This window comes from Camelus dromedarius, chromosome 4, assembly GCF_036321535.1.
Source record: "Camelus dromedarius isolate mCamDro1 chromosome 4, mCamDro1.pat, whole genome shotgun sequence".
Lineage (NCBI taxonomy): Eukaryota > Metazoa > Chordata > Mammalia > Artiodactyla > Camelidae > Camelus > Camelus dromedarius.
The window spans coordinates 28113620-28185708 of record NC_087439.1 but is presented as its reverse complement, the minus strand read 5'-3'; the positions used below and the strand labels follow the sequence as shown (position 1 = coordinate 28185708).

Sequence of the window (72089 nt, the reverse complement as noted above, 5' to 3'; positions counted from 1 at the left end):
TATGAGTTGTACATGTACACAGCTTTATTTTTGTGACCCTTCTGCTATTTCTTGGATAATATACTTTCCATTTGCTGTATTTTCTTTCTTCCACATCCAAGTTGGTCTTCAATTTCACTTTGATTCTTCTTTAAAATATCTTTCAAATGTCTTCCTTTCACCAATCGTTCTGTATTGGGAAGCCTAGTGGTTAAGGGGGCAGACTCTAGAATAGACCAGATTTGGGTTCAAATTCTTCCTTTACCATTAGTAGCTGTGTGATCTTATGATCTTGTGATCTTTGCTGTTTAAACTGTCTGAGATTCAGCTTCCATACCTGTAAAAGGGGATGGTAACACCAGTCTCTAAAGCTTGTTGTGAATGTTAAGTGAAAAAGTGCATATAAAGTGCTTAGCAAAGTGACTGGTACAAAAAGAATTCTATGTTGGCTAATCCTTATACTGCTACATTATTATTATTATTAGCTGTTGTATTAATTTCCTACCATCACTACTGCTATTTTCACCCAATCATCTTCCATTAGATGGGTTTGCTATTGTAGCCCTGTAGCTGATATTCCTAACTCCATTTATTAAACGTCTCCTGTAATAAATAACTATACTATGTGGTTGACTCTCTCTGTTTCATTTTGGAGCATTTCTATTGCTTTAGATTCAGATTCATTACTTTTTTTCCTGCAGTGTCTCATCCGCTGTTTATTTCACTCATTATATTTTTTCATCTCAGACGTTTTATTTTTCATCTATAGAAACGGTAACTGGGTCTTTTGGGTATTACCCATGTTTCTCCTTAATTTGCTCAAACTTTCTTCAAAACCTTAGTGATTCTCAGCCAGAGGTGATCTTGCCCCCCTAGGAGACATATGACAATGTCTGAAGATATTTTTGCTTGTCACAAGGTGGGTGACGGAATGCTACTGGAATCTAGTGGGTAGAGGTGAGAGATGCTGCTAAACATCCTATAATGCTTAGGACAGCCCCCACAACAAAAAATTATCTGGCCCCATATGTCAGTTGTGGCAAGGATTGAAAAACCACACTCTACCTTCTTGAACATTTGGAATATAATTATAGTATCTGTTTTAGTATCTTTGCCTACTTGTCCTATCATCTGTGTCATTTCTGAATCTGTTTCTACTAATTGTTTTTCTTCCTCATTATGCTTCTTTGCATACTTCGTGATTTTTTATCGGATACCAGCTACTGTAAATTTTATCTTGCTGAGTGCTGGATATTTTTGTATTTTTAAAAATATTCTTGAACTTTACTCTGGACACATTTAAGTTACTTGGAAACAATTTGAGCCCAGAAGCTCCCTTTAAACTTTGTTGCTTGGGGCCAGAGTAACTTTTAGTCTGGGAGTAATTTTTCCTCACTACTGAGTCAATAGCCTTATGTTCTCTACCTGATGCCCTTTGTGTTAGCAAGGTTCTCCAATCTGGTGGGGACAAGAGGAAATGGAACTACTTGTTCCATTGCTTCTTTACAGTGGTCTTTACATGGCCTTGTAGTTTCCTCACACACATGTGCAGGTCAGTGCTTAGCTGAAGACACAAGGAGCCCTCTGCAGATCTCCTGAACATGTTCTCTGTGCAGCTCTCCCCTCTCCAGAACTATGTGCTCTGAATTTGAGCTACCTTTGACTCCCTTCTTAAATAATCAGCTCTATCTCCTCTACTTAGGGAGAAAGCCAGGCTCTTTTTGGGTCTCCTCCATTTCATTTTAGCCTAGAAACTATCTCTAGGCAGTAAAAGGGGATGTTGGAGGTACAACTCACCTGGTTTGTTTCCCTTCACTCAGGGATAGCTGTCCTTGATTCCTATTGTCCAACGTCTGAAAATGATTATTTCATATGTTTAGTCTGTTTTCAAAAGTTATTTAAGGTGGGCAGGGAAATCTGGTCCCTGATACTCTAACATGACCAGAAGTAGAAGCTCATGGTAGATGTTAAAAAAGGTGCATGGACAGTGCTATATATTGTATTCAAAACAAAATCTCATTGTCTTTCTATATCTGTACTACTAGAAATATATTCTGTCTTCAGAATCAAACTGGCATCAGTGCTGAGATCTAAACCACTAGGTGAGCATCTACCAGAATAACCTCTGAACTTTTCTATGTTGCTTCTCCTCTGCTCCCTTTCACCACTTGGGATTCTTTTCTTGAGAACATATACTTCAGTGCTTCAGCTGTATCATGTTTAAACCTTTTACCCTCCTGTATTCTATTACTTGCTCAATTAATTTGGATCTTTTTTGTTTGCTGTTAGCCTTTTTTGCAGTCAGGTCTGAAAGTTTAAGTATGGCTCAATAATTCATATGTCTGTTGGTTACAATGCAATTTAATGGTGTATTTATATTGCTGTATTTATTAGTTTTGAAATTCCTAACAGAGGTATCCATTTTCTGCCCTAAGGGCATGCTCACATTTTAATTACCATTTATGTATTGAAGAATATTTCTTCACATATTTCTAGTAACTTTTTTTCCTTAAAGTCTTTCATTAAGACACGTTTATTGAAAAGGATGGGGCCAGGAAACAATGAGAACTGGGGAATAAAAGCAAAATAAAGTACAACTGAGTCCCAAATTTCAGTGCTTGCCAGCTGCCATGACTATTTCTCTTGGTGGCATGATGTTTTCAGATTTTCTGAAGCTAGAGAAATGTTAGCTCCTCATGGCTAACGGTCACTAGCCTGGAAGTTACTAATCCTGATGCTACTATACTGTAGCTTGCCTGAGCTTGAACTGGCTGGAGGTTTTTTATGCTGCTCCATGAAGTATCATGCTTGACAATAAAGCCCAGGATTTAGGTTGAGTGGCTCATAAGATTAGAGATGGGAAAAGTGGAGTCTTTCATCTTTCAGTTCCTAATTCAGAGCCAATCAAGAAGTCATTGGATTTAATGACCTCCAGTTTGAGGATCCTGTGAAATAAGCTGTTGCTGTCAATCCTATTTTTAATGGACAAGACTCCCTATAATTCAGTGCCACATGGTATCCTTTGTTCCATAAGGTTGATAAATTAGCTGTGAACTGAACGGTTTCTGGAAACAATTTCTCTCTCCTGCCTCAGAGCTTAGGCAATTTGATAGGATAAACTGTAGAAGTGTAACCAAACTTCATTACTGATCCAAATATGTTATTTGGAGTTGTTCCAGGATTTGGGGCTCATGTGGAGAATGGGACAATAAAAAGCAAATACTATGAAAGTTAAAGGAAGTTGAGATCCACCACTGGCCTGAAAACTTAGAGAACACTGTGGAAAGGGGTCAGCAGTCTTCAGGCCAGATAACCCTGTTCATTCCAGGGGTCAGCAGCTGTTGAGTTACCAGAGTGAGGCCTTGGGGTAAATGTGAAGATAGTAAAACACTAGCATGCAATTGAATAGCAGACTGAGGATACTAGTAATAGAGAGTTTGAAACTAAGGCTCTCCTCTTGACAAAGTATCTCTTATATGTTTCCCAACAGTGAGTACAGACAAGCCAATATAATAAAATTGCATACAGATTAAACAGGATAATGCAGAATTAGGACAGATCATGATAAACAGCAAGAGGTCAGAACATACTTGGATTTAAGTTACTTGAATTCAACTCTATCTAGTTGGGGGATAAAGACAGAGAGAGAAATAATTTAAACAGGGTGGACTGCCATTCCACCCAATAAATGAGTAGAGAAAGGAGATGTGGACCCAAGTTGTTCCCTGGGTTGGTCACATTTGTTATGTGCTTCTCACATTGGATATTTCTCTGTACCAAGGGTGATTCAAATGTTTAATGAGACTTAATTTTCATATAGCATGGCCACTAAAAGCAAGCAACTTCATCTGGTGCTTATCAGAGAAAAAAGGGGGGAAAATAGGGTTATAAACCTTCCTAATGGATTTTTTCCAAGGGTAATTTTGATTCTATATGATCTTTGTCTCACTGCTGACCCAATTTCCACAAAAGATACAACTGCATTTGAAAGGCATAATACCTGGCACATGGTTGGTACTCAACAAATACTGATAAAATGAATGAATATGTGAATATTAGATACAATATATGAGCAGAATGACAGGGAACTCTGTTTCTAGACTATTCAATAACTGTGCTAGAAATGTGTCTAAGAATTGCCACAGCCACCATATGTATGTGTATATCATCTCCATAGCTATCTATCGATAGATTAATCTATCTAAAATACGTTTGTAGCCATCACTCATGCTAAAGGATAACCTTGATAAAATTTCAGTAAAATTTGAGTTGTAATACTGAGTGGTACATTTTGTAACTTGCTCGTCTTTGAGTTTAAAAATAAACTATAGTCATTAAAATGAAAAAAAATCAAAGAACAGTTGTTAAAAGCACACATTGTGGAAACAGTCCACATAGACAGAAATTCACCTTGTGAAGTAGAATGAGTGCTAGAACAGCCAAGACATTCATTTTAACCTTCCACTGACCCTCTTAGCTGACTGACCTTGGGTGAGCTGGAACCCTTCTGTTCTCAGTTTCCTTTTCTGTAAAGTGAGAGGGTTGGATCAGAACAGACTCTGAGACTCTTTAGAGTTTAAACATTTGATGGTGGGTTTTCAAAAACCAACTTAGATAGTGCTTCTGGCAGATGAAAAGACTAAGCAATTTTTATTAGATCAGTTTTCTTTTTCAGAGATCTTTAGTATTGTGATTTGGTATTGAGAGAAGAGGCTAATCTTTGGGAGCTAGTATTTTCACCTAGATACCTAATTTGTACTTATTTAGAAACACTCAGCAGTATTGTTTGGAAGTCTCTTCTTAATTCAGTGGTTGTACTTAAATTTTAGGATACGTAAATATCAACTAAGAGGTTTGTTAAAAATGTACATTGTAGGGTGAGTCCTAGGAATCTTACTATTTATGAACACCCTAAGTAATTCTGAAGTGATGGTTGCTGAGCTCATTTTGAGAAATACTGATTTAAGGTAAATAAAATTGTCTTTGGATAGGAATGAGCTCAAGAAATAATCAATTCCAATCTTCTGTCCGCAAAATGAGTTTTCTCTCAAAGGCCACCATGAAAAAGGATCATCAAAGTCCTAGTTTTAACCTATTCAGATTTTTAGGAATTCCTTCTTTGTATTAAACCTAAGCCAATCATGTTTCACTGTCTATACTGTTTTTCTTTGTTGGCCCCAATATTTATATAAAAATTTTTTATGCAATCATGAAATCTTGGAATTGAAAGTGACATCAATGGATGGTTTTAAACAGTCCTCTGCTTTTTGGCTGGACTAGAATGAAATAAATTAAAAAAAACAGTGAAATGATTAGAAGGCTAATATAAAAAGGTTTGTTTGGTAAAAGACCTCAAAAGCATTTTGGAAAGTGCAAAAAACTAGACCAAAATGAGGAAGCAATTAGAGACATTTCCAAGCACAGAATTTTCTTACTCAGCTATGCTCAGAGAGTCATCTTTAAAAATAAACAACTGTCTGGGAGGTCAGTAGGTAAAAGGTAGGTAACTAAGATCTGCCCTGTGAGATTTGTGGAGGTGTAGATGGGCCACAGTTTAAGTGGGAGGAGGAAGGTAAAGAGAATAGGCCTAAAAGCTCTTACCCACTGGTACTTGGTACCACTAAGTTTCCAGCTAGCCTGTGTGTAGGCGTCAGTCTACAGATGGTGCCTAATGACCCAAGAATTGTTTTAAAGGTCAAACAAGGCTCACCACTGTGCCTTAGGGTGTGGTGGTGTGCTCGGGGCTCAGCAGCTGGTAGTAGAGAAGATGAGTTTGTCAATACCGTTTGTCATAAGAATGCATGGGCCTGAGCCTAAAAGTTGCTTGTTTATTTTGGCTTCCTTCCCACCTTTCTGATGGTGAGAATGCTCTCTAGAATTTCATCATCTCCCAAAGGTTACATGAATGACTGTTCTTTTTACTATCACAGGAGGATGATAACGGGCAATGAAGTTCTGGCTTTCACCATTTTGCCCTTTTGACCCTACAAATGTATTCCATGGACAAATTCAGTTTTGCTCCTCAGTCTGAACTTCATCTTTGATTTTGAACTAAACAATATAAAATAACAACAGAAGATGATGGAGTTGGAATTGGGAGCTGAGCTTGGGGAAAAGAACAGAAATAGTTCAGATAAGGCTGGCCCAGGATGTCAAAAGAAAAATGAGACAGAGTCTCAGGTTGGGTTTTTCAAAAAACATCTACCACCTCCTACCACTTCCCTTTTTTTTTTAATGAAGCAAAATCACATTAAAAAATTTTTTTTAAAACTGAAGTACAATTAAGAGAACTCTAAAAAAGAAACATCTTTTGCTGGTTTGCTAAGCATGGCAAGTGAAGTTATTAAGTTTATCCTTTGATCTATAGCTCTGCACTCATTCAGAATTTATCCTTATGATAACTTGTCCCAATAGTTTTGTGTTTGTCTTGAGTTAAAACAAATAACCTGAATAACTACTTTTCAATGTAGATATGTTTCCCCAAATTCCTTTCTCCTTAAGTGAAATGAAATTTTCTCAATATGAATATTAGTGTTATAATAAATAAGCAGTATTTAATTCATATTTATTTGATAATCAGTACTGGGGAAAACATTCACTCCAAAGAAAAAAAATCAATGGCTTCAAACTCAAGATATAATTTCTCAGAAATTTCTGAAGCCCTAGTGAGGTCCTGTGTTTCTCATCTCTGCTCCTACAGATGCCCATGGATGCCTGTATCACAACTCTTACCATGAGTGCTACAACAAAGCAACACAGCAGGGAGGGCAAGTGTATATAAGCTAAAACCTAAAGCTGGGAGTCTAACCCGAACTCCAGCATTTACCATTTGTGTGACTTTAGGCAAGTTAATTAACTGTCTTAGACTTGGTTTCTTCATCTGTCAAAGAAGAATATCACTAGTACCTACCTCATAAAGCTGACATGAGAATTAAATGAGATAATCCATGTAAAGTGCCCGGAACACTGCCTGGTGTATGTTGTATGCTCATTAAATCTAGCTAGCAATCATAATTATTTGTCCCCTCCTCTGCACTGTGAGTTCCCACAGGGTACAATTCATGCATCAACATTTATGCTTATTCCTTGAGTTCCTGGTATATATTCTGTACTCAATAGATGTTGAATCTATTGTTACTGTTGGTGACAGTGTGGAATCTAACTTGCAAAGGGAATTAAATGAACACAAACCAAGCCTCAAAGCTAGTATTGTGGCATATCCACAGCTAGAAATGACATGTGTGCTATCTCCAACATTACACTGTGTGTGGTGGAGAGAAATAGAGCTTTAATGACAAATCCTCAATTCCTATTCTCCACCTCCTCTAGTACCTGCTAAAGGCTAAATTTAAATACTTAAGAAGAAATTTGCATTGCACCAATGACAGAAGACTGCAAAAAGATTATCGAATTGAGGGTCTAGGAGGGCTCAACAGCCCTCTACCACTCCTCTTGTTTCACTGATGTAACTTAGTCCCCAGTGGTCCTGTGGTTGATGGAAAGACATACAATCAATCATTGGAAGATCTGGAACCAATACCCAGGACACCTGATTTCCTGGCAAAGGCTTTTGTGAACAAACATGAAAAACTGAGGATACTGTGATAATTTACTGGGTAATCTTAATTGGCAAAGAAAGGGAGATAGGGTTACAAAAAAAAAAAAAAACCTCCCAGAAAAATCACTGACTTAAGGGCCCATGTAGCAAACTAGGATTCTTGCCATCCAGGCTCTGGGCTGCTGTGGGGCAGCAGAAAAGCTCTGACTTTGAGGTAGAAGGATAGTTCTGCTTAGTGGTTTAGAGCCTTGGCTGTTGAGGCAGAAAAACCTGGGTACTAATCCCAGCTCTGTCATTTACTAGCTCTGGCTGCCTGGAAAATACCTTAAGTTCTCTGAGGCTCTGTTCCTCAACTTTAAATGCAGATAGTAATACTGATGTTGTAGAATTATTGTAAGGATTCTATGCGAAAATTTATATAAAGTACATAATATTTAATAATTGGTAGATGAGCTGTGTGGTCTTTGAAACTTCTCTCGGCCTCAGTTTTCATATCTGTAAACTGGCATAATAATCTGTAATCTGCAAGACAGTTGTAAGAACTAAATGAGATAATGAATATAAAATTTCAATAAATATTCTTTTGAAAATACCTACAGTTGTCTTAGTGTATTGGTTTCTTTCCTACATTTTTTTTGTCTCTTCTGTCTATGTTCTCTCTTTCTTCTCTTCTCCTACTCAAGGATCATGGACCTTAGAATATCCCCTGCTGGTCCAATACTTCTTATTGATGTGCCAGTTCAAATCTGACCTTCTTGTTAGTGCCCTCTGCTTCTAAGTCTCTAGTCAAAAATTCACAGTTCTTTCAGGGTTCATCTCATCTGAGTATCAGTAAGGAAAGCAATCTGATTAAAGCAATTCATCATGAGACCTAGATAACTGATCAATTAACTCAGAGACATTTACATTTCACAACCCCATATTAGGTGAAATAATCTTACATAAAAAAAAAATCCATAGAATTTGTTCATCAAAGAAATCAGGAACATCTATGTGGAAAATAAAGATAAAAAATATTCTGTGGACTAAATCTTTTGGGACAGTATACTTTCCTTCTCAGGCAATGTTTTCCTCAATACATACAAAAGAAGGAAATGGGTCAGCATCCCCATTATGGAAAGGTTGCCACTAGCAAGAGGTGATATAGATATTCGGATTTGGGTATTTTGCAGGTCTAAGTGTTTCTCATTTGTATGCCTTCTATAGAGATATACTCTGTAAGATCTCATTTTTGGAGACAGCCCCAAGTTCCAAAAACATAAACTTTTCTCCTTGAGAGCACAATGGAACCCTCTATTTTTGTCTTGGCTGGAAATGAAAGGGAATGCTTCCAAACGTTTCAAAACCTCAGATGTCTTTAGTTTGGATGGAATAATACGAAAGATGAAGGCTGGCAGAGATGTAATTGAAGTCTATAAAGTCATGAAGGGACTGAACAGGGTGAATATAGACTTGCTCATCTCTGAAAGCTAAAGCCAAGGGCAATACATTAAAGCTTCAAGGGCTAACCCATTGCACTTAATTGCACCTTAACAAACATTTATTTAGTTTAGTTATTAAGGAAATCAGTAAAATTCTAAGAGGATGATTAGGTTAGCAAATTTGTGGGAGTTAACCTTAAGTGAATATGTGACGTGTGAATGTGGACATGTGAATAAACTCGGGGAAGAGTTTAGATTTGTTTATGTTCCACACTGAATTTGCAATTAAAAGACTTGGATTAGAATACTTCTAAGAGTCTGACATTCTGTGGCTTTGTATATAATTAATGAAAGTTATGCTTTCATAACTTATGCTTCTGGGTATATCGCTACTTTTCAGAGGCTGACATCCTGTAAGAAAAAAAGTTTCTTAGTGTCAAAATTGGAGACTCTCTATCAGGTCCAAAGGGTCTCAACTTTTAAGTTCCTCACTTCTTGTGATATTAGAGGAAAACAAATGCCCTTAAACTAATTTATGAATTTTTAATTGGCATGTGAAAAATCATTGTCATGTGAAAAATCAGAATGAGAATGTTCAAATCCTTGAGATTTATCACATGCTCCTGATGAAATCATGTTATTAGCAACATAGATGTACCTATTTAGTTAAGTTCCAACATAAATTTGCTTTTTGACCTACAGTAATTTTATTAGTTTCAAAAAAATAGTGCTCAATTCAAAATGGGTTGTGTACTTGTTATAGCAAATGTATATTGATTTGATTAAAAAAGCATTAATTTCTTTAAATTTCAATAATAACAAATTCATTTTCAGAAAAAAAGAAGGCTGGAAAATGTGCAATCATGTAACCTGATAATCTCAGATAAGTGGTATTTAATTTTTTTCCCTCTAATTTCAAAGCAAAAATCTCCAATATTAAGTGATATATGTAGTGCATATGGAGCATTTAGAAGAAAAGAAAGCTTTCTAATTTAACTCAAGGTCACATGCACACTGTTAGAGCAAAGAGGGAGTTGTGAAATTATCCAGGGAACTTGAAACAGTCTAGACAGTCAATCCAGATCATTTAAAAAGATATGTTAAAGATGCTCATAAGAGTAAGAGAGTTATCTGCTAATATGAAGACACAGTTTTGAGACAAATCAAATTTAGTGTTGTTTAAAAGCCTTAATGTCTTTTCTTGAAATACATTTTATTAGAAACAAATACACTTAAAATATCCCCATAGATAGGACATTATTTAATAAATTAATATATTTTATTCATTTATTATACATACACCCACAGAGCCATAGGAATATCTTTAAAAATAGCCTGTGGTATGTGAATATTTAACTTCTTTTCATCTCACATGGATGGAATTAACAAAGCCTGTAAAACTCAGTGCATTATGGAAAATTCCAGGTGAACCCCAGAAGAAGCACTTGCTTGGGAGGAGGAGGAAACCAGGGTTCTGCCATCAAATCATCCATTGACTACATTTAGGCGAGTATTTCACTCTTTTTCAATTTTTTCTTTTGTAAAATGGAGAAATAAGAGCTACAAGGACATTTAGAATAGATAACTTCTAAGTATGGCTTAACATGAAGTCTAATAAAATATATCTATACATATTTATATCATATAGACACATCACAGTATAAGTCTGCAACAGCTAATTATATAACTGGGAAAATAAGTAGCAAATTAATGCATTATGCTCTAGTTTACTCTCCTCCCAAGGATAATTGCTGAGTAGTTCAAGCTTCCAATTAGTATAAACTCATTCAATGATTCCTGAATTGAATTGATTGTGATGCATAGTACATGAAAATGGGTTTAAATTCTACCAAGTATGCTTGAATTTCACAAATCTTGCATAGGGAAATCAGCCTCACAAAGTATTTCCACTATTTTCATGGCTTGGATAAAGGTGCTAGATTTCACTAACAAATGGTTATTTTTGAGAACAGAAATGTAAACAAAATCACAGCTTATATGTGAACCAATTCTCCTTTCCAGTGCAGACTGAAGGCCAAATGTGTAAATATGCATTCGAAGGCTCTCTCTCAGATGAACTAATGTGCTAATTCTGCCAGTGGAATATCATGCCCTTGCCTTTCTCTCATTCCCAATACTGTCATCTTTTCATCACTATCATCATCTAGGGTTATTCCCAGATGATTTCTTTGCCCCAGGAGCTGAACTGTTTAACATTTTGGTCAGTAGCCACTATAGCTATTGAGCCCTTGCAATGTGGCTAGTTCAAATTGAGGTGTGTGTTGTGTAAAATTCACAGTAGATTTCAAAGATGTAGCATGAAAAAAGAATGTAAAATATCTCATTACTACTTTTTATATTGATTATGCATTGAATGACAGTATTTTTGACAGATTAGGCTAAATAAAATGTTATCAACTATTTATTTTTGCTTTTTAAAATGTGGCTTTCAGAAAATGTAAAGTTACCTAAATGGGTCCATGTTTGTGGCTTATATTTTATTTCTGTTGGACAGTGCTGCTCTTGAGTATCTGCTGAACATAAATCTTCCCCACATGCTCTTTCTCAAAAACTTTCAGTGGTACTGTAATCTCACGCATGTAATCTACATGTTCTTTTTAGCTTTCAAGGCCATCTCTAACCTGCACCATTCCCATTTAACTGTTTTAGGAAGAAACTACCTCTTCCCTCCTCGAATGCATTGTTTGCTGCCTTTTTTCTCCCTGCTCTCATTGGTACTAAGGCTTTGAGCAGTTTCATTCATCTCACGCTTACTGATTTTACTGCACTGAACAAGAGGTTGTGCTGGACTTTGGGGCTATAGTCCCTCCACTTTAGATGATACAGTCTAATGGAAGAAAGAAATGAACAATAAATGACAATACAGGTCAAAAGTACCACGATGGGGTGAGAACTGAAAGGTACACAGATGGGCCCTTAACTCAAGTTCATGAGTTTAGAAAAGATTTACCGGAGGAGTTGAAGCCCAAGTTGGGGCCTGCAGAATAAGAGTTTACTGGCCAAATGTCAGGTGAGATGGAGGAAGAAAAGGTCCTCCAGGGAGAGACAAAATGGCCAATGCCAGGTAATGCAAGAACACCTAGATGAAGACAGTGGTATGGGTGGGAAAGGAGACAGGAAATTTGAGCTATAGATTGAGCTGGCTATCTCATGAAAACCATGCTAAGAAGCTTGGTCAGATATACTCTTTTGCATTTTCTTCTTAGCTATCTGCTGTAGATTAGTTCTATTTATGGATCCAATTCAGCCTTTTCTGTGTCCTTTCCTCTCACCATGTGATGTTGCTGTACCTCTCATTAAATACTTAGGGTCTGCTCTCTAATCTGAATCTGGATCTGGGCATATGACTTGCCTTGGCTAATTAGATATTAGTATGTTTTATTTAAAAAAAGTACTTGTGCATTTTGCTTGTGTTTTTGCATTCTGCTGTTGCCATGAGAGGGACATGCCCAGGCCAGCCTGCTGGTCTCAGAAAGAGAATGAAAGACAGCTGAGGAGAGCTGAGTGACCCTGGTCAAACTAGCTAAGGCCATACTTGACCAACGTACAGCCAAGCCAGCTAAGCCCTAGTCATGTGAGAGAACCCAGTCAAGATCATCAAATCCACCTAAAAACCCCAGATATATGAGAACTGACTACTTATTTCACGTATAATTATTTGTTATTCAGCATTATTGTGGGAATGTATGACTGATACATGACCCAACTAGTTTGTATGCTCCTTGAGGGCAGGGCCATGTCTTTTCTACATTTCCCCAGTGCTCAATAAACAACTAGTAATTAATAGACTTAGACTTTTTTAGGTTGTCAAACATTTTAATGCCACAGTTATAGTTATGAAAAATGAGAGCTTTCTCAAGCCAATGTTGATGACCTTTCTAGAACTTTCCAGCGAGAATAAAGAGAGCACCTTTTTTCCACCCTTTGCTCTACTGAAAGGACCCACTGGCAGCCTCTGAGAGAGGAAAAAGGTGAAGAGGCTGAGTGTGATTGCTTGGTGGGTTTTCTGTACCAAAGAGAAGCCCCCCTAGGGCTCTGGTGGCATTTAGGATACCTTACAGGGTGGCACACATACTTTTTAAAGAGCAGCTGACATAGGGGAAAAGCCTAGTACAACTTCTGGAATCTAAATCTCACTTGACAGTTTTCCTGGAACGCCTGTCTTTCCTTGTAAGGCTTGGCTCCGACAGATGCTAAGTAGACTGCCAGGGAAAATCGCTGAGATTCATGGACTTCGGTCAGGTGGGTCAGAGTTGATGGCACTGTGTCATAGTCATTTTCCATCACCAAAGGAATAATAAGCTGCTCAAAAGATTCAGCTTCACTCTATTTTGGGTAGTTATACTTCAGAATGCCACCAGAAATCTAAGCACTGATGTTAGTCTCTGCATCGGATCTCCTGGAAAACTTCCCCAGATCATCCTACTGAACTTTATCTAAAGTCTCTTCTTAAGTCAGTAATCCAGGGTGATATATACATGCTGAGAATGGCACACACATGCAGATATGAGAAATATCAGTCCACTTTGTAGAGTCATTAAAGTGTTGTGGCCTGAAGAATGAAATCACATACCCAAGCAAATGTGAGGGAATTCCTGCCCTTATGATTCTTTCTTGGTGAATCAGAGATGGAAAGGTAGCTTTGGAGTCACACTGCTTGGGTTTGAATCCAGCTCTGTTAATTATCTGCTGCATGATCTTGAGCAGGAAAACTTAACTCTCTGAGCTCAATTTCTTCTCTTAAGACAGAAATGAGAATAGTACTAACCTCAATGATTTGAGATGAGGACAAAATGAGATACAGTATGAAAAGTTATTGACACAGTACCTGGGACATAGTAAGTTCTCAGTAAATGGTAGCTGTTATTATTAGGGATTTCTGCAGTCTGTGTTGAGAGCCAAGTAATAAGCAAAACTGGTTCAGCTTGTCCTTCAAGGGAATGATTGGCAGAACGTTGTGTTCATAAGAGATCAATCTTTAGGGGAAACTGAGGTTCAGCTTAACGGTAGATTGCTTGCTCCATTATAAAGTTTGCACTGGGTGTCGATGCTGCTGTTGTGCTACTATATTATTGTTATCTTTCCTAATGTGGGTGGCAACCAAATGGTTCTGAGAGTGTTGTATGCTTACCTACCCCTACTCTCTGAAGACTGGGCCACAGTCTATTAGAAAAGAAATCTGGTCAACTATGGAAGGTGCTTACCACATTCACTGCTCTGGGATAACTCTTCACCCGCATTGCTAGAGTTCAGAATGATGGTAACTTTGGCTGATGTAGAAAATGAGTATTGTAACAGGCCAGTGGCCGCAGATGACTAGTATCATAGTTTTAATAAATGCAACATATGTGTCTGTGTGGTGTATATGTGTATGTAAGATGGGTATCTGGCTTTTTCTTCTCCTTTAGTTGTTCAGTCTTTCAATAAGTATTTACTGAATGTTTACTGTATGCTAGACACTATACTATAAGTAGATATGCCCCTGCTGTCCAGCTTTTGTAAGCAGATTCATTTCTCAATCTTCCCCTGCAAACTATATTTTCCAGGTTCCCTTGCCAAGTGGCTTCTTGCTAGATTCAGCCAATGGGAGACATTAGAAGAAGTTAGCAGAGCAGGAAGAAGACAAGAAGTAATGATATTTCTCACTATGTCCCCCATCTCCTGCTTTGGGAAGTGGCTACACCTCCTCAGTGTCCTACCTCCTGCTAGGCAGCTTCTGTCATGCCTCCTGCTCCTACTAGGCAGCCCAGATCTTGGGAGCATGCAACAGTCCCTCCTTTCTTTGTTCTTCCAGCCCTAGGATGGTAGTGGCTTCTTTCTCTTGCTTAACTCTGAGTTGTTTCACTCTCAATTTCTTCAACACCTTTGTAATGAGTTTACTAAAATTAAATTCCTTCTGTTAAACCATCTGATGTGGTCTCTGTTTTCCTGATTAGACTTTGAGTGATACAATCTCAATACTTTACATTTTGGGGGGGAACAGATATTATTGAAATAGTTCTACAAATATATAATGATATTCTGTGATATGCTATGAAGTACAGGTACAATGAAGGCATGTAACTTGGTGAGGAAATGCATTGATATAGTTCAAGGTCTTGCTACTCCAAGTGAGGTCCATACACCTGCAGCACTGCCATTCCCTAGGGTTTTGTTAGAAATAAGGAGTCTCAGATCCCACCCCAGGTACAACTGGTTCAGAGCTTGCATTTTAACAAGCTTCCCAGCTCAGAGGAGTGATCTAGTGACAGCATCTACTTTCAGTCTGGTTACTGTGGTTCAGACCTCCCAGTTCTCATCTATTGAGATTGTACAGATCAGCAGTGGCTCTAAATCTCAACTCTCTTCAAATAAGGAGACATTGCCATGCCCACTTCTTGATCCTCCCTGAGCAAACACTTCAGGGAAAACTCTAGGCAAATGCAAGACAGAGGGTTGAGATCAGAATAATTCATGTAGAAGAGTCAGAAAACGGCTTCTCTGATGGTTATTAGGATAGCTGGAAGCTCTAGAGGAATGGTCCTTGAAATATATTTGGAAAGTGTATCTTTCCCAAAGTCACCATATCTGGTATCAGCCAATGTAGGACATTTGGTCAACATAATCTTTTCACACCACTAAACTTCAGGTGAGGCTTATAAGCATTGCTTTTAAACCACAGTGGAAGAGGCTGTCAGAGAGACAGAAATTATGTAAATGTTATAGCCAGGTTTTTAATGATGATATCTTTAATTTTTTTAAATAGTTTTCCCCCTTCCCCAGACCTAATCACTGATTTTGGATGTACTATTCCCTTTGCTGCGACCATTACCCAGAAGTGAGAATAGTGGAAGAATAACAGAATCTGGAAACAGAAGATCATGTCAAGTCCCACCTGTGCCATTCTGTGAGCTGTGCTAACTTGGGCCAGTGCCTTAATGATTCTGATGTTCAGTTATTTCACATGCCAAATGAGACTGAAAATTCCTTACTCATTGGTTTGTGGTGTGGTTCAGATGGTACAAAAATGTGGTCTATAAAGGGAAGGGAACTAACTTGTGTTGAAAAACTACACTTAAAGCAAAGTAAATTGGCAAAACTGGGAGCGGGGAGCAAAATGTGTCAAAAGTGTGATTAAAGTGTGGTGCTCTATAGCTTCCGTGCTTGGGTCAAAAGACTGCACAGTGTCCCCTTGAAAATTCACATGCGTGTGCACGCACATGTGTGTTTATTTTAATGCTAGCCTGTAGAATTTTCAAATAACCCTTGCCTCTTGAGCCTTTTTTGAATTTGTGGCTGCTAACACTTCTGGCTATATGGTTGAGATTCATTCAACAAATGTTTTCTGAGCACTGATCTTATGCCAGGCATCATTATAGGTGTTTGGAATCCTCAATGAACAGAATAACCCCCAAACTCCTGTTCTTACAGAGTTTAAATTTTAGTAAGGCCAAGTTGGTGTAGCAGGACCCTTCTGGTTATACTTAAGTCTATCTAATTTCTATCAGCTCTGCTTAAGGACATGGAACCTCGCTGGTCCTAGATGGGATGAGTATGAACACCCCTGTTTGAATTGCTTGCTGTTTATAACTGCTCTTTGTCCAGCTCTGATTTTCAAGTATGTAGAAGTATTCCATATTCACCCCATTTCTGTGTATATTCTTTATGCTACCCTCACCAGTGATTTGAGTCTTCTTTCATGACTATGTCAAATCTAGTTGCCAGCCTCCTGGGATGAGGATACCTTCTGCTTTTATGGTATTCCTTAATTCCTTCACTCACTCACTCATTCATTCACTCCTTTAACTAATACATTTTAAAAGCATTATGTTAGCCATTATACTAGGAACTGAGGCTGCAGCTATGGACAAGACAGAAAATGATACTGTCTTCATGGAGCATCCTTTGCAGCAAGGAATCCAGTGGACATAATTACTCAACTACAGTTGTGACGAGGGCTACAGAGTAAAAGTGTGCCATAACAGTAGAGTGTCTAATAAAGGTACTTAGACTAGCCTAGTTCACTCTCTTGAGGAAGACATTTGAACTGAGTTCTGGATAGTTGTATGTGTGGGAAGAGAGCATTAGCAGGTAAAGGAGAGAAGTAAGAACACTCTATGCAAAGGCACACCATGTGTAAAGGCTCCAAAGCAGGAGAGAAATTGGCATATTTGAGGAATTGGAAAAGGTTGGTATTACTAGATCATAAAAAGTGAGTGGAACTAGGCAAGAGGATGAGCTGGAGATGTATGTAATGTTGTAAACTATATACAGAATTTGAGTGTTTATGTTAAAGGTCATAGAGAACCATCAAAGAGTTTTATGTTTGGGTGTGATATGATCTCATTTATGTTTCCAAGTAAACATTTGGGCTGCAATGTAGAAAATGGGTTGGAGGTATGGTAGGAATTGATGTGGAGAGACCAACTGGTAAGCTATTACAGCTGTCTGGACAAGAGTTGAAGTTAGCTTTGATTAGGTCGTTAGCCTAGGTTATGGAAAGAAATAGATGGATTCAACAGTTATCAAGGAGTCAAAATTGGCAGGACATGGCAACTGAGTGAACAGTGGTGCTAAGGAAAAGGGACGATCAAGGATTCTGTCTTAAGCATTTGGGTGAATGGTGGTATTGTTCACTGAGATGAGACATACTAGAGGTGGACTGGCTTTTGGGGACAAAATGACTTTAGTTTTGAACCCGTTGGATGTGTGCTGCCTTTAAAAGATCCAGGAGATATTAAGTTGGGTGTATAGGTCTGGAGGTCGGAGGTAGAGTTTGGGCTGCAATTTGTTGCTGATAATTACCTCAATCATTGTTGGGTAAACACTTCAGTTATTAGAACTAATACTTCAGACCTTGACTGATGGCAAAAGCATCCTATTAGACCTCTCCATGAAATGAGTATTCCAATTAACATTATTTTCAATACCTCTTGACAGATTATGAGGCTTTTACAATGCCTCTGTATTAAACCTCAGACTTTTAGATTTGGGATTGTACAAATTGGTCTGTACTGCCGAAAACCTGGTACTTAGTTATGATGATAATGAAATGTGTCTGTTGCAGATACTGCTAGTTGCCTCCTAACGTCCATTCACTCTTCCTTTTTAGTAACAGAACCTGGGCTACATTTGCTAGCCCCATTTGAAGAGATACGTGGCCCTGTGACTTAAGTGTTGGCCAGTTGGATGTGAGGAGTAGTATTATGTGGGCAGAAACCTTAATTGTGGGAAGCAGGGGTAGGGAGAAGCTCATGTCCTCCCGCCTGCTACTTGGAATCCAGATGTAATGTCTGGAAAACCAGTTGTTATTTTGGATTATGAAAGTCACATGTGGTAGAACAGAAAGATAAAAGGAGCATGGGTCCTTGAAGACTTCGTAGAGCCCCAATATTAACCTTAAGTTGACTATGAGTCTTCTTTTATCTAAAAAGGGAGTGGAAATCTATGTGCATTTATTAGCAGCTGAATTCAATTATTTTACTCCATGTTTGGTTGTTACCTGGGTATCTTACCATAATGCAACCTATCATAGCATGAAATCTGGTGTAAAGAGAATAGGTTTGGATCCCATCAAAATGTATTACTGGAGTGCTAGTAGAACCTTGTTTTTAATACTGTCTATCTCTTGCCCAAAGTCTGATCAAGAGCAGCGTAAAGGCAGGAACCAGGAAGATTAGTAACTGAGACAGAGTGGCAAGCAGGAACTCCAACAGAAGACAAGGAAATGAATTAGTGATTTTTAAAAAATAACTTGCAGATAATATCAATGAGCTTTTGTTGCATAACAAACCACCCCAAAATGTAGTGACTTAAAACAATAAGCATTTGTCTGGTTTATGCTTTTCTACATTGGTAATATGGGCTGGGCTCAGAAGAGCTGCTCCAGTGATCTGGTCCAGGCTTGGCTACTCTTGGCTGGAGTTCATTCAGATATCTGTGATTGGGTGCCAAGTCAGTTGAGGCTACGGTGCTCTATTTTTCCTCTATGCAGTCTCTTATTCTCCAGGTCTTATTCACATAGTGATGGTGGCAGGGATCCCAAAAAAGTGAGTGGAAGTGTGCAAAGCTTCTTGAGGTCTAGGCTTGGAATTACCACAGAGTTGCATCTGTATCCATCTACTGGCCAAAGAAAGTCACAAGGCCAGCTTAGATTTAAGCGGTAAAAAAATAAAATAAAATTTCTCAATGAATTTTAAAAAAATTGTTGGAGAATTTGTAGCTGTTTTTGCAATCTACCACACAGACACCTAAAGATCTAATTTAAAGGAGAAATGATGAGGGAATACAGACTCTACCAGGAGCAAGATATCTGAACAACCTCTGTATGAAGCATAACCCAGGGGTTAGGAGTATGGTTGTGCAATTAGACAGAACTGGATTCAAATACTTACTGCTATTGACTGGCTGGGTTCCTCATTAATAATAACTGTCTTGTGGCTTTGGGAGAATTATATGTTTGTAAAACTCTTAGCATGGTGCCTGGCATGTGCTAAGTAATAATCAAAGGCTGCTGTTTTAGTTGTTATTACTGTAGGATACTGCTATGGCATAGGGCCTGGGTTGGAGGCAGCATTTACCAGGATTGGAGATGGAGGGTTGGGAAAGAGAGAGGTTGGCTCAGGTTGACAGAGAAAAAACAAAAGTTATCTCAGCATTAATGTAGTGGATCAAGGTAGGAGAGAATATAGGGTCAGACAGACTAGGGACTCATCAGAGCTACAGGTATGCAGGTCAGCACAGTTCTTCTATCAACAACAACAGCTAACATTTACTGAGCACTTGCAATGTGCCAAGCTTGCTCTGAGTCGTGTACAGTTACTAACTCATTTAATCCTCATAACGTCCCTATCTAGGTAAATTTTTGTTATCCTCATTTTATACTTGGGGAAATTGAGGCATAAACTGATTTTAGTACATTGCCCAGTCCACACAGCCCATGGGTAGTAAGCTGGGATATCCGCCAGTTCTGTCTTACTCCTGACTCCAAGATCCTAGCACCCTCACCATATCCTGGGGTGACAGCAGGCAGGAGCCACTGTGAGGTTCAGAAGTTTCCAGAGAGGCAGGGAAGATTCAAACAAGCCACCTGTACCCAAAAAACCATGGCTGAGGAACTGCTAGATTGTCTTAATAATTGAGATCTTCCATATAGCTCAGCACTCCCATTTGCACTATTTCTGGCATTTAAATTTTCAGTCCTCAAAATGAGGAAGGTGAGAATTACTTTCTCTTCACAAGTCAGCTATTAGAAAGAACAGTCTCCACTTGTTGACTTCGCTTCCTCTTCTCCTACTGCTTTAGTTCCCTGAGCCTGATTTCCAACTTCTATGTTGGTCAAGGTCACCAGTGACCTGGGATGGCCACATCCAGTGGGCCCTACTCAGTTCTCATTGCTTGGTGTTAAAGAGCTCTGGTTATTCATTTATCGAAATACTTTCCTCCTGCCTGGGTAATCGTGGCCTAGAGGAGGAGACTCCCACATTTTATCAAGCATGGCCTCAGGTAACCCACTCACTCTCTGGGCCAAGTTCAACTCCTCCCCTCAACTTTTTCTCGGGCATTTATAGTAACACATTCTTATTGCTATGACCAATTTAAGGCTTCTCCACTGTTCCGAAATTTTTTTCCTATTCCTTTGAATGATAAGAACATACATACAGTCTCTGACTTGTAGTCTTTGAATATGGGAATCTGAAGTAGAGGTGGTGACTATCATTGGTTGAGCTCACATGGTGGGACCTGTTTATACACAATGTAATCAGTTTTCATCACAACAAGTCTGGGAACTAAGCAGTGCTATTTTTATTTTACAGATAAAGAAACTGAGGGTCAGAGAGAAAATGAGCAATACGCAGGTTGTTTTGACACCAGAGACTGTGTTTTCCTGCCTCCTCATGCTGCCTCTCATAATTCACAAATTGTATACCACAGGATCAATAACTTTGTCTGCAATAATAGAAGAGTCTAATTTACATTTATTTATTTGTTTGTTTATTATTTGCTTACTCTTATTGCCTTTGGGACACAGTAGAACCTGGCTGACTGATTAAAGAGCATTTAAGCACAGACCTGCTTTGCAATTGCCCAGGGTGTGAACGGCCAAAGGTCTGAACTCTATTTGGATACCTGGGTGCCACCTTCTCTGTAATTTGTAGCCAGAGCCTGTCCTTAATTAGAATGCTCCTAGGATTTTATGAGCAGGAGAAACAGCACTGGTGAGATTACAGATCAATAGCTCTTCCACAAGACACAGCTGTAGAGTAAGCAATAGTTCAGAGATTAGAAACTGCAATCCAGGCATGAAGGCACCTTGGAGAAACACATATTTTATCCCACTCCCACCCCTTTGGGATCATTGAGTGTCACTGAAGCCAATAAGTTAAAACTTAATATGTGAAGCTTAATGGGCAAAGCAGCATATTAATGGAGGAAAACGAGAGGCATTTCTTGACCTGGTAATTTGAAAGGAGAGTAGGTGAAGTGTGTAAATTAGAGAAAATTCAAAGGTGAGTCATTTTGGAAATGTATAGTAGGCATATATCACACTAACTGAGCTCAGAATTGTGGATCTCACCCCTGAAATCCATTAGAGCAGAGCTTCCTACCATTTTTACCATTTTAATACTTGCATGGTTGTTTGCTTGATTTTGTCACATGTGGTCTATGTTTATTTAAAACTTCAAATGAATTAAAATGATTCTTTCTCTGAAGTTTTAATGATGTTCCCTTGAAGTAATTAGAGGCACTTTGTGGTGGGAGACATCCCAGGGCTGGGAATTATGGCATTATGGAAATGAAACCCACGTGCAACTTCCTTCCATTTTTAATTTAGAAAGAATAGCTGGATGTGGTGAGGCTGAAAAAAAAGGAGGCTCAGTGATCCAAACAATTGTTCTGAAGAGAGGTAGGAAGATCTTTGGGAATCCTTGCCCAAATCTAAGTAAGAATTAGTATTGTAATCATAGGAAAAGAAAAGAGTATGGCATCCCATTCTGTCAGGAATTTAATCCCTGGCAAGTTCTAGGATGCTATGTCTGGGAGTTCATCCATTCAACAAATATTTGTTAAGGGACAGTTATGTGCCTGGCTCTGTGGTACAATCAGCAGTAAATCAAGTAGAGTCCCTGTCCTCAAGAAACTCATTTGGGATAGACTGACAGTCAACACATAAATAGAGTATTATGTCAGCTGGCACTAAGTGATATTAAAAAGAGAGAGTGAGAGGAGCAGGATGAGGGAGAGAGATGCTTTTTTATATCAAGTGATTAGGGAAGGACTTTCAGAGATGGTACTATTTGAATAAAGGATGGGTCTGTACCAAATTCAATGGAGTAAAAAGCAAAAAGTACAATGTACTTGTGAACCTAGGTCACGGATGTCTAAGACAGTTCATTAGAATCCCATTTGAACTCTGACAATGTCCTTGGCTGTACTATTTAATGGATATTTAGAAAAGACCCTTGACTGCTCACAGGGTCTCATTGCCAAAAAACAACCATACCCTGGTCTTAAAACTCTGCAGAGTTCTGTAGCCTTGCTAATAGTATGAATCTGTGATGGTAAGGACGACTGAACAATCCCCGCTTGGACACTGATTTAGTTTATCATTGCACCTAGTCCCCAGTGACGACAGGAACAAGTGAGGCAATTAACCAACTTCAGAGAAAAACAAATCAAGATGCTCAGACCACACAATGCACTGCAGTCATTCTTTTTGACAGGCTGTCACAGTGTGTTAAATAAAATTTCTCATTTACACATCTGAGGGTGAAAAGTAACCTGGTATAGAAGCTTTAGCAAGAATAGAATTGGCTATTTGGGGGAAGTCTTATCTTTAAAGAAAAAAACAACTTGTTTTCTTAAACAAGTAATTATCCATCTGCCTTCTTATGATTAAATCTTCTCTAGTATATTTCAGGTTTTTGCCATGGTTAGGATTTTTTTTTCCCCGAAGAAATTTATTAGGGAGATACAAGGCAATAGCACAGAACTAAGGGAAGGAAGTCAGTTGGGGCTTATAAGAACTGGAACCCCAAGTGGAAAATCATAAAGAATGGGAGTTACTTTCTCTGGCTCTCTCAAATCTCATGGTCTCCTGTCTTTGCCTCTTCCTGCTCATCTGCTTCATTTGTCTCTCGTGCTGAAGAGTGGCTTTCTAGGTTTCTCTGAGCACATGGATGCTCCAGCTTCTATCTTTATATTACTTCCTTGTTCATTCTTAAAAAGAGACTCATTAGAACGAGAACTAATCTTATCCAATGAATAAATATGTGTAAAAAGCAAGTTATAAGAAGATATACACAGTGCAATCTTATTCAATACACAGTTTTAGTACATGTATGTATGCTTAGAAAAAAATGGGACAGATATGAACTAAAGTGTTTTTAATGGTTATCTCCAAGTGATAGGACTATGGGTGATTTAAATTATTTTCTTTGAGCATGTCTGTACTCTCCCATCAATACCATATGTATTTTTCTAATTGCAAAAAAATTACTGGAAAAAAATTAAAGTGAAATATACATAGTGAGTCCAGTTGGTCTAGGACTAAACCTGACAACAAAGCAGGTGGGTGCCAGATCTAAGAGAACCAAAAGTTATGGAAGGTGGTGGCCAACTGCACTGAGGAAGGCAGAAGGAAAGATTCTGCATACACAGAGGGCCTGGCTCTTTGTTTCTACATTTATTTAACTGTTTCCAAGAAAAAAAAATCTTCAGATAGTTGTCAGTACCATCATGGGAACAGAATTTGCAAATAATGATGCCATGTTCCTTAGATCTTTGGATATTCTCTCTTTTTCCTTCTTGCTTTGCTTGTGTAACTATATTTTGTCTGAGTCAGTTAGTCTTACGTCCTGCGTTGCACGACCCACTGATCAGTGATATCCAGGTGATAAAGTTCAGATCCTGAGTCCCATCAATTCCTTACCTTGCCTCTTTCTCAGAAGTCATCAAGGTGAACCTTGGAGGTTTCTTTACTTCTGCAAGGTACTACCTGAACAAGCTGGTTCTTAGAGCTTTTTCTCTGGCTCCCATAATCCACAGGACCAATTCATGCTGCTTAGTATGGCAAAGGAAGCCCTCAATGTCCTGGTTCCCATCTACTTGCCATCTCATCTCTTGCTCTTCTTCCCTTTCACTTCACCTACAACAACACAGAATTGCTTGCAGTTCTCTTAACAAATCACAGTCTTTCACACTTCCTTGCATTTGTACATGCTGTTTCTTCCTTCTGGAATGCCCCTCTCCTCCCTTGTCTGCTTGAAAGCCTTCTCTTCTTCCTTCTGCTCAGATGTCACACCTTTTGGGAAGATCTCCTTGAAACCTCAATTGGAAACTTAATTCTCTTTGTGCCTTTGTTCCTTCAAGCACCCCTAGTATTGCTTCTACAAAGCCACACAGAAATTTGTTTATTTACATGCCTCTCTCTCCTCCAAGAGGGCAAGAACTATTTAATTATTTCTTTTTTTTTTTAACATTTTTTATTGATTTATAATCATTTTACAATGTTGTGTCAAATTCCAGTGTTCAGCACAATTTTTCAGTCATTCATTGACATATACACACTCATTGTCACATTTTTTTCTCTGTGAGTTATCATAACATTTTGTGTATATTTCCCTGTGCTATACAGTGTAGTCTATTCTACAATTTTGAAATCCCAGTCTATCCCTTCCCACCCTCCACCCCCCTGGTAACCACAAGTCTGTATTCTCTGTCTATGAGTCTATTTCTGTCCTTTATTTACGCTTTGTTTTTGTTTGTTTGTTTTTGTTTTTGTTTTTTAGATTCCACATATGAGTGATCTCATATGGTATTTTTCTTTCTCTTTCTGGCTTACTTCACTTAGAATGACATTCTCCAGGAGCATCCATGTTGCTGCAAATGGCATTATGTTGTCGGTTTTTATGGCTGAGTAGTATTCCATTATATAAATATACCACTTCTTCTTTATCCAGTCACCTGTTGATGGATATTTAGGCTGTTTCCATGTTTTGGCTATTGTAAATAGTGCTGCTATGAACATTGGGGTGCAGGCGTCATCCTGAAGTAGATTTCCTTCTGGATACAAGCCCAGGAGTGGGATTCCTGGGTCATATGGTAAGTCTATTCCTAGTCTTTTGAGGAATCTCCACACTGTTTTCCATAGTGGCTGCACCAAACTGCATTCCCACCAGCAGTGTAGGAGGGTTCCCCTTTCTCCACAGCCTCTCCAGCATTTGTCATTTGTGGATTTTTGAATGACGGCCATTCTGACTGGTGTGAGGTGATACCTCATTGTAGTTTTGATTTGCATTTCTCTGATAATTAGTGATATTGAGCATTTTTTCATGTGCTCTTTGATCATTTGTATGTCTTCCTTGGAGAATTGCTTGTTTAGGTCTTCTGCCCATTTTTGGATTGGGTTGTTTATTTTTTTCTTATTGAGTCATATGAACTGCTTATATATTCTGGAGATCAAGCCTTTGTCGGTTTCACTTGTAAAAATTTTCTCCCATTCTGTAGGTTTTCTTCTTGTTTTATTTCTGGTTTCCTTTGCTGTGCAGAAGCTTGTAAGTTTCATTAGGTCCCATTTGTTTATTCTTGCTTTTATTTCTTCTAGGAGAAAATTTTTGAGATGTATGTCAGATAATGTTTTGCCTATGTTTTCCTCTAGGAGGTTTATTGTATCTTGTCTTATGTTTAAGTCTTTAATCCATTTTGAGTTGATTTTTGTATATGGTGTAAGGGAGTGTTCTAGCTTCATTGTTTTACATGCTGCTGTCCAGTTTTCCCAACACCATTTGCTGGAGAGACTGTCTTTATTCCAATGTATATTCTTGCCTCCTTTGTCAAAGATGAGTTGACCAAAAGTTTGTGGGTTCATTTCTGGGCTCTCTATTCTGTTCCATTGGTCTATATGTCTGTTTTGGTACCAATACCATGCTGTCTTGATGACTGTAGCTCTATAGTATTGTCTGAAGTCTGGGAGAGTTATTCCTCCAGCCTCTTTCTTTCTCTTCAGTAATGCTTTGGCAATTCTAGGTCTTTGATGGTTCCATATGAATTTTATTATGATTTTTTCTAGAAGAACTATTTAATTATTTCTGAATCTCCAGTTCTTGTTGCCCAATAGGTGCTCATTAAATGTTCCTTCAATGAACAAATAAATAATTCCAATTTGGGATTCCTGAAAATACTGTATATTGGAAGGTGCAGTGGATTGAAGTGAAAGCAAAAAGCAGAAGATGGACTGTAACAGAGGCTTACAGACCTACTCCTTTAATCTCCCCAGTAGCCACATGAGGTTTTTATTATCATCCCATTTCACAGATTAGGAAACTGTAGTTCAGAGAGATCAAAAAACTTTTCCAAAGGCATGCTTCTAGAAAGGAACAGAACCAAGATTTGAACCTAGCTCAAAAGCCTGTGCTCTTTTTAACTACAGAATCTGTGAATCTAAGCCTTTTTCTGCTACAAATGAGCTATGGGACCTGGTTGCACATTAGAATCACCTTCAAAGCCTTTATAAAATACTGGTGTATAGCTCCCATGCCCAGAGATCCTGATGTCATTGGTGTGGGATATGCCTGAACATCAGTATTTTTTCAAAGCTCCCCAGGTGATTCTAATGTGCAGCCCAAACTAAGAAGCATTGCTCTAGCTCAGTACTTTTCAACCTTAACATGCATGTAACTCATCTAGAGATTTTGATAAATGAAGATTCTGATTCAGTAGGTTACAGGTGGGGCTCTAGATTCTGCAATTCTAACAGGCTTTCAGGTGTGGCTGATGCTGCTGGCTTTCCAACTACACTTGGAATAGCAAGACTTAGGGTAGGGAGCCTGCATCCTATGTGACCAATTGTAAATGGCCCAAAGACAGTTGTTGCCAAGCATAGAGTAGCCAAATGTAGCTTCCCTTGTCCATTCAATTCAGCTTCTATAGATCTATAGTCTTTGACCCTGAGTGGCCCTGATCACCATCATCTTTCTGCTAGGTATAGCACCTGGCTCTGGTTCATCTCTGGAAAGGTTTTCAGAGATTAGCAAGCAAAGTAGGAAAAGATCTAGCTTGGGGAACAGTTGAAATAGGACCTCAGGCCAGCAATCAGGACAGCAGACAGGACCAACTAAAACCCCAGGGAATCCAAAATGAGTCACAGTGGAAGGTTGGCAAGGTTGGTTAAGGTCTAGAGGCTAGTGCAGTAAGGGATACACTAAGTAGGCAAAGGAGGGTGAGGGCAAAGGGTGAGGAAACTGTTAAATAAAGTTTAGCCAAGGGCTTAGAAAGAGCCAAGACAGCTTCCCATGAAGTCAGCCTGTCAACAATCATTTATCAATTAATATTCAGCTATTCACTATCTATTACCTACCAATTTTGAGCTGGGTGTGTTTCATGTGGGAGGGTGTGTTTGGGATAAATGGGTCATGTAATGTTTGTGAGCCAGAGAAGAAACTTTGCTTATAGAAGCCTTCTTCCATTGAAGAGCTGGACTCTTAAGTTCCCAGTAAGTCCACAAAAACCACTTCATAGAGAGGACCTGCAATTTATTACTGACAATTATTACATTTTAGTCAAGAAATCTCCTTGAATTCCATATACACATCCCTGAATGAGTATGGATGCAGTTGAGAATGTTTGGTGTTTATGCTACCAATGAGAGGGAGATATGCCCCTTTATAGGGAAAAAGCAAATTTAAGTGAATTAGACATTAGGAAGAATTACCTCCCCCAAAGTTTGAGAAGCCACTGATGGGTCACTAAGGAAGGAATTTATCATCTGTAAATCTCAAAGTTTTCTTTCAGGTTTAAATTCTTCTTGGCCTGGAGGCAGGGCAGGACTCAGATGGCCTCTCGGATGGTCTTCTAGTTCCAAGCTAAGTTCTGTGTTCATGGCTTAGAAAACCCAACACCTTAACTGCACAGATATCCTAGACACTGAATGTTTTTCACAGACTTGGTAGTAGAAACACCCTACCTCTTTGTTTAGCCACTTGAAAAGGAGGATTAAAGGGAAAAAAATCAGAGACTTGCTACTAATAGATGGAATGAGGCTTGTTTTGTAAAGCAGTACCTCTAAATTGTTCCTGCATTTCTTATGGAAACTGAAGACAAAGCCAAGTTTGCTTTGTGCAAATTCAGCAGCACTAGGACCCCTTGGCAGAATGCCACATCACCCCCTTGCTTGGGTGATGTTTGTGCAAAATCTTACTTGGTGAGGCCTTGCTTTCTTCCAAAGAACAAACAGGGTGGAAATTCCTGATCTACCTCGGTATCACCAGTAATCTGACCTGCAAGCTTGTACCTGAATACTGAAACCTTGGGTTCACTGCTCAAATATAATACTTGGGAAAAGAAGAAAAGGAGTAAAGAGACTCTTCGTAACCTTTGCAAATGTCATGCACTATTTATATAACATTTACCACTTTTATTTTCCACAGCCCGGGATTTTGTGAGGAGAAAGGAACAAGCACTTTAAGCTAAACTGCATTCCTACAGGTTTTAAATTGCAGGCTTTCCTCTCCGAAGGCTAAGCTTATTGTATGGACGTCATTCTTCAGGGGATGATTGCCTCACAAACAACTTGAATTCTATTTAGATAATTCCCGAAACTGGTCGTCTAATAGCTTTAGAAGAGAAAAAAAATTTTTTCCCTAAGTTAAATAAATTGCTGGCCGTAATAGACAAGTTGCTATCTGTTGGATGAAAATTTTGGAATTCTTTCATTCTGTGTCATAATAAATGCAACGAATTTTCATTTTCTAATCTAACCTTATTAAATAAAAATTGCACTTTTAAATTTATTTTTTTAACATTTTTTATTGAGTTATAGTCAATTTACAATGTTGTGTCAATTTCCAGTGTAGAGCACAATTTTTCAGTTATACATGAATATACATATATTCATTGCAGCATTCTTTTTCACTGTGAGCTACCACAAGATCTTGTATATATTTCCCTGTCCTATACAGTATAATCTTGTTTATCTATTCTACATATGCCTGTCAGTATCTACAACTTTTACAAAGACTGAACTCAAATTAAGTTTCTACTGTCTTGCTTGTGTAACCACTTAAGGGCCTGAACTTGGCTGAGAGAGTTGCTATGAGAGGGCTGGTATTTTATAAATTCTAAGAAGGAGGAAGCCACAGAGTCTCATTTTGACAACCTTACTAACTGAAGGTAGATAAGAAAAGCAAACACAAGTTAATGCCACCTAGGAATAAAGAAAACATGAACCTCCAGGAAATGTGATAGACAGCTATATAGATGCTTAGGCCTCATTGAAGGCATTTGCTTCAACTAAAAATGTAGGTTTCATGTATTTGATCCTTTAGTAAAAGCAGACATTTTTAGATTGAGAGCTTCTAAACAGCTGAAGTACTGGGGTGTTTTAGAACTAATACACTGTACCTTGTCTTAAAACGGCTGCCATGACTAAAATCAGAGGTTGTCAACTCTCCGTGCTCAAGCTATCTTTGACCTGAAAGTTGTATTTTGTTTGGCTCTCACTGTGTTTAGAAATGAATTGGTTGTAAAATCTTAAAATGAGGATGTTTCAAATAAAAATACAAATTTCTGACTCTCTTGAAAAATGATAGATTCTAAAAGGATTGGCCACATTCCCACTTTCTTGACTGGATGAAATTGGGCAGAGGTTGCCCCCTTTTCTGAGGTACATACTTTCCAGTTTGGCACAGGTTGGCTGAGGCCCACTTTGCTCTGTACATTGCCTCCTTGGCCCCTGCAGGTCATTGGTTTTTGACAAAAATCAGAGCCTGAATGCTTCATGTTAGCTCAAAGGTGGCAGTCTATGGTGGGAATGCCAACTGGTGCCACCAGAGACAATTGTGTACCTCTCTCTTCCACTTCCTGGTGAAGATATTAATTCTCTTTTTCTTCTTCCTGCAGAGGTGTTACGAGATAGATGCAGAAGCCCTGGATTGAGGGCTGGGGACTCAGCTCTAGTGATAACTTCTTTTATCTAATTGAGTGAATTCAGGGGAGGCTCTTAATCCTCTAGTTTCAGTTTCTTCATCTGTAAAATGAGGGGTTCATTGATTCGTTGATTCATCTGACTAACTTTTAAAACATTTATTCTGTTCCACAGATCTGAAGATGCACCAAAGGATTCAATTACAAAAGGACACAAACTGATATTATGCATATATGCTCTGCATCTGGTCTAACATCTTCTTTAAAAAGGGTAAATATGAATGACTGTGGCCAGTTTCCCACAGTGCCCATTGCTCCTAGCCAAGCAGCCTCTCTGCTACCTGCCTAGCCTGGCAGTCACTGAGTTAAAGAATGACCCCTCATCTCTGAGCCCCTTTCCTGCTAGGATGTCCCGTGGTTTTTCTCTCTTCCAACTTTCCAGTCTTCTTCCACTTTGCCTCCTTCTTTGTTCTCTTCCTGTCTCCATATCCCCCAGCCTAAGACTTGCCAGGGGCTTAGCTTTTAAAGTCTGACATAGTTCTTGAGAGAGAATTCCTTTGGCATCGTCCCTTTGTTGCTTTTCATTCTCACCTTGACAATAAGGACACGAGTCTCAGTTTCACTCTGTAGCTTGGTTTACTGTTAACTGAAGTTTCCCCCTTTTCTTTGCAGCAGCTGTTCTCATTCTTCTAACCAGTTTTTAAAAGGCTTGAATTTGGAAATACGGTCGCTGTGTGCCTCTTCAGAGATTCATCCATAACTGTCAGAGCCTTTTCATTCCCTGTCTTTTGTATAGGTTTCTTTTATGAGCAGAGTAATTTGCATTTGTCTTTAATTCTTAATTTGTCTTTGCATTTGCTGTGGATGTAGCATGCAGCTGAATTTGCATTTTCTTTTCACTTCCATTCTCATGGACTGGGGCTGTCTGAGGTGTAAAGCACAGAGATTCAGGAGCATGTTTGCTGAACGGTAAACTTGGCTTTGCTGGTTTCATCCCTTTACCGTGAGTTGTTTTATTACATTTAGATGCTCTAAACTGCGATCAGACATAGCCTATGTTTTCCATTCCGTTGGCTGCTTAATCCCATTAACTGAATATTAGACCTTTAAACAACAGTAGTTGTACTGACTTATCAGGAGAAGAAATCCAGTGTAAGAGGATATTATTAGATTCTGGAGTACAGAAGGCTTGGGATTTAATTCTGTCCCTACCACTAACCAGTTGAGTGGATATCATGTAACTTTCTGATGCTCAGTTTGTCTGTAAAAGGGGACTAATGATAATGTTTCTGGCTATTTCACAGAATTCTTCTGAGGTGCAAAAAGTAGGGTGAGTGTGGAACCCTTTGAAGAGTATCATATTCTGGACCAATATAAAATGTGGTGCCCCTGAGCACTCTGTTCAGCTTCTGTTTGGCTGATGATGAAGTTTTGGTTCCACGTAGTTAAACCAACAACGACCACTGTGTTTCAAATCATATCACAGTTTCCCAGTGAGGGGAAAAGGACCAGGTTAAAATCTACCCACAGTTTCACACTAGGGGCTTCTCTATTGCTGTGAAATAACAGTTAAACAGAAGGTTAATGCCTTACACTAAACCTGGAGTCCTGATGTGCCTACAAAAAGCATTAGTTCTAATTACTCTTTATAGAAAGGCAGAGACTAGAAGTGGCCCTATATATTCCAACATTCAATTAAAGGGCTGTTCTTGAGAGGTAGATTTTTTTTTAACTGCATTGTAGAATGTTGAGAAAATTGTTAGTTGCTTCTATAGCCCATTCTGTAGCAATACGTAATTTTTTGCCTCTCAGAGATGGAGGAGGCTTTCTAGTCAGTGTGAACTAATTATAGGGTAGATAGAGGTAATTTTCAACAATGTCCAGTGATCCCTCCTCACTATTTTCATCAGAATTTAAATCACCAGAAAGCTCTTAGAGGTAGTGGAGGGGTATCTAGATTTCCTGTAAAATCTATCAGGTCCTAGATAAAGGGTCATCTCCTCAAACCATGAACTTCTTCCCTCCCCACCACTCCTCCTGCCCTGGGATTAGACCTTTCTCCATTTGGAACTAGGCCCTGAGACATATGGGGTTAATGGAGCTACCTGAACCAGAGGTTCTGATTAGATAATGTGGCAGTTTATTCCTTGGCTAAAGAATTCCTTCAATTCTTTTTGTCACCCCTTTATTACTCCCAGAACCCTTGTTTCTGGGTTTTTAGGAAGAGAGAAGATCTCAGGTTACTTTTCAGAGATCTCTGCTCCAGATGGTTCAAGTGTAGATAATAAGGACTCTGACAAGAATCTAAACCCACTGTTCTTGAGACACACCCTAAAACTTGGAAGTCAGAGCAAACAGAGGAAACAAAACCCCTCAGGCTAAGAAGTCAGAAAAGGTACAGATATCACAAACCAGGAAAAAAGAAACCAAAACTCAAATACAGTAATGCTGGATAAACTTAAGAAAACATTGATTTTCTGTAAATTTTATAACAGAAGTTTGGGTTCAGAGAGTTATATTTCATTGTAGCAGGAAGATTTTTCACCACAATCTTTGTAGCTGAAAAACACACTGCTGTTTTCTTGGGTTTAACAGAGCTTGTTGACACTATTAACGCTTAACTATAAATCAGAGTTTAGGAAATGGATTTATTGCCCTATTTACCCTTGTCTGGATAGATGAAATGCAAACTTCATTTCAACTGATTTCTTTGGAAGTAGCTTCCCAATTTCTGTGGTTGGGAGGGCAGGCCATTCCTTCTCTAAAATTTGATGGGCTTCAACAGGGTAACTATGAATTCTCTTCTGACCTAATCTCTCACCTAGGGGAGGGTTATTTTCTCTCCAGATTGCTGACTGACTTCCCTCCTGTAGTGCTGGAAAGCCTTGTTCAAAGATCTCAAAGCCTGGCTGCATCTCTTTCCTAATGAAGCACCCTTAGCTTGAAGCTGGGGGAGAAGGTCCATCTGGCTTCTGCCATATGTGTGTATGCTGTCACACCAGTAAACACGGCAGAGTTTGCCGACAGTGCGGAGTTTCAGTTAGTCAGTCATAAATTAGAGATGAGATATGCTGTGTTCCTGCTGCTGTGAGCTTTCACACTCCAGAAAGGAATCTCCACTTACCTATCCTGAAGAGGAAAATGTGGATCAAGGAACCATCTCAGGGGATGCCACACCAAGTCAAATACACATATACTATTTAGAGACAGTGAGAATGTGCATAGGATTGGGAAATCAAATCATTTCCTAAGCACCTGATTTGTATGTTTGCTTATGCAATTGGTAAATTGGCTCTTTTGTTTCAACACATATATATGTAGCCAATTATGTTTTTTTCCACTTGGGGTGGGTACTAGGGAGCAATTCCTTGAAGAATCTTGAAAAAATTCCTGTGCTGGGTGAACATATGTGTAGTTTCCCTCCAAATGTGTTTATTCTTGCCTGATAATCAGATAAGGAGAAAATAGTTAAATTTTAATGCATCTGTCTTTTTAAAAAGAAAAGTGCTTTCTGACTTTTAATGGCAAGATTTCATTATTAAGATTTTAATGCTTTTAGACTAAAGGAGAGTTTACATTTAGGCTGCAGAGAAGCACAGCTAAACTATTCCTCTAACCGACATTTTTGTTTCATTTATGGGCTTGTGTGGAGGTGTGTTTTAATGTATTACATTTAAAACAGACTGTGAGACATTAGACTATTTAAACATCTTAAACCAGAATAGCTTCAGATAACATAGCTATCTGTATCTGAAGGTATTACCAAAGGAAGGTCATAACTTCTAAAATAGATGATCATATTTTTTTTTTATCCTGAACACCCTTTTCACCCAAGAGGTCCTGTGACCCTCCAACATATCTTCAAACCTTTTCACTCCAAAAAAAAGTAAGGTGTTAACATTCAATGATATGAGAAGTGGAAATCCATGGCAATCTGTTTCATTTGATTAGTTCAGAAATGGTCAGACCCTGACCTCAGGTATGTTTTATTTCTTTGAGGCTGGGATTTAGGGCAGGGGAAGAAAGGTGATGATGGATGAGGTGAGCAGAATAAGTAAGTTTCTAATTCATAAAAAAAAAAAAAAAAAAAAAAAGACTGTTTGGAAACAAGGAGGAAAGGGGGCCAAGACCGTATCTTGCAAGAAAAGGGAGCTGTTGGTTTTATCCCTATAAATAAACACTATATGTCCTTTGAAATTCTCTCTTTGATACCTACCAGTAGTAGGATTGACTTTTTTTTTTAAAAAACTTCAGACTTTGCATACATAATTGGTTGTAGCCATTATTCAGTAATAGTAAAAATTGTTATGTTGCTACAGTGGGTTGAATAGTATCCCTCCAAAATTCATTTCCACCTCAAAAATGTAACCCTATTTGTAAACTGGGGGGTTTTTTTTGATGTAATTAGTTAAAGATCAAGGTGAGATCATATTGGATTAAGGTGGGCCCTAAATCCAATGATTGGTGTCCTTATGAAAAGAGGAGAAGACAGAGACACAGAGAACAATGCCTGTGAAGACAATGGCAAAGATTGGAGTCAGCCATCTACAAGCCAAGGGACACCAAGGATTGCTGGCAACCACTAGAAACTAGGAGAGAAGCATGGATCATATTCTCCCTCAGTGCCTCCAGAAGAAGGCAACATTACTGATATATTGATTTTGTACTTCTGGCATCTGGAACTGTGAGAAAATAGACTTCTGTTACTTTGGGCCCAAGTATGCAGTAATTTGTTGGGGCAGCCCTAGGAAATTAGCATAGTTGCTCAACAATTCCATTCTAATAGTTAATAGCCACCGCTTTAGGTGCTTTACCAAACCAAACACAATTATTTTCCTGAGCTTAATCTTTCAAACCACTATTGAAACTGGATTTATAAGAACCTCCTATGAAAGAAATTTTGCAAAGGAGAGCTCAGTGCTCCTAAGTTTTCTGTGGCAAGGTCAGGGCACAGGGGCCCACAGTGCTCCACAGTGTGCCATGCCCTGTGCCCGTTCTTAATACCAATTCTTACACCACTTCTAATGCAGAAGAATGATGGGACCAGTAGGTGTGGTCTTGCTCTCTACACTTGGAGGACCTATGCTTTTTGTTAAGGGGAGGGCATATACAGAATCTAAGCAGATTTTATACTAGAGATGAGAGGCTTGAGAGTCATCTGACTAGGCCTCTGGATTAGAAGACATGATGTGTGGGTAAACTATCTTACTGCATCTCCCAGAGGAGTTAGTTTCAGGCCAAAGTATCCCATTGCCATTAATGCCTGGTTATAAGTCTAAGACTCTTTCAGGTTGTCCCTAAGTAGAACTACAGCTTTATGATCAGAAACAAAAGGGCAAATTTTGTGTTTCTAAAGACAAAGTTTTAGTAATATTTTCCCTTCAGGGTAAGTACTTGTATCCTCTATCCATCTGGCCTCACAGCCCTTTTTCATGATATCTTCACCCAGATTTCTCAGGTTAGGGATGCCTTGGAAGTAGGTGGAGGACTTCCTTAGGGTCTGGAGAAATCCAGTCAGAATGTTTGGGGTAGTTGAGGTGCAGTCTCTTTGGAAGGGAGTGGTCTCTGAAGGATGATGGTTCTCTCATATATTGAAATCTGCAACTCTTTGGAGGGATTAAGAATATTTTCCTATGTTCCCCAATTTGGTAAACAGAATTCCAATCCACCCAATTGTTCAAATTAAAACCTAGAAGTCACTCTTGACTTTGTTCTCCATTATCCCACATATCCAATCAATCACTATGTCCTACTGATTATTCCTTTCTGCAGATGAATCCACATCCCTCCATCTCTCTCCAGCACTTTTGTCAGTACCCTAGTTCAAGCTGCTGTCACTCTTGCCTAGATTATTGCAACAACCTCCTAATGACCTCATCACCTTCAGTCTCTTGTCCTTTATTCTTTTCTTGCAACCACAGCCAGAGTGACAATACTAATCAGATAATATTCCTTTGCATAAAAGATTCCCATGACTGTAAGATAAAATATAAATTCTTTCAGAATGGTGTGATGGCCAATTTTATGTGTCAACTTGACTGGGCCACAGAGTACTAAGATGTTTGGTTAAACATTCTGGGTATGTCTGCAAGGGTGTTTCTGAATGAGATGAACATTTGAATTGGTAGACTGAATAAGGCAGATGCCCTCCCCAATGTGGATGGCCCTTATCCAATCAGTTAGAGGTCTGAATAGAAAAATGGTGAAGGAGAATTTCACTTTCTTTCTGCCTGTTTTTGAGCTGGGACATCAGTCTTCTCCTACACTTGCACTGGAGCTACACCACCGGCTCTCCTGGGTCCCAGCTTGCAGACTGTGGGACTTCTCAGCCTCCATAAATATGTGAACCAATTCCTTATTATCTATCTATCTATCTATCTATCTATCTATCTATCTATCTATCTATCTATCTATCTATCATGTCTTATTGGTTCTGATTCTCTGGACAACTCTAAGATACATTGCTTATAGGATCTGATCACTCTAGCCTTATCTCTCGTCATTCTCTCACCTGCATTAAATGCTCTGAATTTCTGTACCGTGGATGGAAAGTCCTGTCTCTACACCAGCAGTTCTCCTTGGTTGTGTATTAGAATAACCTGGGGGGGGGCTTTAAAAATTATTAATGTCTGGGTCCTGCCCCTAGAGAGTATTATTTAACTTGTAGGAGTGTAGCAGGGAGTTAAGAAAATCTTCCCAGGTGATTCTAATGTCCAACTTGAGCTAAAAACAATAAGGCTTTACATATTAGTCTGGATTTTCATTCCCTATTCTGTTTATCATGCTAATATTCACTTATCCTTCTGGTCTCCATTTAAAAAACACTTGCTCCAGAAGCTTCCCTTGACTACCATTAGACTATGTTAGTTCCCTCTTTATGTATTCCTCTAGCATTCTGTACTTCCCCTGTCACACTTCTCGTTATATTTAATAGTAATCATCTCTTTAATCTTTTGCCTTCCTCACTAAAATGTAAGTTCCACAGGGTCAAGAATTGTGTCTGGTTTTGCTCCATATTCTACCCCAGCACCTAACTTTTGCATTTGGCATTTATTAGTTAGTAAATATTAAATTGAAAACATAAACACATGTAAATATATACAGCAGTGTACACTGAGTAAGGTTCTTACTTGTTTCGGGCAGTCCATTTGGGGAGATTACTCCAGCATGCTCTGGAATTCTCAGCCTCTTTCCAGAGTGATTACCGTTCAGTAATTGTACTCCCTTCCTGTCAGGGACTTGTTTTGGGATTCAGTCTTTGGGACCCATCCTTTCCAGTTACAATATTTCTCTAGTCACCAGGTCTTCAGGATACCTCTTTCCCATCCCTGACCTTGATCTATATCCTATCCTATCTTCAGTACTAGCCAGAAGCTTGCCTCAGAATGCCTGTGGGACTATTTTCAAAACAGACTTGTTCAAACCTCTACCACTTTCAAATTCCGACTTGTAAGTTTGGGGTGGCTCATAGATGATTCTGGTGCACAACGTGGTCTTTCATGCTTTCTAAGTGTATGAAGTGACTACTAGGAAATCAAAGGGAGTAATGAAAACACATCTGGGTCTACATGTTAGTGGGAGAAAGCCAAAGGAGGAAGATGTTGTCAACAACTTCTGCCCACCAGCTAAGGCCTGTGCCCTCATTTGTACCTGTGGCACAGTTCAGCATTCCTAAGTGTCTTTTCAGGAATTATGATTCTTCTTTTATTGTCTAGTCCAGAAAAGTGACTTTATGGTGGCTCTATCAGAGGGTTGGCAAGGCCTCGGCAAACCAGGGGTAGAGATACTTGGGGCTGGTGAAATATTGTAGGGCTCTCCAAATTATAAACAGAGCTGACCTCTTTTGGGTTTCATATCACAGTAAAGTTTTCCTCTCAGCTGCCTAACTGAGGCTGTCTTCTGTCAATTTGCAAGAAAGGGGACCTGGCACTTTGCTATGGTGTCACTAAGTGTTCCACTTTATGTAACACAGGCTTTAGAACATTGCTCTTAAATATATGTTAGGGTTGGGTTATTTAAAGCTCAAGACTTATGCTGCTCAGACATGAAGCACAACACTCTAACATAGCTTTAAGTTATGCAAATTGTTTCTTCTCAGTTACTGCAAGAAGCTTTGTTTTGTGATATTGGCCTAGGGCCAAACAGGTAGCATGATATGAGTAGGCAGCCCTCCTACTACCTTTCAAGTTGAAGGCTTCAGCCAAGTGCTGTTCTCAAACATGCAAACGGGGTAGAAACAAGTCTGAGGAAAGACGTGTGGGGTGGTGGCACAGTTTGGTTACAGGTAGTCAGCACCTCACAGGAAGGTAGGAGACTTTGGATCCAAGCTTGGCCACTGCTTAGGAAGGAAGTCCACACGTTCTCTGTCTTCTATTGTCCACTTGGTCTAAGAAAAGAGCTAGACTGGGCCATCTTTTCTAAACTTAAATTTTACTTCTTAAAAGCTTGATTTTAATATTGGTATACATACATAAATAACAAGCAGCAATGGACATCATGTATCTTTAGCCTCATGTCAGCCAAGTCCCTTTTTTCCTCAGAGATTTAGTTAATTAACTTGGATCCTAGTCAGTCCAAAGTCATCAAAAGTCCAGATTCTCCCATGATTTCTGTCATTTCCCAGGCTCATCACCCTGTCTCTGTTTCATTACCCCCATTTCACTGGGTGCAAACTCAGCCTAGTTTACATAAGAAATCCACTCACTCCCTAGCATTTTGTAAGCTTTTGTAGAACTTATTCATAACTGGGGAGAGGGAATATGGAGAAGTCATTTCCTGCTATGCACAACCTCCTGCTACCTTCCTGGCTCTGTTCTCCTTCTTCTCATCTCCATTCCTGCCTCCTCTCTCTTTCTACACCCTCTGTCTCCAACCTCAAATCACCCTTTTTATGCAGAGTAGTTTGGTCTCTGGGGACAGTAGAGAGAGGTGGGGTTCACCCTTGATCCCTAAACTTGTAGGCGCAACCTCAAAAGACTTACTGTTGTTGTGATTCATCCTTCCTAGGGAGCAGTCTTGGTTATAGATAGATTTTCCCTCCCTGTTACATACCTGTTTGAAATCTTACCACTAGCTCAGGTTTATCATGCATATGTATACAATGGAAACTGCAGAAATTTTAGAATGTACAGGTGGGTTCTCCTGGAGGCAAGCTGTGTGATGTTATTAGCCCAGAGCTATATAAAACCACCAAGACTTTAAAGCTTGAACCTGCATTATTTCAGTGCAAAAAAGAGTGATTTTTAGGAAGAGTGAGAGAAGAATCGAAATCTTTAGGTATAAATGTGCAACTTCCAAAGTGAAAGGTGGGAAAATATATACATCACCGTATGACTATTAATAAGAATACTTTACAAAGCACTCTGAGTCCTCAGAAGAAAGATGCTATGTAAGCACAAACTTTATCTCATTATTCCTAACAGCATGCCTGTGAGAGGAGAGCCAAGGCAGATTATTCCATTTTAAAGATAAGGAAATGGTAAAGGAGACAAAACTTGTCCCCAACGTCATCATTATCTCTGTTGCAGAGGCCTGCCAACCCCACCTTAGTGACGTGTCCTCACCCAGGTGAGCTTCACTGCCGCATGATATTTCTTCACAGCAGGATGTTGTTCACCACTTCTCCTGTAAGTCTGACCCATCCAACCAGATCGTGAGCTCCTTGAGGGGAGAGCCTGGGCCCTCTATCTCTTTCACATCTCTCCCTCTCATTACCTCCTCCAGAACATCAGGGACTTACGTACTCAATCAATGCTTGTTGACTGATGGACAATCACTGTGGTCTGGAAGTGACAGTGGTTTAACTAGCTATATTTTCCCTTTCAAATCATTTTCCTTTTTCATATTAAATTTTAAATAATTACAGTAATGTAAACACTTTGTTTTTGTAAAAAAAAAAAGCATTTTAGACATTCCTTTTGTCTATCATCTTCTTCCCAGATTAATGATAGAATTAAGGACAGTTTTTAGTAACATATATTTGGAAAAGAAACTACATGTATATAGAACAAAATTCAAAAGGTATTATAAGAGGATAATCTCTCTACTCTTTTGAGGGCCACCTAGTTCCCCTTCCCAGGGGCAATCACCATTACTAGTCTGTTATGTCCTAACAGGGATGGTCTATGCTTACACAAGCACGTAGACATGTATAATTTTTTAATGTGAATGGTAGTATATCATAGACACTGTTCTGTACCTTGTTCATTTTGCTTAATGACACACCTTGCAGGTTGTTCCATGTCAGTATTCATAGTTGCCTCATTCATAGGATTTCTTTATATGTATATGCCATCATTTCTCTAACTACTCTTCTACCAATGAACATTAGGTTATTTTCCATCTTTTCATATTACAGTGTTACTATGAATGTTTTTCTACATATACCATATTGCATATGTGTTAGCATATCTATTGAATAAATTCATAGAAGTAGAATTGCTGGATCAAAGAATTTGTGCATTTAAAATTTTGATGGATATTACTAAATTGCTCTCCATAGAAAAAAAGTTATGCCAGTATACATTTCCAAACACAATTAAAGACAGCATGATATATTTTAGAAAAGTCAAATGAATGAGAAGAAAATGTGGGAAAGGTGTATACATCAGACTGTTGCATGGCAGCATGTCCCACTGTAGATACTAATGGCAAATATTCGTGTATAGAGTTTACAGGCTCTGTTGTGGGCTCTAAGATTCATTAGCTCAAAACAATTCTATGATTGTTACATGATTTTATTTGAAGGGACTTTAAATTAGTACTTTTCTTAACAGCTAACGTAGCTGTTACAAAAGAAAAAAACATTTATTGAATCTCTCCTGTGTGCCAGAAATAGAGAGAAAAACTTAAAATCTATGTTATTTAATCTCATGAGGGAGGTATTATTATCCTCATTTTTTTTTTTTTGATGAGGAAATCGAAATTCAGGTTGAGTAATTTGCTTTAGATGTGCTATGAAATTAAAGAAGGCCTCTTTAAGTCTTTCTACTATGCCACACTGGCTTGTGTGACTTGGAAGATTGAAAATACTCAATTTAAATGACATCTTTCTAAGGAAGAAGGCTATGAGTCCAATGGTACTGCACAAGGGAAGATGTCCAAATATATGTACTTTGAACTTGTCTGCATAAATAGAAACCACCTGATAACCAAAGGATATTTTCTGATGTAGAAATCTCAACATCACTTTCCTCTCTCAAATAGTGAGGGTCTTAGAGACAGATCTGTCATCACACATTATGACCCTGCTCAAGAAGGAACAGATTTTAATCTCAGCATCACTTTAGGAATTGGCAATTTAAGGAAAGGGAACATAAGGGAGTAGAACACAAGTTTTATTTTCACATTAGGATACACAGCTGAGCTGAGACTCTATCAATGACCAAAATTCAAGTCCTGTGGTTACTGCTCTGATGAAATACTGTGGAAAGGGGAGTTTCAGTTCCAGATAGATTGACCACTAACAGAACCAAGAAAACTCAGGCAATCATCAGTCAGTTTTTCCCCACTGAAGAAAACTGGCTATGGAACTTTTGCCGGAAGCCAGGGATAGCAATGTGTGTCTTCCGTGAGTTTGTGTTCAAAAGATGGTGGTGTTGGGGCATTGACAGTACCTTTTTAATAAGTGTATTTTGCATAGTGAACCTTGATGAGTGGCCTCAATACTATCAATTAGCTGAGTTCAATAAGTATTTACTGTGTTCCTGCCAACATGAGAATAATTTCATGATGAGTCAGCTGGAAGATACATGATATATGAAATATAAATTATTGTCTTTATGTATTATATGCAGAGGAATATTTAGTCTAATTATGCAGATAAAAAACACATACACATGAAAATCTACAAGACAGTCCTCCAACAAATGTTCAATCAGAATCTACTATGTGAAAGGAACTGAGCTAGGTTCTCAGGATACCAGGATACTCTCTTTCTTCAGAGAAAAAGAGATAAGGATCCCTGCCCTCCTTATTTAAAGTGTAGATGGGGAGAGAGATGATTGAATAGTTACACCAAGTGAGAACTACATAAATAACACTTAGAGGGATTCAGAGAAGTTATGTTAGGCTGGGTTGGTAGAAGAATGCTTTAAGTAGAGGGTAGATATGAAAAGTCAAAAGTTGCAGATGATCATATATTTTTATCATTTTTCTTCTAGGTGGAAGAAATCTAGTAGAAAACAGGTACAGAATTATAAGTGCTAATGATCAAACGTTTCCGTCTTTGTTTCTTCTAGGCACATGGAGGATGATACTTTCCCACCCTTTTTGTAGTTAGGCTTGGCTATAGAACTTGTTTTGGCCAAAGCAAGCAAAATTGATATGTGCCTCTTCTTGCTAGAAGTGTTAAGAGCCACACACAATTAACCATACCTCATGGACACATGTGTTGAGAGGAAGCCTCTGTCAGTCATGGTCCCTGAAGGATCATACTGAGCAGAGCCCTCTGGCCCTTACAAGGATACATCGTTGAGGTTTTAACCAACTAAGATTTTGGAATTATGTTTCTAAAGCCTATCCTGATTCATGAGTGGGCTTTCTATTCATTTAGTTTTTTGATGAATATTTACTGAGGAATCTAAGCACAATTCTTAGGGGCTAGGAATAAATCATAAAAGAATATACACAAGTTTCTTCTTTTAGAGCTTATATTCTAGTTGCAGGAGGATTAGGAGATGAAGCTAGAGACAGATAACAAACAAGTAAACAAAATAACTAGTAAGATTTTAAATGAAGATAATTCTGAGTGAAATAGAAAATACCTTTTTAATAGGGAAAATTTTAGATAAGGCAGTCAAAAAGGACCTCACTGAGAAGACATTAGTAGTTAAAATCTGAAGGATAAAGAAGAATCAACCATGTGAAAACTCAGTAGAAAGTGTTCCTGAAGGAGGGAACAGCAAAAATCCTGAGATCAAGAAAGAACTTAGCCTATGTGAGAAACAAAAAACGCAGTGTGCTCTGAAAGGTGCTTATAGGGAGGTGAATGTGATACCAATTGATATCGGAGAGTCAAGAGCCCAATGTTATAAGCTGCAGTAAGAAGTCTGAATCTTATGTTAAGTAAAATGGGAGGTCATTGCAGTATTTTAAGCAGGAGAGTTATGTGATATTATTTATGTTTTAAAAAGATCACTCTATTTGCAATGGGAGAAGGCTGAGCATGGATCCAGGAAGGCCACATTCTGAGAAATGCATCAACATTCCAGAAAGGTGTGTTTGATGACTTGGTCTAGGGTGGCAGCCATGAAGATGGAAAGAATTGGGCACTTTCAAAATATACTTTGTGCAACACACAGGATTTGCTGATGGATTGTATGTGGGTGGACATTAAAGATGATGTCTAAATTTTTGGTTTGAGCTAAATGAATAGTGTCATTTATTGAGAGAGGGAGGGCTGGAGTAGAAACATGAAGGAGATTGAAGAGGTGAACTAAGAGTTCTGTTTGGATACGTTTAATACGCGTATTAGACAACAAAGTTAAGATACCAAGACAGAGTCAGGGTTTCAAAGTTAATGTAGGTGTTAAGCCTGGAGGAAAAATAAGGAGTCATCAGCAAATAGATACTTAAAGCCAGTGAATAGATGAGGTCGTCTAGGGAATGTATATAGATGATAGGAGAAGGAGAGCCCAGGACTGAGCCCCTGGGCACTCCAAAATTTAGAGTCTAGACAGAATAAGAGTCATGACAGAAGACTGAGAATGAGTGACAAGTGAAATAAGAAAAAAAGCAGAAGAGTCTGGAGTTCTGGAAGCCAAGAGAAGAGAGTTAAGAAGGGAGGAATGGTTAGACATGTTGACTGTGAGGTGGATAACATGAGAAGACAGATATTTTCACTGACTTTGGCACAGATTTGTTCTTAGTGAATTGAAAAGAGGAAATTCAATGGGGCTGGAAGCTAGATTGCAAGAGTTTGAAGAAGGAATGAATGTGAAGTGAATAAACTGAGAAACTGTAGAAAAGTTGTAAAGGCAAGCAGAGAAATGGTCTGATAGACAGGTGGTAGACAGATGATGGTGCATGTGGACAAGGGAGATTTTTCTTAAGGATAAGAGGTTCTAAAGCATGTTGTATGGTGATGGGGATGACTCAGGGGAGAGAAGGAAAGAAAGGGAGAGGGAAGGAGGGAGAGGAGGAAGGGTAAGGAGAATAATAAGAAGAAGATGAAGGGCCCTTAAGTACAAAGTGCTTGAGAGCATAGGGAGTTATAAGCACCAGTAGAAAAGAAGGCATTGAATTTGACCTCCATGGGTGATTAGAATATGTGTGGGCAGAAAGGAGTGGGAATATCATTGGCAAAGATGCATTTGTGGTACTTAAGATAGTATTTTGGTATAAAAAATTAGGATAGATTGACTGAAGCCAGGGCTTCATTACAGAAACAGTAGTACAAAAGATCAGAAATACGTCATACAACTGGAGCGTTGAAAGGAACGATCACTCAGTGCATGAATCTGTCCTACCATTGCCCTGACAGACACCTATCCAGCCACTGCACAAAGGTGAGGGCAGATTACAAAGATACCAATATTTTAGTTAGCTTGGGGGCTATTATTTAGGCCATAAAAAGTCAGAGTGTATTTTGAGAGCAGGGGGCTTGATGAAAAGCGCTTCACAAAGGGCAGTATTTAGGAGGACAGGAGCAGAAAGGCTGTGGAAGTAGAGAGGCCAGGTGGGAGGCCTGTGGGAAAGGGTCAACAAGAGTGGCAGCATTGAGACTGTAGATGCAGGGAGGCAACGTGACAGATGACTTTAAAGGCTGTAAGAGGAAGCATTTAAGACTGTTGGTATCTGGGAGGAAGAGCTAGGAAGGGGTGAGGGTAAAATGTGATTAATATTTTTAAGCCTAGAGAAATTGTAAACGAAACAGTGTAAGTTAGAGATACTGAACAGAACTTGAGCTTTGGAGATGATTTTTCTCATAAGTGATTTTTGAGCCAGGGAGACTAGATGAATTTGTAGAGAGAAAGTATGGAGAGAGAAGAACAAGGCATAGAGGAGAAAGAATGAGTGAAGGAGACAGAAAAGAACAATGGGATAGAGAGCAGAGTTTCAGAAAGCGTTCCTTAGGGTCAAATGCAACAATGAGAGGTAATTAGACCCATATTGAAGATCACTAATACTGTATCTGCTTAGCTAACTGAGTGGTTTCACAGTGTTTCATTTCATTTACAAGTTTCAAAACTTTTCAATAATTCTGAGGTAAGAAAAGGTAAATATTCTCATTCTCAGAAAATAGACTTGGTCAAGGTCACATGGCAGTTCGCAAAATGAGATTCTCAGAGCAGCAGCAGCAGCAGCACTACCTGGGAATTTGTTAGAAATGCAAATTCTTGGGCCCCATTCCAGACCTGCTGAATCAGACACATGGGGTGCGGAGTCCAGCAATCTGTGTTCTCACAAGCTCTCCAGGTAATTCTGATGCACACTAAATTTGGGAACCACCAACTTCCATATAGTCAGCATTTGGTGGATGGAAAACAGATGCCAGAGGGTTAAGGAGTGGGAAGTGAAAAAGGAAGGTAGCTGGAGTGGTCACTCTCCCCAGTTTAGGTCTGACCTCATTTCCTGGAGTTATGGTTGGAGGGTGTTCATTCAAGAACTCTGGATTCTGTTTTCTCAGTACTATCTTGACTTCCATTTGACTATAAATTGCTATGTTAATGCTTTTGTTCAGTGCTATTATATTTGTGAGAGCACAGACTTTTATATTAAAAATCAAATTTTATTAGTGTCAGGAAGGACCTCATTAAAAAAAAAAAATTCTCATAGTGCCTAACATGGTGATCCATACCCTATTGTTTCTTAATAAAGACTCACTAACATCTTTGTTCATCTAGAAACTACAATGTCCAGGCATAATTCTGCTATGGCTATTTAGTAGAAACATGAAAAAAGATTCACAGAACTGTCTGGAGCAAAAAGCCTAAAAGCAAGATGGGAACTGGTCTTGGGGATATCTGGTGGTCCTGAGAATCAATGAGAATTGACTGATGAGAGATGACTGTTAATTTAGCACAGGTTAGCTAATTAACACAGAGTTAGTTCAAGGAGAGGACTTAAGAAAAATTCCCCCTTTAATGATTTTGTCTTTTCTATGGAAGAGAGTAAACAGATTTAACATACACATTTAACGTGAATGTTTCCTATCTCTGCCCTTTTTTATCAGTCAGACTTTCCCTTGTACCAATGTCAAATGGGTAGTCTACTTTTTGACTTGGACAACCAGCTATTGACCACGCAACCCTAAGTTGTTGGCCTCATCCTTCCCTCCTTGGCATCAATGTCATTTCTCTTCTTGGCTCCAGGCTCTAGCTGTGAAGCTTCTTATCTCTTTAGAAAGTAAGATATCTGATTTCCTCTCTCTCCTTATAAACATGATTCTTCAGTACTTAGACATAATGTCTTTGGGTGTTTTTTTTTGGTGTGTTTGGTTAAAAGAAGGAAGTAAATAGATTTTGAAGGTACCACTTCTGTGCATCAGTTGTTTTTCCACCTTCTATTTTTGATCAGGTATGTCCTCCATAGTCCGAGAAGTCAGCCAGGGTAGGAACTTCCACATTTCCTAGTCCTCAGATAACTTCTGCCTGAGAGAATTTTTGATTGACTAACTATGGGGGGAAAAAAAAACCTCTAAAAAATGCTTTTGGCAATCTTCAATAGGACAGATGGAAATGTGCCTGGCATGGTTTGATGTTCTAGGATGAAGTTTCCATCATCTTTTGTCTAGTCACAGAAGGTACTTTGGAGTAAGGAAAGGAAAACTGAGTTTGATGTGGGCTCATTTGGCTAGATATATGCTAGTCGGACATGCAGTTTTTTGGCATGGCTGCCTAGTGTTTTCTGTAGTAAATGGGGAGTTCAGTGAGCAGTTGATGAAGAAAATATAAGACCTCAACAATTGCAGCAATGAAAAGAAAACACTAAAATAGGAAACCAAAACCCACATGTGTGCCTGTAAGTATCTATAAATGTAGACAAAAGCATACTTATGGGCCACACCAGAGCCACAACTTAAAGAAAGATCTAGGTTAGATCAACTAAACAGTGAACGCTATTGGCAGATTCACTGGGCTTAGGGGCTGAGCAAAGGTGTTCTGCAGTTTGCATTTTTGATATGTTGTTAATTAATTAAACACATGCAGCCTTCCTGTGAAGTGAGTCAGTGTTCCTTATTTCACGTGTGAGGAAAAAAGGACAGGGAGGATAAATTACTTGCCATTTTGCCAACCAGTAGCATCTCCCCAGCCATATTGCTAGAATTTCCAGTGGGGTTCAAAGAATGACTTTAATTTCAAAATTAGTCTGGGTTCATGCAAGGCCACTTAGGTGAAATTTCCAGGTCTCTGAAGTCATTCACTTGGTCCTGCTTGGGAGGTTGATAATGGTCAGTCTACTAGGGTCTACTAGGAAGGTGTGGGGTTTTAAGTGCTTCTCATGGTGGCTTAAATTAGCACTTGTCTTGCTTTCTTAGTATAAACTTGCCATCCCTGAGTGCCACTTATGTGCTATACAGAACAAAGAGCAAGCTTGCTGGAGAATTAATTAATTCAATAATTGGTGGCAAAGGAACTTGAAACTTTGCCAGACCAGCAGCCCAGTGTGATTTGTCACAACAGAATAGAAAAATACCTGAGGAGTGAGTTTCACATTATTTTTTGGGTACTGTAATAATTCGCAATAAGGGAAAGGGGCTGTTGAGAGCAAATATTATGGATCCAATTTTTCTCTTGCACGATGGGAGCTCACCATGTAGACTGATCTCCTACATAAGATGGAACACTTGTATTGGTAGAGGAGGAAAGTAAATAGATTGTCATGGGAGAGCTAACTGCTTTGGAAGCCTGGATCAATCCACATAAATCAGTGAGGATAGTATGTCTCCTTAAGCAAACTGTGCAGAGAGGGCACAGAAATCATAGGGTTTGCAGATGCAAATGGGGTTTAGAAAACATCTAGGATTTTGAAGGATAAGACATCACCTGTTGGTAGTGTTGGTAGGGTGGCAGAAAAGGAGGACTGGAAAATCCAGTATTAGATTAGAGAGAGATATGCCTGGAAGATGGAAATACTTAGACTGATTCCAGCTGTGTGCTTCATTCCACTATCTGTAAATATAGAGATTATCACTCTTGCATTTTGCAAGTGGGAAAGGAACTAATTGATTAGAGGAAAAGAGGATGTTACAGTATTGGGACATTTTGAATTTCAATGGAGAAGTTGTCAGAGTGTTTCAGAATGAGTCAGAAGGAGCTAAATGTTTAGGGGTGCATGATTTGCGAGTTCATGATTCAGAGGGGGAATTTTATATGCTAAAAAATGTCACTGAGTAAGTGGGTTTTGGGGTTTTTTTTTCAGTTCAAATTTGCCTTATTAGCAGCAAAATTCTAACATGATATGATTATACTTAAGGAACTATGTTTTAGACATCTGAAACAAATAATTCTATAGATGAATTTTAATTTTGTCATTTCTTATAATGACCTTTTTGAAATGAACTTTGATAAAAGCATCAGCAGATGCTGAATGGCTGGATGAAGCACTTCATGTCAAGTTCTGAAGAGGGTTCAGAAAGGATTAAGTAAAAACATATTCATAATCTGAAGTACTACTTTCAAGATGTATCAAAATACTTAAAGATTTCTATACTCTTTCTTCCTCTACACTCTTTCTAGGGTGGGTCTATCTTACGGAATAATCGAGAATATGGAAAAAATTAATGTACAAATACATGAATATATTACTTACAGTTGTAAAATAGAAAATATTTTGAAAAACAAGAAGCAAAGAGAATAATTTCCAAATAAATTACAACACATCCACTTGGTAGAGCATGCTACTTAAGCACTATTAAATATCAATAAAATGATAGCTATGAATACTATATTATGAATATGTAAAAGCATATAAACTTATGATTAATGGAACATTTAGGATAATAATAACTAACATTTATTTTGCACCTACTAGATAACATCTCATTTAAGTCCTTTAAATGTTTTAACTCACTTAGTCATCACAACAATCTGAAGTGGTAGTAGTATTAGCATCCCCATTTTGCAAAGGAACCGAGACAGAGAAAAGTAAGTAATTTTCTAAGATTACACAGCTAGAAAGATGTAGAGCCATCTGGCTCTAGAGCCAGGATATAAAATTGTATCTGTCATATGATTAAAACTATTTATAAAGCATCTATGAGGAGAGAATAGGTTAATTCTAGAAAGTGAGAACACTTCTTAAATACAACCAAATTTCTACAAGGCTAATATCTTCTGTGGTCCTCTACTCAACTAGCCACATAAATAAGATCTTGTTAGGGCTGAAAGTATTGAATGGATTGTGTGGCTCCCTTTGGGAAAATGTGCAGTGTTTTCCTGGCACTACATAGGTAATCTGTAGGGGTATTAATATAGTTCACCATTTGCTTTCTCTCTTGTGAATCCAGTTAGACACAACTGGAGACCAGAAGAGGTGGCTGATATTGGCTTGGATAGAGCCAGATACAACCCTGCAAATTGATAACGGCCTTTGGAGGACTTACTGGAGCCTGAACTTCAGATTCACGTGAGACTATATTATGATTTTGTTATATGACATTTGATTGCTATGTACAGTTCACAAATCATTTTTATTGTTATCTCATTTGATCTTCACAAAAAGACTACCTTTATTTTGCAGATAAAGAAAATGAGGTTCAAAGATCTCTCAAATTTCATAACCTGAATCCAAACTCTATTATCCTATTCTTTTATACAAAAATGTAATCACACTGTATATGTGTACATACCTATATCTTTACATGTATGTATTTATGCCTCTCTCTCTATCCCATCTATCATTATCTGTTTAGTTTTCCTGCAACTTGCTTTTCTCACTTAATAGTATATAATATCCATCTCTCCAAACTAAGATATAAATCTGACTTGTTCTTTCAGTACTCTTGATAAGCCATAACCAAATGGATGCATCTCAATCCACTCAACCACTCCATTCTTGTGAACGTGTAGGTTGTTTCAAGTTTTTGCTATCATAAACACAACTGCAGTAAACATCCTGGTATATATGTCCTCGTGTACTGGTACTTTAATTTTTATAGGGTTGATTCCTAGAAGTAAAATTGTTGAGTCGAGAGTATGCACTTTTTAAATTTTAATATATCGTTTCAGATTCATCTCCAAAATGGTGGGTCACTTTCCCATTGTCCTGTGTCTGGAAGTGCCTGCTTGTCAGCACCCTCACCAGCACTGCTAGTTGTCACTGTAGTCTCTTACAGGATCAACCTGGGTATTCTGACTTTAAATCTAGGTCTCTGTCTTTTCAATTAAGATGTCTCAAATAACAGAGACTTTGGGCAGATTTTTAAAAAAAATAATTATCTGTAGGAGATTATGCACAATCTAATAGGCATGGGTTCTGTTAAGAGGCAGCTTTTGGCCTCAGCCACTGCTTTGTATACACACAACATATCAATAAATAATAACCATTATGGTTGAACATTAGAGTTGACAGTGTAGTAAGTTATGAACAAATCTCCTCATTAGCAGCATTATTATTTTGGTGTCTGCAGCAATCTGGTAGTCACAGCTAAGTTGAAACAAGAGCCATTATGTATGTAAGACATTTTTAGCTCATTTACTCTGAACTCACTTTGCATACAAGAGCACTTGGCCCATGCCATATGGTATAATGTCAGAACAAGATGCAAACTGAAGTGAAGAGGAATAGGACCTCTGTGACATGAGAGTGTATTATCATGTGCTTGGATGCTTGTGGCTTTAGAACTGAGCTAGTGGCTTTAGAACTGAGCTAACAATTGTTTCTGAGCAGATTCAGATTTTAATTTCCATTTGAGTGACCTACATATTTTCTTGTTGAAATGGAAGGGCTACTATCCTAATATATTTATTTATGTATGTATGTGTTTGCCGATTAGTCAAGAGTTGGAATTGTGACACTGCATTACTGGACTTAATTTTCCTTTTTAAAAATTCTTGTTAAATACGTCACAAGCTGAGTTTGAGAAGTTACTTTGAGTGCTGGATTGGACAACCTTTAGCTTGTCTGGCATCCATTTACCTTTTTCTAGTAATAGCACCTTGATTTTACTCTGGGGACCCTCCCTCCCCAGCTCCTTCAGCCATGAGAATGGGGCTCAAGTGCAGTACTTCCCTCCACCCCAGATCTAATATATTGTTCCTTTGGCATGTGGTTAGTTCAAGGATGGGCATGTAACCTAGTTCAGGACAATGATACTCAATTCTGGGACATTTCTTAGAATTATGAGGAAGAGATAATCTCTCTGCAGTGATTGCGAGCTCTAGGCTGATGTAAATCTGAACTACAAGGTCTTCATGAGGATAAGGTTTACTTGAGAATGAAGCCAACCCACAAGTTAGAAGAGCCAGGAGGTGGAGAGAAACTGAATTCTGATACTACTGGAGCCCCTGGCTCAACTTTCTGATGTTACTGTTTTGTGAGGCAACAATTTCCCTCCTTCTCCTTATTTTTAACTTCATTCATTTTCAGTTGAACTTCATTTTGAGTTGAACAACTTCTTTTAGTTGCATCCAAATGAATCCTAACTGATTTAGGTTTTTAAATTGTTTTTATTTTTCTACTGCATTATTTGCATGATTTTTCAGTAGATTCACTATTTCACTGCATAAACAAAGATTTTTTTTAAAGCTATTTCCAATGCAAAGTATTAATTAGATTTAAAAAAAAAAACAAACAGAAACTGAGAGATAAGCTCCTCTTTGGAAGTTCCACAAACATAAAAAGTTCGTGTCTCTTATTTTTCTAGTTAGTTTGTTTAGCACATTTTTAGGTCAAATGTTGGCATCTGAGTTTCCTTCCTTCTTGGTCAAAACTAACAACTTTATGGAATATTTTTAGGTTTTTAGTTCTTCAGATAATAGCACACAGAAGATTATTACTCTAGCACATTAAACATTTCCCTGGAGGCTGAGAATACAGCAAAAGCTACTGATAGAGCTAGCTGAAGTCAGTTCCTTTTTTAGGGACTCATTCATGTGAGTCACAAATGATTTCTTAGCTTGCCCTTTTTTGTGTCTTGTTCCAGACACCTAAAGCAGACTTTGGAAATTAATATTCCTTTCTCTGAGATGAGATAGATTATATGTTAACTGTCTTACAAGAGTCAATAAGAATGCTTATTGTTTTAGAAATAGGGTGTAAGGGTGGGTGGGGAAGACAGCATATTTTCCCCCAAACAAGCTAGGTGAGAGCAAGTCATCCTCCATTTAAACACTGAAGATCTAATATTTTTCTCAACAAAAAGAGCCACAAAACAAGACAAATATTTCTTCAATAGTCTCAGAATGGCTGTGTGGGCAAGACTGGGAGTCACCTGAAGCAGGGACATACAAACAAGAACAGCACTGCAGGACTATGCACATTGAAAGAGACATCTTTCCTGAATTGTAAAAGTGTAAAATGTACAGGAGGAAGCAAACGTTCTTAGAAATACCACTGCTATAAACTCTACACTTAAACCACGCCCTATGCAAGGCAAAAGCAAAGACTAAAAACTGCCTGGAATTAGTATTGAGGGAAATTATGTGACGAAATGACACTCCAAACACAGGACATAGGCATAATAGGACAGCGTGGAGCACACCGAGTATGAAGGACAGTTTACCGGAAGACCTAGGCAGGAACTTTAGAGCCGAGACATTTCCCTCAGCAATACCTGATTGAGTCTTCACCAGTTTTCTTTCTCTCTTCTCTCTCTTCCCTCTCTCTCTCCCTCTCTCTCTTTCTAATTAAACGCCAGTTTATTTTTCTCACATAACAAGCTAGTAGGCAGGGTCGCATTGTGAGCAGCTCTGCAGGCCCTTGCGTCTCCGTTTTCCCAGGGAAATGTGTCCACACAGCTAAATGTGGCCGCACCCGCATCCTCACTCTTCCAAATGCCGCAAACTCAGGGAGGTAAGGGAGCCCTGCCTCCACAAACCCCCACCACTCACCCCCAAGGGGCCTCCTCTTGTGGCTCATTGGCCGGACCAGGGTCACTTGGCCAGACGTGGCGTCTGCAGAGTGGTCAGAGGGGTCGAGCCACCACCCCTTCCCACCCAGGCCCAAACCAACGACGTGACCCAGCAGGCCCCGTAGGGTCAGGAGTCGCACCTTCCTCAGACCCCCCCGGCAGGACTCCAGGACTCCAGGCTGCTGTCCCACTGCGGGACCCTGTCTGCTGAGGGGAGGCCGAGCCGGCAGGGCACCGGTGGGGGATAGTGGCGGTGGAGGAAGGGAGCGAGAGGCTGTGGGGCTCTTAGGACGGCGCCAGACCTAGGACCTCCTGCACGTCGCGTGGCAGCTCGCGGAGGGTTGGGGGATAGGGATAGAAAAGTCAGAGGTTTGATGGGGTTGGGGGTCTTTGGGAGGGGTCAGGGACTCACGTGGCAGGCGGTCAGCGGCGAGTAGAGGGCTTCGGCCCGAATCAGCGCGTCCTCCACACTCGGCTTCGTGGTCAGCCCATTATGTGCTTGAAGGTCTCGCTGGAGCAGAAGCTGGGAAGCGCGAGGGTGTCCACGTCCAGGAAAGCGCAGGCCGCCAGCAGATGCAGCCCGTCCCCAGAATCCCCCACAGCCGAACCACTTCCGGGAAGGGGAATTCCCCTCCTGGACCCCCTTAAGCAGCCACCGGCCTCAGAAGCAGAGAAAGCCAGAGTCCTGGGAGTCCAGCAAGTCCCGAGCAGCGCGTCAGCACCTGCAGGAGCTTCAGGAGTTGCTCCAGTTGCCGCTTCATTATCTCCTCAGAGTTCCTGGAGCTCTGTGAAGCCACAAAAGCACCAGAAGGCATCCATCTCGTTCTGAGAGACGGAGAGAATCAGGAAGAGAAGGTCACTCGTGCCCTGGATGTAGCCGAGGTCGTCGTGGTACAGGCAGTAAGGGAGGCGGAGGAGGTCGCTCGTTCGGCAGGCGCAGCCCCGGGTTCTCACGACCCTCAGAGAATGTGTTGATCGGGTATCTGTGCGGGGGTGGGTTCCTGCGCTCCCGCCCTGGGCCTGAAGATTTCCGGCTTCCTCAGGCGGTACTCGTCAGTTTTCTTGCGCCTCGTGCTCCTCAGCGGAACCCTCTCAGCTGAGGTACCCCGGGAGGAACTGCTGAGCTTCGCGCCTCAGGCTGGGGTCGAGACCCTGGGGACCTCCCCTGGCCACACGCAGCCCTGCCCAGCTCTCCCCGAGTGAGCACTCGGCTCCTCAGCCCTGAGAAGAGCCGGACTCTTCGCTACAGGGACCTGCTGCAGACGGCTCTCGGCGCCAGGGCGGTGAGCCCCACTCCTCCTCAGGGCAGGAGGCGCCCGGAAACGACCTCCGACCCAGGCCCTGGGGGTCTTCCGGGCGGGAAAAGGGTCGGAGAGGCTCCCTCCTGGTGTGGCTGCAGGGCTCCCGGGAGGAAGACATTGGTCACTCGGGAGACACTGCTGAAGGTGGTGGAGCAGGAATCTTGGAGGAAGCGAGACACCACATTGGAGCTGGCCTGGTCGAAGAGCTGGAGGTGGTGGAAGGAGTTGGAGAGGGCCGAGGAGTCGCGGAGGAAGACGAGGCAGAAAAGGTGGTCCTGTAGAGCGCTGGCCAACAGCAGATGAGATAAGGACACAGAGCAGAGGCAGGGTGGGCAGGAGCCTTCAGTCTGCGTGACCAGGACCAGGTAGGCCCAGCTGAGGCCCGACTTTGAAGGGTGTATGGACTTGAGCTCCTTCCGACTCACTCACCGAGAAGGCCCAGAAGCCCCGGCGGGAGCTGGGCTCTGCACCTCTCGTGGACTGTGAGTGGCGAGGCCATGGCTGCACCGTGCTGAAGACGGCCCCGTCAGGTTCATAGTCCTGGTCAAAGGTCCGTTCCTCCTCAGAGGTGCAGGAGTCACCTGCACCGGTGTCCTTCTTGGAGAAGAGGATTTGTGTGGAATCTCTAGCCTCCTGAGCAGAAGCCCAGTGCAGGAGGATGTCATTGTCCTCCACAACACGGATGATGCCAGCGATGAGGGAATCCTGCTCTTGGTGCTTCTTGGCACTGGTGTGCAGGTACGTGTCTCTTCACCAATTCTTTAATAAGTGGAGTTGATGCAAAAGAGAAAATATTTGTCGAATGAGATTGGCCATATACTATGCTGAGTATTTCTAGGTCAGATGAATTTTGTATTTTCTTTTGTGTAATTTTTGCTTTCGTCAAATATATAGAACACTGCTTATAGTTCTTATTCCATAGGAAGGAATCTATCATTGTAGTTAATCGTTTGTAGTTTCCATGAACGGTTTAGGCTGATGCATCTCTCCTAAGTGGTACAGTTAAGATCCTGATGCCCACTGTGGGGGGACTGGAGGAGCACACCTTGGTGGAAGGATGTCCTTGTTGAGGTGATTTCCATGTGATCATACCTTTTGGGAAATCCTCCCAAGCAGTGTATTCCAGGAGGTAGTGGGCTTCAGGCCATTCATTATATCTCCAAAGCCACAGCTCTGGGCACGTACAAAACCAACTCCATGGATGCCCTTTTTAAATAGCAAAACTGATTGGTACAAAGAAATATTCCTAGTGGGACCTCTGTTTCCTTTACTTATCTGGATCTTTTCTTCTCCCCACCCCCCAAAAAAAATTTATTGTGGTAAAATGTATGTAACATGAAATTTATCATCTTAACCATTTTTAAGTGTTCAGTTCATGGGTATTAAATACATTCATAATATTGTGCAACCATTACCACTATCCATCTCCAAGTTTCTTTTCATCTTGTAGAACTAAAATTCCATACCTGTTAAACAATAACTCTCCATTCCTTCTTCCCTCCAGCCCCTAGCAACAACTTTTTTTTTTTTTTTTTTTTTTTTTGGTTTGGCTCTCTTATTGATAATATTGTATGGAGCTATAGGAAATGCAACGAGGAAGAATGGAGCCTGTACTCTGTCAAGCATCCAACACAGTTGTATGACAAGTTACACAAGTTCCTTAAGCGCTCTAGCCTCAGTTTCCTCATTTGTAAAATGGGGATAATAATGGTACTTACCACATATGATTTTATGAGGAAGAAATGGATTAGTGCATGTAAAATATTCGAAGCAGTACCTGCTACATCCTAAGTACTAAATAAATTTTAGTGATGGTGATGATGATGGTGATGATCTCTCATTAGGATAATTGCACTTGGTTAAATTAGTCAGTTGAAGCAGAAAATGAAGTTTTATACCTGACATAACCCCACCAGGCTATGTGGGACTGGAGAGTCAGCTGTGAGAATAGTCTGGTTGTTCAAATGGCCTGTTTACTATTACTGTTAGCTTATTCACTTTGTGTAGACTTACAATGTTATTTTCTGTTGAAAGCACCCTATGGTAATGTGAAGGATACAAATTAATCAACATTTTTCATGTAGGAGTGAACCCATGTGTCCATCACTGAGGTTAACAGTCATGATAGTGACCATATCATTGTCTGGAAAATTTTGGCTACTACCAGAGAAAGTATCCAAGGAGCTGTTATAAAATTGCTGTTGTAGAAATGGATATTTTCCTTATATAACAACATCTCTTGCTGCTTCCAACTTGGGCTTTAAATAGCTTGAGATGATATTGTTTGAGATTAAAAGGCCAAACTGAGCATGTGCTTACACATGATCCACTGATGCTTTGCAGACAGTGACTAGAGATTTTTTAATTCCCCTTATACCTAGATGCTGTTATCTGTTTCCATGACACTTGTTCTGGAAATGGCACTGAGCGTATTCAGCCATTGCAAGTGATGGATTAGATAGTAATTGATGTGTGTTACGAAACTCACATCTGGGCCTTCCACCAACTGAGAGTCAGTTTGATTTGATCTGGCAAAAAGAGTTTCAAAGCATTTGGTTTTTAAATTATAGTGATTTATAGAAAAGTGCCTCTTCAGATGACTATCAGCTGGTAGCAGGTTGAGTTCCCAGAAAAAGGGCTCTTTCATTGTCCTAATTTTTCCAAATGGCACACCCACTAGGGTACTTCTTTTCAACATGGCCTCCTGGGGCTATTTCTTCCATTTGTTGGATATGCTGCCTGCAGATTGAATCAGTGACACTAAGATTGTAGTTCACTGTGCTGTAAATTTATTTTGGGTTATTGGATAAAACTTGGATTATCAAAACTGTGAAAATAAAGTACTTCAATATGAAGTTGGAAATTTAAAAATCTTCACAAATTTATGTGAGCAATTTTTTTTTCAATTCAAAGTACATTGTGTTTGCCCCACAAAAATTCTCATGCCTTAAATTTTCTGGTTCCCACATTCCCTTCTTTCTGTCATGTTACCTCTTTAGTGAACAAGATGTAAACATTGAATACCTTTCTCCTCTCTCAACTCCTTTTCTAGCAAAGCTTGCAGATATTAATATCAGTCTTTTATTCTTGTTTTGGATTTCCCTTAGTATGTTTAAGTTTTTGTCTATATTTTACCTTTTCTGGGTATTTGCACTTTAGGCTTTTTATTTCTGTTTAAGAAATGAAAGATTCCTGTCCTCTGTTAAAGGAATTTCAAGTATCATTAAGCAGCAAGGGAGTCTTTCTAGAATGGATGTGGCAGCCTTCCAATATCATTCTAGACCTTGTAGTAAGACAGTTGCTGAAGGTAAACCTGATTTAATCAAACTGGGAGGGATGTGAAAGAGAAGAATGAGGAATCACCTTCTACTTAGCTATGGCGGCTGGAAGCCTATACCAGGTGAGGAACGAAATTTTTTGGTGTGTTCCGTAAATATGCCTCCTATATAGGTCCCCAGGGTAGTGCTTCTCAAGCTTTAATGTACATATGAATCACAGGCATCTTTTTAAAATACTGATTCTAACTGCAGATTTTGGGTGGGGCCTAAGATTCTATGTTTCTAACAACCTTTTGTGTGATGCTAATATGGTTGGTCCCTAGACCACACCATTGGAGTAGCAAGGGTCTAGAAGGGTTTATGCTCACAAATCTTCCTTTTCTCTTTTTGACTTTCTTCTCCTTTTCCCGAGATAAAGTTTATATAGATATACATTATACATTATGGCACATTAAATGTTATTGTTGCTAGTAATTGTGACGGTTCATATGATAATCCCTTTAAATTAATCAAATGGCATTATTCAGTTAAAAAATACTTATTAAACATCCACAATGTGCTAGGTGTTTTTCTACATACTAGGCATATAGGAGTGAGCAAGACAAAATCCTTACCCTCTTGGAGCTTTTATTCTGCTGGGTAAAGCAGACAATTACCAAACAATAAATACATATACAAATTAGTGCCAGATGGCAGTAAGTGCTATGCAGAAAAATAGGCTAAGATGAGGCAATAGAAATTGATGGGCTAAGGGTGGGGGAGATGGAGGTCTATGGTAGGGTTGTCCTGAATGAACACTTCTCTTCTCTTCAAATCATAGCAAAATTTCAATTATCCAGTTAAATTATTAAGCAAGCTAGTATTTAATTGAAATACTAGAAAGCCATCAAAGGATTTATTGGATGAAAACAGAAATTGTACTTTCTCAGTGTTATCAGATTTGAATTGGCAGATGTAGTGTACACTGAACTACGAGGTTCTTCCTAGGAGTAAACCACTCACAACCCGATGTGTATAAACTCTTCCAGGGTATTAGGGCATCACTTATATTACCCATTTGCACCTCTGAGTAGCCTTGAACATTAATAACTTCTGAAAAAAATTAATGAAACTTTTCAAAAAACTTATCATCAAGAACTTACATAGACTATAAAAACATAAATATAGTCATCTGATTTTTGATAAAGCAGCAAGGGCAGTAAATGGAGCAAAGACAGTCTTTTCAACAAATGCTGCTGTAACAACTGGATATTCATATGCCAAAAAAGGGATCTAGGCATAGACCTTACAACCCTCACAAAAATGGACTGAAAATGATCTATATCTAAATGTAAAAAGCAAAGCTATGAAACTCCTAACAGATAACATAGGAAAAAACCTGGATGACCTTCACGGCAATGATTTTTTTAGATATAACACCAAGGATATAACATCTATGACATAAATAATTGATAAACTGGACTTCATTAAAATGAGAAACCTCCACTCTGGAAAAGACAATGTCAAGAGAATGAGAAGACAATCCACAGCCTGGGAGAAGATATTGCACAAGACACATCTGATAAAGGACTGTTATCCAAAAATACACAAAAAAATCTCTTAAAAGTCAACAGGAAGAAAACAAACAATTCAGTTAAAAAGTGGGCCAGGGACCTTACCAGATATTTCACCAAAGAAGATATACAGATGGCAAATTAGTATAGAAAAATGCTTTACATCATATGTCATCAGGCAAGTACAAATTAAAACAACAAGATACCACTAAATACCTATTTGGAATGGCCAAAATCCAGAACGCTTGACAACAGCAAATGCTGGTGAGGATGTGGAACAACAGGAACTCTCCCTCATTGTTATTGGGAATGCAAAATGGTACAGCCCCTTTGGAAAATAGTTTGGTGGTTTCTTATAAAACTGAACATACTTTTAGCATACAGTCCACCCTTAATATTTACCCAAAGGAGTTGAAAACATGTCCACATGAAAACCTATACAGGAATGTTTATAGCAGCTTTATTCATAATTGCCAAAACTTGGAAGCAACCAAGATGTCCTTTAGTAGGCAAATAGATAAATAAACTTTGGTACATGTAGACAATGGAGTGGTATTCAGCACTAAAAAGAAATGAACTGACAAGCCATGAAAAGACATGAGGAATCTTAAATGCATATTACTAAGTATAAGAAGCTGATCTGAGAAGGCTGCATACTATATACTATATAATTCCAACAATATGGCATCTGAAAAAGGCAAAGCTATGGAGACAGTAAAAGGATCAGTGGTTGCCAGAGGCTGGGAGGGAGGGAAGAGGGATGAATAGGCAGAGCACAGAGGATTTTGAGGGCACTGAAAATACTCTAAATGATACTATAATGATGAGTACATGTCATTATACCCTTGCCCAAACTCACAGAATGTGTAATACCAAGAGTGAACCCTATGGTAAATATGGACTTTGGGTGATTATTATGAGTCCAAGTAGGTTCATCAATTGTAACAAATGTAGCACTCTGATGGGAGATGTTGATAATGGGGGAAACTATACAAGTGTGGGGCAAGGGATATATAGGAAATCTCTGTACCTTCTCAATTTAGCTGTGAACCTAAAACTCCTCTAAAAAAAATCTCTTTAGAAAAAAAAACCTATTTATCCACTTTCCTCGCTTCACTATATGATCAGGGGTTCTGAGACTGCCTTTGGTATTCATAACAGGGCAAACCTCCTCATTTTATAAATGAACATCCTGAGGTAAAGAGGATGGGTGTTTAATGACCAAAGCTCCACTGGTCGGTGGCCAGTAGAAAAGCTCAGACTCTGAGTGTTGGTCTCTAACTTAGCAGCTTCCCTGTCTTTTTGCTCTGCACTGTTGTCTCTGGCAAAGAGTGCTTTAATAGGTAGAATTTAATAGTGTTTTAAACATAATGTTCTTTAGACCTTTCAGAGAAAAGATCAAACAAGTATGCTAATTCAGATTTCTTTTTTGTCCATGAACATACAGAGCTATGTGATCAAATAGTGTAGATTCCTAGCATGTCTGTGTCATTGCATCTGTATTTGGTTGGTGCAGAATTCAGGAAATATCAACAACAATAGTAAATTGTTATCTTTCAAATGAACTAACATCTTTTTAAAAAAAGAATGGATGATGGCATGGTATGGCCAGTATGGTAGAAAAAATAAGCGTTACTTCAGAGGAAAGCAGCTGCTGCTACATGATGCACTTTTGAAAAAGACAGGACAAAGTCACTTCCAAGCAAGTTTTCTATTGCAAGGAGAATGCTAACTATGTGTCATTGCTCTAAAAATTTGTAAATCAACAATGTTTGTTTATATTAAAAAATACAATTGATACTAGAATTCAATAAGCTCTTTTGGTGGCAGGTGAGTTGCTGAAACACTGGCAGTCCCATTTTGAGGTTTTTTTTTTTAGCCCTTAGGCTGTCTACTTACACTTGCAAACAAGATAGGTAAGAAGCAAGCAAAAACCATCTGGGCAATATGTCTTCTTAATTTAAGGTTGGTTTTTATTTCTTTTGTAATTTGAACCTCTGGTTTTACCTCTATTTGATCCGTCAGCAATTGGTTTATATTTGCCCTTGTTTGAAGACTATGTACATAAAACAAAGAAAATTAGTGTAGCAAGACTATTTACTGTTGCATGGCGAATCTCTATTGTTACAATCACTGATCATTTTGGAACCATCATGTGAATTATACCAATAGTAATTCCTTCAGAAAGAAAATTTTGAGGTTTTTGCCAATTGAAGTTTTCAGTGTAAAAACAGATTTTCCAAATGTAGCAAATTGTTGGTTCATTTACTAACCATGTTTGTTTCATGTATTTGCATTTGCCAGACAAACACTGAGAATATATATTTTAATTTTATTGCAAAACTACCATTTCAAGGCATACCGTGAAATTATAATTTATGTTCCTGAGATTTTTGTAGTTTTAGAATGATCATTTCAGTTTAGCCCTGGGTACCTTATACCATTATGCGAGGAACACTTCCAGTTTAAACATATATAATTTATTTTTAACAGATTTTGCTTGGAGTACACAAATGAAATGTAACAGTCATTACAGAGATTGTCTTAGTTCATTTACTAAACATGAATCCATGTCCTCCTTTCCTTTATTCTGTGCATGACTTTTAGCTGGGCTTCTGTTATTGGCTTTGTTGCAAATTGTAAGTTGAAGAAGGAGGCTCCTGGCCATGAGGTCCTTTTTAGGGGACAGTCCTGGCAAGTGATGTGTATGTGTGTGTTAATCAAATACACTGCATATTTTATGTAGTTCCTTTGGAAAAATCAGATTTCTAAATTGATCCTTCCCACATTCCCAATGCCTTTACATGAGGAACTCTTTTATGCTTCAAAACCCCCAATCAGCCTTGATCTTGAGAACTTTTCTCTTTAGAAGATGATGGTTTCACTTTTTGAAGTTGTTTTGCCTTTATTCAGAATAAGTTGTTGAAAACTCAGCTTCTAATTAGAATCCTTATTCTCTCATCAAGCATAACAGATCAAACAAAGGTGGACTTTCTGCATGTCACAGCTCCTTGAGTTTCCAGCAGAAATTACCCATCAGTAAGCATATAAATTTAAATAATGTGAAAACATTGTGAGATAGGCTCTGTATGGGACCTATGCCCAGCAAGTTTTGGCCTTCGGATATTTACGTTGGGTTTGTGTTACCTTTGCACACCAAATCTTTGTGGCTTATTATGTATTTTCAAGCTCAGTACCCATGGTGTACAAAATAGTTCCTTTTTTTCTGTACTTAGAAGAATGTTTGAGGAAGGTCTCACTGTATAAAGATGTTTGTTGCTTGGACAGATATTATGCCATCTGAAACTGGAATTATGTAGAGCAATTATCAAGAGTGTAACAGAGATTTTAGATTCAGCAAATAGGCAGGGCTCAGAAATTAGGTTTTCATCAGTAGTGAATAAATCTCTCTAAAGGATTAAGGTGGGAGAGCAAGCTTTTGCAGATTTGTATTCACCGTGTACTGAGCTTTCATAAGATGCCATAAGGAGTTTTAGAACTTCTCTGGCAGAAGCTAAAACATAAAGACGGGATTCTGTAAGCGTCATGGGTTGTTAGGTGACTTTGCTTCAGGCTATCAAATAAAAATGGCACATGTCATTAGTCTTATGGAGAAAGGGTTTTAAATATCATTCTTCAAAATTATGTCCTCTTTTGATTTATTTGGTGGTCCGTTTTATTTGTCTCGTATTTCTGAAAGAGGCCTGTGATGCAGGATCATCCCTCTTATAATCTGACATGTTGAATTCCATATAATCCACACATTTTTCTTTGATATTGGACACTTTCCAAGCACTGAATTAATTTCTGCTGTTTTTTTTAAAAAACGAACAAACAAAACAGTCTTCTCAAGAGAGCAAAATAACTCAAATATGGCTGTGTCTTTACAAAGCAGAAGCCTAAGGCTCATGTTTGAAAAACGAAGAGTATTTAGCCCCTAGATGAAATACACTGGCCTCTCCATGATGATATTTTGATTGTCCTTCCAGTTTTCCTTCTATTATCTCTGATATCCAGTCATCAGAGGAGAAAGATGAAGTGTATCTTCATGGGGAGGCACATGGGTAATAAGAAGGTGGAAGTGACTTTAGTGGATAAAGATCCACCAAGCACTGGCCCGCAGGCTTTCATTACATAGAGGTTAGAGGAGCACAATAAAAAGATCAAATTCAGCAGAGATAAATGGCACACATCATCTTAGCTGATCGATAACCAGCTTCTGAGAGTAACCACTGTCAGCTGAGCTGTATCAGTCTCTCCTGGAGACTCACCGAGGAGTGAAGATCACATCCTTTTCAAGCTTGGAGACCTTTAAAGTAAGCAAACCTATAGGAATAAAGGCGTGTTGCAATGATTTCTCTATAACATTTTGAGGGTCTGCTTTGTTGATGGAAACAGAATTATTTCACCAATGCAAGCAGCGTGAACTTAAAACAAAACAAGATAAATTATGCCATTATTGCCACATTTTTCACAGCTGCCTTACTAAACGCTGACATTTTAAAAGGAGTTTATATAAAGGGGAACGTTATTTTTGATACAATACTAAACTTGCATGTTGCTAAAGCGAATACTTTAGAACAGTCTGAGCATGTTCTGACTAGAACAAAGTCTTAGCAATGGCTTCCAGTCAAGCATAGCTACATATTTCATTTAGACATTTCTAGAATGAAAACAAGAGGGAACTCTTAAGAGGCCTTAAACCCTATCTCCCCACCCGCTCCTTCAAGTATAAATTTGGATAAGTGCAACGTACAGAAAATAAGCATCCAAATAGACTCATTTGATTATATGGCTTTTCTGTCTAGGAATTATGGAAACAGGATGCTTTATTTGATCTTGGGATATAATATTACTGAAAGTTTTTGCTAAGGTTAATAAAAAGGAAATTCAATAGATACATTAAAATGTCTGAAACAGGCTCGTGAGTTAGAACACTGAGCTCACTGCACTTAAAGATTGGAAATCAGAATTCTGACGCCACTCACTCAGCAGTGAGTCTGTGTATGTGTCTGTGGAGTGTGTGCGCATGTGAGTGTGTGTGTGTGAAGTGAGAAGTTGCTCTAGGAAAGTAAGTTTCTTTGGCTCAATATGTTAGAGCATGTTGCTTCAGAGAAACACCTTTTAATTGGTATTTAAAATCTTCTATCAATACAAATTAGTATAAGAATGACAGTTTTCTTTCCTGGAGATTGTTTATTATTGTTCTCATCAATATTTAACCATTGGAAAGCAAGGGAGGCCTAGGTTTTCTCAAAAATTGTTTGAAAATCTGTGATAATTTGAATCAAAATGCAGTCTGAGAAAACTCGGGAAACCTGTCTGGCTAGAAAGCTTTTTTCCTTTTCTCCTCCCTCCCCACTCCCTTCTTAAAGTTCTTCTGATATGTGAGCCCAGGGCAAGTTTAATTATAATTAGTTAATGTTAGTTAATTAGGTAATGTTCATACAGTGCTTTGAAGATGAAAAGTGTTTTAGAAATGCTAAGTGCTATCATTATTAATATCAGCAAAGGGGGAAAATTAAGCATGACGAACACTTTTAGAAACTGCGGAATCTGAACATGAAGTGCTTGGTGCCACATGACTCTCTGGTTCCACCATCTCAGCTCCTCCTGATGGAATGTGAAGCAGCCTTTTGTCTCCACTGTTTGGGCATCCAGAGCTCTCTTCCTCCTTCCCTGTCATGTGCTGCCACTGCTCAAAGAGGCAAGAGGTCATTCTCAGGCTAAACATCCCTCTAAATATGTGATCTCAAGCACATATACTCACACAAGCATATGTTCACACACACATAGCTCAGCCTTAAATGTGAGGTCATGCTCATGTTTATTTCTGAACTCAGAGACATTCCATAGGCTTCCACTTTTCATATTTTCTTTAATCTTTCTTGTTCTGTATTCTAGAAGGAAACAGTAGAAAATTAACAAGAACAAAAATAACCACTGTTCTTTGGATTATCTCATTTATTTAAGGAAATAAACCTGCCAAGTAAAAAGCATCTCTTACTTGCAAACACAAGGAATTCTCTTAGTTATAACTAAGATGCAAACTTGGGACGCACTTGGCTTCTCAGTTGTAGAAATGCATGGCTGTCCCATGCAATTTGCAGAACAGAAAGCATTTATAGACCATGTTATCTCTGGACGGTGCTTCACACAACTTTTTATTAGCTATGCTGAGGAAAGTAGGTCAATATAATTTCTGATGTACAGAGAAAGAAAGTGGGCCCTGGCCAGAGCTAAGTCCAGATGAGGTTGGAAGTTGCTCTTTAGAGAGGAGTGCTAATTGGAGGCAGGACCTTCCTCCAATGTGTCCTCTGAATAGAAATAACATTTCTCATAGATTTAATTGTGAAGAGGCTTATAATTAACAATAGGTTAAAGCTTAGGATCTTGGAATGAAATAAATCTGTGTATAGTGGTAGAGAGACTAAGAGGCAGAAAGAGGGTTCAGGATCTACATTTCCACCTCACACTGGACTTCTACAAAGGAAGTGTAGATGATGATTAAGTGATCAAAGGTCACAGAAATCTATATAGGAAATTCATGTCGATTCTTCACTTCTTTGTTTATAGCGCATTGATTCCTTGCTCCCTTTCCTTCACATAAATTGTTTAGTTGGAAGTAATACCAGGGAAATGGCATGGAAGTGTCTTGGAATTGAGTTAAATTATTCCCAAGAGTCCAAATTGGTTTCTTGCTGTTTGGTAGAGTAATTTGTGCATCTCACCGAAGGGCTAATGAACACTTCACTTTGGCACTTGGAAATAGACACATTCAGATCATGTTAATCAAACATAATTAACTTTCAAGGAAGGAGGCTGGGAGAGCGGGCCAAAACAAATATGCTGAAATAGAACAGAGATGAATGCAAAATCCTGCAGTTAAAAAAAAATCAACTGCACATACATAGAATAACTATGTGGTTTATTAAAACAAAGCAAGACAAGACAGCATCCACCCAACATTAAAGGCTTGAGTTGACTAAATAGCTCCATATGTATGCAGTGATACGACCAGAATGCAAAAGTGCTAAGGCCTCAGCTTTACATGGCAAGGTCCAGTACCAAGTGTGAAGAAGGGCTGCTCTGCCTGGTGACACCAGATTCCAAGGACTGAGTTTTCCTGGGCTTCAAATTTTGAGAATGCGTGAGTGTCTTAGAAGGAATGATTGAACCGGGAGTGATTTAGCCTGGAAAAGTAAAGATTCTGGAGATAGGATGGTAATTTCAAATTAAAAAAAAAATTTTTAAATACTAAAAAGCCTAACACCTGGAGGAGAGATTAGGCCTAGAATGGGCTGTGGACAAAGAAGTAACCAGTGAAGATGTTGTTCTGGACTTTAAAGCCTGTTGTGTATCTATCCAGATCTCCTCCCTCATGCTGATCTTCCCTGCTCTCTTATCAGAATCCTTTGCCCATCCACACTGGGTTGCCTCACTTTTCCCCAAATGCACCTTTCTAGTCACCTGGAGGGCCCCTCCTCATCTTTATATTGTCCCTACTGCTTTTCTGTCCAATTGAATTCTTCAAAGTCTTGCCCAGTGGTTCTCAACCTTGGCTGTATATTAGAATTACCTAGAGAGCTTTAAAAACATTCTGTGCCTGGGCTCTTTCCAGAGCTTCTAATTTAATTGGTTTGGGGTGGGACCCCGGCATCAGTATTATTTTAAACTCTCCAGGTGATTTTAATGGAAACCTGGTGTTAAGGACCAGCGGTTTGGTCCCAACTCAACTTTGGTCATGCATTACTCTATTTGAGTTGTTTGTATGACTGCCTGCTGGAACACTCGTAATTAGTATAATGTCTGATTTAATTCATTGAACAAGAGCTACCTGCTTTATATTGTTAATCGTCTTTCAGAGTGCACGCATCTCATTTCTTCAGTTGAATCCTAAATCCCTTGGATTTATTTTATATTTCATATTTTTCTTCTTTCCAGCACAGTACCTTACACATAGAGCTGTGCATGTGTGAATTTTTCTTTGTTATTATAGAAAATCAATAAATATTTCTTCCTTAATTGGCAAATAAACTATAAAATTTGATAGTTGGTACTAAACATATGAAAATCATTATATCCAGAAATGTAGGTAAAAAAGGGTAGGTCATGAAAGTTTGAATTACTGAGTGAGAAGAGTATTTTGGGTGCATTCGGTTTTGCAGTGTATGTGATGAAGGGTAATTATGATGGTTTAATAAAGATGCCACTCGAAAGACAGAATAGTTGAGTTCGGGTGACCCTGGCAATGGGTTAGCATGACTTTACTCATGGTAAGTTGGGACATGAGACTGCAACAGCATAGGTTAATTTTCTGTTTCTGGTCAATGAGACTATCGTTGCTTTCTTTATTGTCTGAGACAGGGTGGCTTTTTGAATCACTGAACTGAATTATGTTTTAGCCCTACAGGTGGATTTGTTCAAGCCAGAACAAAAACTACATGCCAACAAACTGATGGAATAACTAAACTGTTAATAAATTCCACTGCCACCTAATAATAATACTTTGTATTTATATAGCGTCTTTCTTGGAGGAGCTCAAAACACTTTATAGGCACTGAAATTTAATCAAGTTGGGAATTTTTCAATCATAGTGGGAGTGAGATCCAGGTCTACACAAACCCCCAAGCTGTAAAGCTTGCTTTCCTTATTTACACATGTGGACCCTGTTAGTGTGGGGACTTCAAAAAGTCTAAGGCTCTTTGGCCTTAGAGACGTAACATGAAGTAAGCTGAAATTCATTTCTAGCCAGCTGGTGGTTAAACATCCAAACAATGTTTAAAATATTTTAACAAATGATAATATTAAAAAAAATCATGTGCAGTCTGGCATTACTTTGTCACCATGACAATTGCTGAAATATAATGATCCCCCTGTTTGTGTTTCTAGTTATTATAGGAATAATTGTGAGAAGGGAGAGTAAATTTTACTTTAAGTTTTATTTATTGAAATTTTCTTATTTCTCTTTAATATGTATAATCTTTGAGCAATAAAAGGGACTGGTGAAGTAGAGGTTTCCACAGCATAGTAAAGGGTAAGAGGCTAAAAATAAAGATCTTGTGACAAAAGTGTTTAGTGGTATCTTGATTATTTTCACAGCAATTAGAATATCATTTTATGAAGGAGCCCTTTCAATAAGAGCTTCTAAACATGAACAAGAAATGCACCCTGTGATTAAATTTTAGAATTTTGGTTAATAATAAGAATCATGCAAATAATCCATGTCATCAAAGACTGATTAGTTATTTGAGCTTAATATTCAAATCTGTGCCCTGTGGTCTGTTGCATCCCTTGCCTCAGAACTTTCTTAGCACTTGGACTTAAGATTTGCTTGTTTATTGTGGAGCTGAATTTTTGTCTAGGCAACCACTTTCTTTTCTGGGGTCCTGGGGACTCAAAATGTGTTACATGTAGCAAGGTTTTATGTATCTTCTAAAGAGGCAGATGGAGTTGATTTTAGCATCTGCCATATTGTAGTGGAGTGGGTCTTCCAAAATTAGAATATCAGCTCTTCATTCAAAGAGACTTTGTAATTCCAAGTACAGTGCAATGAAAATTACTGGGCTCAGTAAGCATTTGTTGATTGATTTTCTTAATACAGGGTTCCCTAGGGTAAGATGATTATTACTGTAATGGTCAGGGTGACCTTAGGTGGAGCTGGGACCTTACATTTTGTAAAACTGAATCACATAGAAAGTTATTTATTTCAATTCTCCTTCAATTTTCCGTATAAAGGAGACAGGCTTAGCTGGGGCCTGATATGTTTTTAACATAAATACCTTAAACAAAAAGAGAAATATGAAAAGAAAATATGAAAATATTTAAAGACAAATATTAATTTAAAAAGCACAGATGATATGTGTATATATCATGGAAGTTGGTTTATAAGAATGACTGAATTCCCCTTCTATTTGGATTTATTCCTAGGTCTAACACTTGTTTTCACTTCCTCATATTTTTAGTCAGTTTCGCTCACTATTTTTTTTTTCATGTTTAACTCCTCGGAACCCCTAGAGTATATGTTTATGAGTGGCAAAACTCATTATTTTCTTCTAATGTTTTTACTGTCTAGGTACAAGGGTATCCCTTTGTCAAAGTTTTGTGAAAGAGTTAAGCATCCACTGCATGTGATACATGAAATTTTGACTCATGCTTTTAGAATAGTACTCTCTATGTACCATTCTTGGAAGAATTGGGAAGAGAGTTGTTCTGTGTTCTGTGATTCCATTGAGAAGTCTTGGTTGAGAAAGGTTTTTGAAGTTGTTTCTTGTCAATTCAAACCTATCAGCTTAATTATTTCTGCTCTGAGAACATTCAGCCATGTAAAGAAAGGGAAGAAATGTCAGGAAGAAGAAAGAAAAGGGCAGAGGATGGAGAAAAGTGTTGGGTGTGTAGAAATGGCAGGGAGGGAGAAAAGTGAAAGAGGAGTCTAACAAGGGCAGGGGCGGGAAATGAAGAATAATGTAAAGGCACATTGTGACTTCATATGTTTGTTTATGGAGTACTCCATGTTAACAAAACTATTTTTAAGTATCTTGAAATACATAATTTATATCCTGATAATGTTTGCTCTCAGGGGCTCAGTGGTTTCAAAGGGGAGGCAGATCTGGCCTCAAATTCTCACCCACAAATAGCTTTGTGACCTTGGGCAAGTGATGGAACTTTTCCTCTGAAATGCAGTTACGGTATCTGCCTTACTGGATCGCTGGAAGGATAAAATGGTAGTTGGTTATTATGGGAAAATAATAACAAAACTAACTATTACAACAATAGTAACAAGTACACTATAGAGCTGCAAACCCCATAACAAGCCCCATAACAAACCACGAAAAGGGTTTCTTTAAAGAGCTAACAAATAGTCCGAAGGAATGCAAGTTTCTCTGCTCTTTTCCTCAGCAACCCTTTGTATTTCATGTTGGTGATGCTCATTCCCTGGTTGTAGAGCAGGGAGCCTCCTGCTACCACTGTGAGTTCATGACACGAGGCTCTGGAATCTGCTTCTGGTCAACATCCAAGGGTTGACTTTAGGCGTCGTGGGGAGGGGCAGTTGAGGTAGTTGCTGTGATGTATAATGCCATGCGTTGGTGAATGTAAAAATAAGCAAGATAAGTTCTTCCCCGAGCTAAACGATGGCATAAGAGAATTTTTATTTCCGACATCCTTTTTGCTTTATTTTCTTCCTTCACAGGACAGCTCCTTTTCAGGTACACAGGATCCCTGTCTTATATCTCCTCCCTGTTATCACTCAACCTTCACTCTCACATCAAAACCACTCTCAAGAAAGCAGCTATTTTGTGTGAAATCAAGTTAACAGCACTACCTTTCCCAGGTGTGTTTTCAGTTTGAAGTTTTTATTGGAAGTTGTAGGACTTTACCCCTGTTACAGGAATTTCAGACAGTTCTAGAACTTTCTGGAAAAAGGCCCATGGGGGCAGAGTCTCATGAGCAGAATCCTGGAAAATAGCCATGTCCTCAGGCCTCATGGGCTAGCTTTCTGGGCTTGTCCTCAGTACTCAAGGCCAGTGTTTCCCAGAGCAGTCCTCATTTCAAATTTTCTATTCTATGTATAATTATGTCTGGCACATAGTAGGCACTTAATTCTTATTTTAATGGATTTGTTAGATGGTAATGTATATAGGCAACTTACATATATAAGTGCCCCCATCTGTTGGTGCTAAGTTGACCCACTTCCCTTTCTGGGGTAGCAGTAGTTCCTGACTCTCTTCAGACCTCCAAGCCTTGTAGTTTGCTAAGCATATTAACAGCAGGCTCAACTAAACACAGTAATTCATTCTTCCTCTCTCTTCCTTCCTTCCTCCCTCCCTCCCTCCCTCTTTCTTTCTTTTTCTTTCTTTCTTTCTTTTCTTTCTCTCCTTCTCTTCTCTCTCTTTCTCTCTCTCTCTCTCCACCCACCGCCACCAATCCAACTATCCTTTATAAAAAAAGTAGAGAGGAGAGAGTAGAGGCTTCCAGACACTTTCTTTGGACAATCCAATATTTTGGATAACTCTTCTTACCTTGCCCCTTCAAGAATCCAGGCTTAATAACTTTTTGGACAAAGTGTGAAACGCTGCCTCTTTCAACAGTGCTGTGTGGTGGAAGGGCCTCTTGAGATTTGCTGTTGCAGTCTGCTAGCATTTAGTTTTGATGTTATTGCTGCTGTTCTGGGTTTTAAATATTTTAATGAAAATTTTATTGCATTTGTGGACTGGCTTTTAGCAAAGGCTGCAGTTTAAAAAAATTCTAATAAAAGAATGGGAGATGTGTATAAAGAGAATTACAACTGAAACCTAGTTAACTCACACTTACAGAGTATTTTGTAAAACCTGATAGAACCTGATGTTGTTTTTGAAGGTAAAGTGCGTGACTAGGCACTGGAGAAATAGATTATGCCTCTCTTTCAGAACTTTTACAAGCACAGAAAGTCTGCGCATTCTTTGTTGGTTTGGTGAGTGAGTATTTGTCTCCTTCTTTCAAGTGGATTGTTATTGTTGTAATGAGGTCTCCATATTTTAGAGCACTGCCTGATTACACAGAAAACAAAGATGATGAAGAAAGTGATAACTTACCTAGAACACCTAGCCTTGTGTAACTATCTTCTTCCTCTTGCAAACAAGTGATGAAACCTTATCCACAAGAGCACTCTGTTTATAAATTTTATGAATAGGCCTAAATATCTAAACCTAAGTATAAAATACTTCCAATGAACAGTACAGCTCATTTTGTGAACTGTACTCTTTCCTCCCACCTCTGATTTTGATGCCTTCAGGCCTTTCCATAAAAAATGAACTTATGCAATCTAGCTAGGTAGTTTTCACAGTGCTTTAAAAATGCATTCTCTTTTTTGTGGTGGTGACAGGAGTGCCCTGTAGGATTGTGTGGGCTTGTCCCACCCTGTGCTCCCAAACGTCAAAAGATAAAATGGAAAATAATTATGAAAAGCGATGGTGCTGGTTATTTCCTTGTTTGCTCTCAGATTGATGTCTTGCCTTTCTCAGGCTCTTCTTCTGCACAGTCCAGGTAAAACAAAGAGAGGAAAGGGCAGGAAATTGGAGGGTAG

General features: G+C 39.0%; 1 pseudogene; it reads right to left on the bottom strand.

Annotated features, from left to right (window-relative positions):
- Positions 1-52948: 52948 nt before the first annotated feature.
- On the bottom strand, positions 52949-71167 carry LOC135321188 (TBC1 domain family member 17-like; annotated as a pseudogene).
- Positions 71168-72089: the final 922 nt, after the last annotated feature.